The sequence below is a fragment of the Protopterus annectens genome, chromosome 11.part0, assembly GCF_019279795.1.
Source record: "Protopterus annectens isolate FY-2018-M chromosome 11.part0, PAN1.0, whole genome shotgun sequence".
NCBI classification, from domain to species: domain Eukaryota; kingdom Metazoa; phylum Chordata; order Ceratodontiformes; family Protopteridae; genus Protopterus; species Protopterus annectens.
Genome location: NC_056745.1, coordinates 845,067,550 through 845,139,638, shown reverse-complemented (window position 1 = coordinate 845,139,638; position 72,089 = coordinate 845,067,550).

Genomic DNA, 72,089 nt, shown 5'->3' with positions numbered 1-72,089 from the left:
CCAGAGTATGGCATGTCTCTGAGATAGGAATCTATCCCTCCAGCATGTTCTGTCTATTGAGGTGACAAGGTTTAAGTCCCTAGAGCATGTAGCTGGTAGGGATTGTGATCTGTTTACATGGATCATGTCCAACAGCTCTGGGTTTGACATAGCTTTGTATGTTAGGCAGCGGTCACCTCTGGGTAGGTGGTATGCAACACAGTCTAGCTGTGGTTTTGTGAGACGGTCTGCATAGGGCATCTGTTTGAGGCCAGTATTACTCTTTGTGAGGTATGTCTGTGGCCTTTCCAGTTGCTGTAGATGTCTTGTGAGGTACATACCACATGGGGCATTGTACTCTATAATGGGTTTTTTGTGTGATGAGTAGAGGAAAACACTGACCTATATTTCCCTGGATGATACACCTTTTGTGAAGAGGTGTGCCATGTAGACAGATTACATGACTAGTGTGGCACTGTGATTATCAAAGGGGAGACTACTGTCCACCTGTGTCCCATGGTCTCTTATCACACTTTTGATGTTAAGTAGACTACCACCTATCTGGTAGTTCATGGGTATGGAGGTTTTGCCAAAAGGGATGCCAGTGCAGTTTCAACATTGAGCTTGAGTCCATGGTTTTGTCACCAGGCGTCTGACACAGTAAATATGACCTCTCTCTCTCTCTCTCTATATATATATATATATATATATATATATATATATATATATATATATATATATATATATATATATGTATATACACATACATATTAACATCCATTGGTGTACATATAGATATACATATAGGCACATATACAGTCCACATTTCATGGTGGGAATATCAATTATGCGAAGGTTGTGAGGTATACAGTTATGTAATAATATTGCACAGTGTTGTGCAGAATGCATTGAAGGTGTTCTCAGCCCATGTAGCTTTATCAGGCCTCACTTGCTGCAACACTGCAAACCTGACAAATCATACCCACAGCGTTTAACCACCACATGTCATATACCAGCACTGTATGCTGTCTTGTTTGCCACACACTACAACCTACATAGAAATATGCACATAACAACCTTCACCCACATATATATGTCCACCCTTCACATGCACATGTACAGATGCTAATATATCTGATACAGACTGATCTCTCCATATATGTGTGCTATACACACACATGGTCCACAGTGTTGTAAGTCCATGGACCTCATGGCTGAACTATTGGGCCTTGCTGCAACATGAACAGGTGCCACATGTGAGCACACAGTAATATTAGAGGGTGTATATATAGCTGCAAATGCTAGATTAGCATACTAGCCTGGTACAGCTGTTGCCAATGCTAAGCTTCATGTTAATATGACTATCACGCATTTGTTACTCTGCCAAATCCATGTTTATATAACTGTATGCGCTACTCCCCCAAACAGACATTGTACACACTACTGTACAGAACACAGATAACATGGATCAGATGTTTGACATTTAATGCTGAACTACATATGTCACAGTCATATTCCACTGCACACAGCTACACACTGATTTCTCCATGGCAGTAGTTATGTAGGGCATCTGTGCATAGATACATACTGCTGCCACATATGGATGATTCAAAGTATGTAGAGTACTCTTCAAAAACATCTACTACATGCCAGTAAATACATATCTGTTGCATAACTTTCCTTTGTATGTGTTTGTATTTGTCAGTTCCGTGTGTTTTGTATAATTTTTTAATATATATATATATATATATATATATATATATATATATATATATATATATTTTTTAATATTTTTTTAAATATGTATATATATATATATATATATATATATATATATATATATATATATATTAATATCTCTTTTTTTCTGTTGCTGTTGCTCTTGTTATAGATGTCGGTGTCTGTCTGTCTGTCTGCCTGTGTCTCTCTCTCACTCACTCGCTCTCTCTCTCTCTCTCTCTCTCTCCATAGCTGCAATGAAATGATTGCATGTGTGGACAGCAAGTACAGCCTGCTTTTATAGGTATCTGCACATGTGCATGTGATGGCCTCTGCACCAATTGGTGGCCACCATTTGGTAATTGCATGCAGCCTGCTGTGTGGTAATTGCAGTACTCACTGTCATAGCAACCCAATGATATAAATTGCTAGGTCAGGTAGGTGTAGCCCTTTCAGTTTTCCAAAGTGCGGCCATTACTTGTTTGCTGTGGATACCATTGTGTAAGTCAGAAGGTTGGTATACTTCTTATATCTGAAGGTAGGGGTGTAGCCAGTGATTTGAATGTTGTACTCAGACCTGAATGTTGCCACTTCCAGTACACAGTTGTCAGTGTAGAATTGTACTCACCCCTACAAATGCTAACACAAGATACAAAGAAGTATGTAGTTTTTTTCTACTTATACATTTAGCTGCCATACATACGTAGTTATTGAGATGTATTAATTTGGCACATGAACTGTTTGTGAACTGCTATACTGTGAATATTAATGCACTCACTTCTGCACAGTTGGTGCTTTTTTATTGTTGACATTAGCACAGGATGCTCATGAAAACTGGACAATTCCAGTACTGAGTATGCCTACCTACATCCTTGCTGGACCCTGAACACACAGGTATTTTGTACGTTTGCATGGGGATTGTCCTGCTATGATACTGTGTGGGGGTTGTAAAGTGCTGCTGTAACATTATTTAATGCTAGAATGTCTGGTTCTGTTATCACAGTCATGTAACGCAATTCCACAACAACTGCTGGTAAAGTTCCACAGAACAGGTTTTGTGTTATGGCATTCCTATCTTTCCTTTACTTTCACTCATTCTGATGCAAGATATATATATTTCAGCCACAACCTGCTGTATATGTACTGTGGCTTAGTGGTACTTCATGCAGTCTAGTGTGTCCAAAGTCTGGGGTTTGAGACTGACAGTGGTGTTTTATTTTGCTGCTGAGCAGAACAAGGGCCCCTCACATGCAGGGTGACTAAGGCATTTTTAAGCAGTTGTAAGTGGGTTTGCGCATGTTTGCGTGAAGCTTAGAAATACTTAGCTAAGCGCACACAAGCACACACTTGCGCAAACCCGCTAACTACTGCTTAAAAGTGCTTACTCCTGCTAACCCCCAAGCTCATTTCTTTGAAAGAAAAGAAAATGGGGAGATAGGAACGTGCTGAAAAAGGGGCACAAAGAGGGAAAGACAGTAGGGAAACCAGCTCAAGATGTATAGGACGGTTGTAGGGAAGGTCCATAGCTGCCCATTTCTTTAACAGCAACAGCTGTGCATATGCTAGTAATTTGGAGGGAAATTTGAAACCTTCCACCCCTGAGAGAAGGGTGAGGACAACAAAGTATGTTGTACTGCCAATTAAATATCAGTTTATGTGTCCATCAGACATGTGTGCAAAATGGGCAGCTATGTATGGGGCGTAATTTTTTTTGGGAGCAGATTGCCCCTTTTTTTTTAGGTGAGAGTGGAATGTGGGGTAGGGGAAGTAGGTATATTCGGGGAGGTAAGTTGGGGAGGTAAACAGACAAGACAAACAAGATGCACACAAGGGCAGAATATGACACATGTGGTGGGTGAACAACATTGACTGGGAAGGATATTTGGAAATCACAAGCCCATGAGCCCACAGATGGCAACAGTGGAACTGAGATCCCCACCCATTTGCAGTCACCACTGCACCTTCATAGCCCAGAGGGTGGCTGTGCTGTTGGCTGCGTAGGAGGGGCAGGCTCACCCGTGAGTCATGCCACATGTGCCTCAAGCTGGCGTAGAGGATCAGCAACTGAACGCTCGATCTCCCTACGCACCACAGCCCGGACCGTTCGGAGGGTGATAAGTGGCCCTCCTCCAGTCACGCTTGCAGGGGGGGACGAGCCCCATCCCCTGCAGCACTTCCACCTGAAGGTGGCACAGGCCAATGGAGGAGGAGGTCCCAGGCTGGGTACCGGACCTACTGGTGCCAGGTGCCATCGCCAGCTGAGGTGGGACAGGTGGGTCTGCTGGGGCTGGCCTTCCCATATGTTCTATGTTTAGGAGGATTTAATGACAATATGGGTTGGTAACAGCCAACAGCATTCCAAATTAGTTGTAACAGCATGCAGTAATATTCCCATTAACCCAACACACCAGAGTTCCAACAGTTGAACAGCAAGCATAACACATGCATATATAGAACAACAGTGGACATTCCAACAGCATGCAGGTTTGATTGGTGGCAACATGCCACCAAGATTGTAGTATTTAAACAGGACACATGCATCAAAGTAAATGCAGATATTTATAAACCAATAGGACATATGTCCCAACAAATGTTTTGAGATTAGACATACCCATTGAGGTGTGGAATTGCATTGTTTATGCACATACAGTAGAATGTAAAAAGATACATCCATTAACAACTTATATGTACTTATAGTTTACACTACATTCCTATTGACTGCAGGTATATATCCCCTACATGTCTTATTATACTAGGCAATGTCCGTTAAATTGTGAAATGGGTTTTGCTAGTTTCTTATATACCTGACCTGTATCGAACATACAAACTGTCCAGGATACAGATGTTACTGCTATGTATTTAAATATTTTATTTATATTTATATATCTACATATCTGGATGTGTTCAGGTGACATTATCAGTTATATTTTAACAGCCCCCTACATTTCTAGCAGCACACTGACATTTCTGGGGTACACAATAACAAGCTACTCATGTGCCAGATTTACCTATATGTGCCTGCCATGTACCAACAGTTGAGGACTGTATATATGCTTAACAGCTACTGGCACTCCCTTCATTCACTTTCTATGGGCCTGCCCAAGTGTGGGTTGACAGCACTTAATACAACAGTACTATTTCTATAATGCAAGAGTAGAACAACATTTCGAAGAAAGTGACACGGACACACTCCAGGAATTATACCTTTATTAATTACATTACACACTTTTCTAGAGGCTCTCTCATTTATTTGATATATCAGTGCATGCAGAAGACTCAGTCAAGACGTATTACACCTTTATTAATGGGTTACAACACTCTTTTTCAGGCTCTCTCACTTATTTTATATAACAGTACATGCAGAGATGTTATTCAAGACTTATTATACCTTTATTATTGGGCTACAACACTTTTTTTCAGGCTCTCTCACTTATTTTATATAACAATACATGCAGAATAATTACTAACCTGCCTGGTGGCAGAGCCTTAGCAGCCTATCTGCATAGGCTTGCTGATTCGCAGCATGGACGCCTGCAGCTGTGAAGTAAATGGAGTGATATTGAGACATACCTATCCATAATATAGACTACAATAGCAATTCTTACATAATTCATTCCATGGCTACCTACACAGTAGTGAGGCATTTTCCATCCCATGGGCCTCCTGTATCCACTTGTTCAGTCGGTCCTCCTTGCATCTCCTCAGGTCTGAGTAGTGGTGTCTGACCTGCTTACCAGTCCGAGGGACACCTGTAGCACTGGTGAGATCATGTGCGAGATGGTTCCAGGCTTCCGCTTTGTATTCAGTGCCCTGGACCTGGCCCTGCAGGAGTCTGGCATCATGATTCTGGATGAGGAGCCAAACCATCACTTTTGACTCCTCAATGCCCCACTGTTACGCTCGGAAGTGAGAGCCCTCTCCAACACCAGCCATGCTGCCTGCAGATGGGAGCTACAACCAGTTATGGCAAGTATTCCCGCCTATGGAGCTTAAATATGCCTCATTTCCTGCACTTATTTGTGATTGGCCGGTTTTGACAATTCACAGCTGAAAGCACACCTGCTTAGCACTGGGTAAACTTTCATTAATATGTGTATGTGTGTTGACAGTGCGTGAATATCAAAAGCTGTCATGGCTTAGTGGTTCAGTACTGTAATTATGGTGCACAGTATCCCGGGTTCGAGGCTTGTCATTGCTTTTAATTTTACTACTGGCCAGACCTGCTAGGGGGTGTGGCTGTGTTTAGCCGACTTTGCTCAACTTTGCCCAACGTTGCTCAACGTTGCCCGACGTTGCGCTAGTTAGCGTGGTGCGCAGCTACGCGCAAACATGTTTTGTTTGCGCTAGTTGGCGTGATGCACAGCTCCGTGCAAAGCCATTGCGCTAGTTAAAGCAGTGCTACGCTATGAGCATTTATACTTAAATGTGCTTAATACTGGTAAACTTTGCTTAGCAGTGCTTCACATTGCTTAAGATATGTTACTTATGCATTCATCAGTATGCATAACCAATTCACCTTCTTATATATATATATATATATATATATATATATATATATATATATATATATATATAAAATATTGTTCACTACTACATAGGCCATTTCAATGCTTTTTACTAAAATTTAAAAGATAAATGTCAGGAATTATTTTTCTATATCAGTTTCCGACAGAAAATAGAAAGGGGAGTGGTGGGACTTGAGCCGGGAATGCCTTCTCTTTGTGCGAAGGCTCTACCACTGCGCTATTGCTATTTGGCTTAATTTGCATATACGTTTCTTATTATCCTCTTCGATGTCTAAACTGCTACTTGTAGCTAAGTAATGGGCAAACCCGCACAAAACGCACAAATACGGACAGCTATATTGGGAATAATAAAAAAAAGGAAAGTTTTACATTTTAGAATTGTACAGGGATTTAGAATGTGGGGGAGTGTAGTGTTGGGTATGTACACATTTGAGCGGACTCGCTCATTTCAGTTGACATTTGCAGATTGAGGGACTTGCAGGGGCGTGGATTTTTGGACTGCTCGGCAGGCTGACACGCCCCCTGCACTCCTATATGCTCCTTGTTAGCCTTAGAGTTGAGTGAGCGAGCCCTCATGAATATGCATGGCGTGCTGATGTCATCCACTTAGGCTGCAGTTTCTGAGTAAGATTTATTTAGTCTTACACGGAGGATTAGTGAATCCCGGCCTACAACTTTGAAATTTGAAATAAACAAGCCAGACACACAAATTAAACATAGTATGAGACAAGATAAATTAAAAACTGAAGAACATTTATATAAAGACATTGAGGGTAATAGGAGACCAGTTTATAGATACATAAGATTTGGAAGGATTAAAGACATACAAATTGATAAATTATGTGTATATTCAAAAATTTATTCTCAGACAAAACAGATTATAGATATGTTTACAAAATCTTATGCAAATCAGCTTGGCTCCACAAAAGGGGTGATAAGTTGTTCTAGTGACATCCAAGTAACCTCAGATACTGAAATCAAATTAGATTTTATTGAAAAAGAACTATGCAAAGTGGATCCAAACAAAACACATGCAGGAGACAGAATTAGTAATAATGATCTGAGAACACTGCAGCAAGAACCTACAGTGCCATTATATCTATTATTTACTAGATCAGATAAATATGGGGGATTCCACAAGATCGGAGACATGCATTTCTTAAACCTGTCTTTGAAGGAATGGGTAGTAGGACAAACTCAAAGTCATATAGACCCTTAAGATTACTTTCATGTTCTGGGAAATAATGGAGGAGGTAATGTTGAAAAAGTTATTGTCAGAACTGGAAAGGCTGGGACTTGAAAACATATGTCAGGATGCATACATTGAAAATACATTTATTGCCACCTATAATATGATGTTCTACAACAACATAGTAGCATTTATGAATGGAAAATTGTGCTATGATACAATTTATATAGATTTTACTTCAGCATTTAACAAGGTCATACACAAAACACTGATCAATAAATTAGAGAAACTAGGTATTGTTGCACTATTCATAAGATGAATAGCTGCATGGTTTATGCATAGGACAGTACAAGTATCACACAGCAATTGGACAGTGAAATTCTTGGTTACAGTGAAGGTGCCCCACAGGGTTCTGTCCTAGGCCCTTACTTGTTTAGATTGTATCTTTCAGATCTATCTTTTTGATCCAAGGTGTTTTACAGTCTGTATGCAGATGACTTGAAATTGGGTAAACCGATTACACATGTTACATGATGGGGCATGTCTGAAAAAGAACTTGACTGAAGTGACAATTTGGGTACAGGAGAATAATATGCTAACAGATACATCAAAAACTAAACATATGGGATTTGGAGACATAAACTGAAAGGTGAATATTTAATGCAGCACACAGTATTTGAAACTGTGGATTCATTTAAGGACCTGGGTATATGGGTAGATCCAGCTTTGACCTTTTCTAATCATATCAACCATTTGGTTAATGATAGTTTTAGAACTATAGGTTGTATAAAAAGATTTATAAAGTCTAGAAAATCATAAATGATGAAGTAATTTTTGTTAATTACATTAGACCTATATTTGATTATGGAATAACAATATAGAAACCTTGTAAGAAAACAAGCTTGAGTAAACTAGAAGGAGTACAGTGAAAATATATCAAGGGCATCCATAGATGTGAAATTTTGTTATTATAATAGACAAAAATATCAGAACTTGAACAGTGTCTCATATAGATATTTAAGAGGAGAACTTATTCAAGTATATAGGGCATTTAGAGACAACTAACCAGGGGTGGCCCATGCTATAGGACTGCAGGACTGCAGCCCTCCCACCTAGAAAACAAAAAGAAAACCCACCTAGAAAACAAAAAGAAAAAAAAAAGAAAAGTAATAAAAACAGTTAACTACGAATCCTGGAAGTCCACGCATGCGCACACGCACTGGTTGGAACCCAGAAGAACTCCAGACTGCTTTGTCAAGCGGTCCGGATAAGGGAAAAGGCATCTAACTACTACTGGAAATGTTTGGGGTTATCAGAAAGTACTAGAGAATCATCAGACAACCTATATATATAAAAATGAGAAGTGTACTAATTGGTTCTTTGAGAGAGCAGCTGATGCATGGAACAACTTACCAAATTACACTAAAGCAAGTACTAGTTTAGATATTTTTAAGAATAATCAGGACACATTATGGGAACAACTGTTTTGGTATATTGGCAGGTTAGAAAGGCATTAATTCCTGTGCTACAAATATTTCTATGTATGTAGGTATGTTTGTATTTAAACAGGGCATATTTAACCATATTTAAAGTGATGAAATGCCACCTAATTAGGAGATGACTGAATGAATGATCAGATCCAATCAATGATACTCTCCATGGAACAGACAAAGGAAAACCAAAAAGAGCACCATTAAGAAATTATCAGATATGGCAGACTTCTAGTTCCATTTTTTGAACTCATAAGCTGACAAGTATGTAACCCAGCTGGAACTTGAACAATGTAAGTAACCCCACACACACAAAATATCCAGTATAAAATTAAATAGGTACCATTATGCCTTACTCTCTCTCTCTCTCTCTGTCTATGTCATTCTTCCTTCTAAATTTAGTCCCATTTCACTCTTCCCAATGGATTGTGTGAATTTGGAGTTTGTATATGTAATAAGCAAGAGGTGGGGATGGGAAGGCTCAGTAGGGCTTACCAGAGCACACAACACCTCCTGCTCTTTCTGGGGGCTTTAAGAGTTTTATTTTTATGACTCTTTCACACACACACACACACACACACACACACACACACACACACACACACACACACACACACACACACACACACACACACACACACGCACACATGCATATATATATATATATATATATATATATATATATATATATATATATATATATGGGTCTACTTTGTCTGATAGAAAACACAGTTCACTGAAACTCATTTGACTGAAACTCATTTTGTCTAAAAAGGTATATGCCCTGTTCCCCACTGCAGTGTGATCCTGGAGTTAGTATATATAGTAAGTGGGGGATGTGGGGGGCACACCCTCCCACATTGGGGGGGTGACCTATTTTAAATGTTGTAAACCATAGACATGGATACTTACAAGTAGAATGAATAAGTCTTTCCAGAAGATAATACCCAAACTATGTGGGAGGTTGTGCCCCCCCTTATTATATATAATAACTCCAGGATCACACTACAGTGGGGAACAGGGCATATACCTTTTTAGATGAAATGAGTTTCAGTCAAATGAGTTTTCAATGAATTGTGCTCGGGCAATTCATTTTCAGTGAAATGAGGCTTCGACGAAATGAGTTTCAGTGAAATGTGTTTTCTATCAAACAAAGTAGACCCATACACACACACACACACACACACACACACACACACACACACACACATATATATATATATATTATATATGTGAATATATGCAGATAATAGATTAGACTGTCCCAAATCTAACCCCATGCCCATACTCTCACCACAAACTCTCCATTAACCTGTCCCACATCAAACCCCATCCCCATACCCCTGCCTAGAAATATGAAACCTTCACAGGATAAGAAGTCAACCACTATCCTCACAAGTAATATGGGTATCCTCCTTATCCTAACATTAACACACTACCACACCTCCTACTTTACCACACTTACTACTACCTATGCAACCCCAGCAAAACATATCTCCACTTATAATCCTCACACTCCTCGCTACAGCCTACACATATCCCCTAGCATATTCCATCACATTACTATAGCACCTAACTCAATCAGACTCCTCTCAACTACTGCTAGGACACCAACGACAAATAAATATATTACCATCCTAACTAAATTCGCAAAACTATTACACCACATAAACCGCCAGCTGATCCTGACAGGAGACATACACCCAAATCCAGGGCCTAACTCAATACAGACTACTACAGTTAACTCATCCCTCTCCTCTAGCCATCTACCCATTACTATGCCAAGAAACAGCCTATTACACCTGAACCTAAGTATTTGGAGCAATAGGGCACATTTACTGCACGCATTGCTATCCACATGTTCCCCTGACATACTCTGTCTTACTGAAACCTGGTTAAAGCCCACAACAATTGACAATGAGTTTCTCCCTACTGGCTACAATGTCCTGTGTCATGACAGACTATCTAAAAGGGGGGAGGGGTAGCATTACTTTATAAAAGTAACCTAAACATAACTACTATTAATCTTCAAATCTCATCCTTAAATAATACTGAACTCCTCCTAGCTAAACTCAAACTTAGCAACAAAAAAACAATCAATATTATCACCTACTACATACCACCAGGTAACAATATCCCTACCCTAGTAGCCTTCTCACAATAGACAAGTCAAAACTTGCTCCAAGAAACTATCATCCTCAGCAATTTTAATATCGACTGGCACACATGTTCAGTCAAAAATCCCACTAACCATATCAGCCTTTACAGTTTCTCTCAAGTCATCCAATCAAACACTAGACTAGGAAATTCAAGAACCAAAGAAAGCCCCCTAGACTGGAGTTTATTAAATAAGACTAACACCTCTTACCAAGCAGGCCTCCTCCCTGACACCCTCAGTGACCACCAGCTCACCCTGCCTACTAAAATTCAAAACCCAGAACTACTTTATTCCCTTATTACAAACAACCAGGAACACAAAAAGCTTTGACCCTAACAAATTCATACTTGAGCTAAAACACTATAACCGAAACATACTAAAAGTACTACCCCTGGAAGAAGCTGTAACCTACTTCAATAATACTTTCCTAAAAATCCTAAATGCCCACGCTCCAGCCTGTACTACAAAACTCAAAGTGAAAACAGCCTCCTGGATTACCAAAGAGACTAAAAATAAAATAGCAGTAAGAATCATAGCCTGGACTCTTTCGAGAGCTATTAAAACCCCAGCAGTTAAGGAGCAATTCCAAAAACTTAGAAACGATACAAAAAAAGCATCCATTCTAGGTAAAAAGAATTATTTCATACAGCTACAAAACAGGCACCAAAACAATCACCAAAAATTCTGGGCAGGAATAAATAAACTACTCCACCCCGACAAACCCTCCACACCAACTCCTACCTCCACTAGTGAAATCACAAAAATACCAGATACCTTCAACAAATGCTTTATAGAAACAATCTCCCGCCTTGTTCAAAAACTGTCCACATCCACCACTGCTAATAGCTCTGTACCTATACATAGACCAGAAACAACCTTCCAATTTCAACCCATCCCTACCAACTATATCAAAAGGCTGCTAACCAACCTTAAACCTACTACACTCACAGCTGATGGCATCCCTGCTTAATACCTTCAGTTGGCTGACAATGAAATTGCCTTCCCAGTATCCATCCTTCTGAATAGATCTATTTCAGAAACCACTATTCCACCTATCTGGAAGACCTCCTATATCATCTCCCTTCCACAAAGGCGGTACCTCCACTGACCCCACTAACTATCGCCCCATTGCCATCTTGTCTCCACTAGATAAAATACTTGAAAAATGTGTATACCACCAACTTATGCCATACCTGTTCAACAACCAATTTCTCTTTTCACCCCAGTATGGATTTTGACCTGCTCACAGCACCACCACTGCCCTACTTTCTTTCATAAACTTCATCAACCAAAACAACACACAGATAACGCAACATCTGCCATATTCTTGGACCTGTCAAAGGGCTTTGATATAGTTAACCATCCTAAAATACTTTAAGCCCTTATTGACCTAGGCCCTAGTAACCATGCATTAGCATGGTCTCAGAATTACTTACAAGGAAGACAACAAGCAGTCTGATGGGACAACAGTCTATCCTCACTGCTACCCTTCACCACAGGAGTCCCACAAGGGTTCATTCTAGGACCTCTCCTATTCCCCTTTTCATCAATAATCTTCACAGTATCTGTCAAGATGCAACTGTTGTTCAATACGCTGATGACTCAATGCATGTCTGTTCAGTCAGTGATCATCAGGAACTCCTCTCCATCACCTAAAAAGTATTACAAACTACTGAAACTTGGTTTCTTAAAAAAACTAATACTAAATTCCCAAAAAAACAAACTTCTGCTATTTAGTCCAAACAAATTAACCACAATACCCAGCCCATTTAATATTGTGTCCAGGGATGGGACTATTATCTCCCCAGACACTCATGCTAAACTGCTAGGAGTGATCATTGATAATAATCTCAAATGTTATCTGCATATAAACCAAACCATTAAAAACATCCACAAAAAACTGAGCAGTCTATATAAAAATAAACCATTTCTAACCCAAATCGCCAAGACAGTTGCTCAAACTCATCTCCTATCTACTCTGTTCTACACCTCGCCCATTTTCCCAACCTACCCAAAACCAAAATTGCCAAGCTCATCACCTTGTACAATCAAATTGCCAAATTTGCTACCGGGGCCCCCTACCAATCCCACCACTGCCATTCCCTAAAACAACTTGACTAGCTTGAATTTCCTAATCTCCTATCCTTTCATCAGCTTTTCTTTGCACACAAACTACTATTACTTTCAGATAAAACTCCAGCAGTGGCCACCCTACTAAAACTACAAACTCACCCTAAACAACTACGCTCTAGTGATAAAAAGCTAATCAAGGTCACCAAGAGCAAAAACACAGCAGGGGACTCCCTCTTCCCTAATTAAACAGGTAAAACTTGTAACTCCGTACCCTCTGCTATTACCTCAACAGACTCAAAGGTTACATTTAAAAGACTACTCAAAGAGCACCTAAAACTCACATGGATGTGTTTATGTTCACCCCCAGGCTAACCTCCCCAACCATATCCACCCTCTTCTTTAATCTCCTGATCTCTGTTTTAGAACTGCACTGGAAAAAGGAACTGTAGCCTTTTTTAGTTTCCAGTTTCCTCACAGTGTCACCTCTACACCTGGACTCTCAGTTAGTAGCTATATCTATAAGGGCACTAAAACACTGCTAGGCACATTTTTTAATAATTTTCTTTCCTTTCTCCATCTTTGCACATGCTTTTATACTTAGTCTATATATCTTATCACTCAACTCTGTTGTTTTGTCTACTACTATCAACCTGACTACATCAAAGTTGTACACAATCTAACTGCATAAAACTGTAAAAGATGCAACATTCAAGATGCAACTCTCACCTTTGTATCTTATTCTGTAATTCTTCTTACTTATGTTTTGGCTCATTCTAACTGTAAAAATTTGTAAAGATTTTATTTTTATTCTATGTATCTAATTCTAATTTTCATGTTTATGTACTGTCTATATAAATATTATTGCTGCTGTTATAGTCATTATAATTGCTTATAATTGTTTTGTGGCACTTTTCTCCTGGGCCTCTGCTGAAAATGGACATGTATCCAGTCGGACTCTCCCGGTCAACAAATGTAAAATAAATAAATTAATATGGATAGATACATCTATCTATATCTATATCTATATCTATATCTATATCTATATCTATATCTATGTCTATATCTATAGCTATAGCTTTATCTACAGATACATCAATATCTATATCTATATCTATGTCTATATCTATAGCTATAGCTATAGCTTTATCTACAGCTACATCAATATCTATATCTATATCTATATCTATATCTATATGTACATCCTCCACTCTCTCACTACACACACACACACACACACACACACACACACACACACACACACACACATTACTTTAGTTGACAAATCAACATTAGTGGCAAGAATGTCAAAGACAAAAAGTCAGCAATGCAAATAACAACAAGCAACTGCACATGTACGAGAAAAATCTTCGCTGCAAGCAAAAAAAAAAAAAAACATTGTTTTTTGCAGTGGAGCAAGCTCCCCTGCACCCCCCATGTGGGGGGCTGTGCCTCCCCAAACTGCCTTCTAATTATGTATACTAACTTTGAAATTGAACAATCCCTGGGGAAATGGAATATATCTCTACCCAAGGATTGTCACCCTACCTCACCTGTCAACCATCTAGCATTTTGACCAAATGCTCGAGTACCACAAGCTCGTATATACACACACACACACACACACACACACACACACACACACACACACACACACGCACACACACACACACACACACACACACACACACACACACACACACGCACGCACGCACGCACACACACACACACACACACACACACACACACACACACACATGTATCATATTCTTCAAAGATTTTTTGCCATTGCATTTATTTTAGTAATTTAATTTAATGTTATGCTGCTGGATATTTTAAGTTTTCTTTATTACTTTTCCTGAATATACTTCATGCTCATAAAGGACAATAAAAGCAACCTTTCAGGTCTATAATATGCAAAAAGAATATGCTTTGCCCTTTTCTAATGGAAGTTTTATTTTTTCATAAAAGGAGCCAAAACCCCCACACATTTTAATTAAAAACATTGTAACCTTCACTTCTACACACACATATCTGTACAATGCTTTTAATTCTATCCTATGTGTACTGCTTTCACAAGGAACCACTTCACAGCATTTCTTTTCTGCATGAAGTAGTTTTTAATGGATACTTTTCAAAATGGATTTTAATGACTTCTCCACATGATGTAGTTGGAATTAAGATCACCTCAAGCATTTCAGTCCTTTCTATTCCCCTACGTAAAGTGTTAAATGAAAATGAATATGTATTAATAGCCACCAGAAAAATTAGATGCGTTTATTGTAGAGCATCTCAAGCTATTGCTCTTCTTCTTGGTTATGGCTTCATCTCGTCAATACCTGTCCTTGAAGCTGGCACATCTCCAGGTTGTGCTTTTGTTTCCTTACTTGCTTACCTTCCATTAAAATCTAAATACAGTGGAAAGTTATTTCATTTTTTTACTGTAGTTGTACAGTATGTTCTCTTCAGATTCTACTTTATTATAATAAAAGGAGAGACCATCATCCACATTTATATCCAGTGGTAGGCATGTGACTTTTTTATCAAATTCATTGTAATCACTCATGTAAAAGAAATGGAGAGTTATGCTCCTCAATTCTCTGCTTCTTCTAAAAGATTAATATTACAATGTTTTCTCTTTATTTGTGTCCATCATTGGATGTAACCATGTTTGACGGTCTCATAGTTACTATCCAAAAGAAGTAATCTTGCAATTACTAGTTTACTACACCATGCAAGCATCTATTAGCCTGCTTGTACTTTAAAATATATGTTATAAGATTTGTTACAAACTGGCCTTGAACATTTTCTGTTTTGAGGTAAAAAGAAACAAGTAATCAAAAATGCCATTTTTTGCCACCTCAACGACATTAATTCTGATTTTTTTATCTTTTTTTATGATTTAGCAGCCACAGTTAACTACCGCGGGGAGTGTTGATCTGCACTTTGTAGTCATTAACTGTAATTCGCTATAATGAGTGTTTCCTCATTATAGGTAATATGTCTATGAATCACAAATCGGTGCATCATGTAAGCATGCCCATTTTACCACAGGATACAACTCATGCCAGGGCTCTTAGTGAATCCTTGGGTGTAGTACACTTGTTAGTGTTTCTTTGGGAGACTAGTATGTGCCATCTTTATGAAAGAATCGCTTAATACACGTCAAAAGTTTAGAACCCTGAGCAGCTTACATTTGCTCTTAAGCTTTTCATATTTGCTGCGTTTTTTATAACCATTCAGTATGATAGCCTTGGATTAACTGTCATGTTAACTGAGAGGGAGCCCTTAGTCATAGTACCACTTCAGTTTCTCTTAAATATCACATTACCTAATGGAAATGTATGTTGTCAGTTTACATTCTTGGTCAGCATGGTCTAGGTTTTAATAAAAAACAAGGAGATTCGCTGATATAGAATGCTGAGAAATAAGATTGTTTTTGACACAAACATGTTCAATAATTGTTATGCTAGATGGTATAATTGACTATCCTTTTTTGTTTTCTAATGCAGTTCTTTTAAATGTTTAATTATGCTAATTTTCATTTCAGCTATTTCATCTGTCTAGCAGCTATAGCAAAACACATTTTTGTGTCTAACAGGTTCATTGGTTTATTTGTTCTTACTATGCACAAAGTCTATGTTACCATAATGAGACTAGCCTTACAACCCAGAAAGATTATTGGTTGATTTTGCTACCCACACACAATGTAGGTCATATTGCTTACTTCAGGACTAAGTTTTTGTGGTACCAAGTCCAATCATCAAGGCAGAACTTTAAGAAGGCCAATGTATGATATCATTTTACATGTAAGCAGAGAGTCTTTGGAAGATAAAGATGTCCCTCCCAGAGGTATTTTTTAATGCTGCAACGAAGAAAAAGATTTTGGAGTGAGTTTTTCAGTATCACTAGTATTGTTGAGGTGGAATATTTCCAGTAGGCCAACATTTTTCGTAGCCCAGAAAGGGAACAGTGTAGCCTGTCTGAGTAGCTAAGTAAACTCTGTACTGTGTAGTTGAGTAAACTTTGTACATTTATATTATTTTAGTTACAAAACATTGCTTTCTAGATAGTCAAATGATTTAAAGATATGCATTTCAATTGGTCTATTATATCCTATGATTGGTCTCATGTGGGGTAAAATAGAGTGCAACTATGACATCCTTGGACCTGGAAGATATACCACTCGTTACTAACTAGGCAGAAACGTTCTAGCTATAACTGATCTGTGACAACTAAAGGATAGCTTGCTGTGGATAAAGGGAGCTTGATCTCTAAGAATCTCATCAACTAGACTATAGATTTTGGTGTTAAGATTAAGGTTATGTCTGGTAGGTGTCGACTGAAGAATATGGCAAACTTGGTTTTATTTATTTATTTATTTATTTATTACATTTGTTAACTGGGTAATTTCCGACTGGGCTAGAAGCCCATTTTCTGCCGAGACCCAGGGAGAAAAGCTCCTACAAGTAACAAAATTTATTGATATGTAAGATAAATTACAGAAAATACAGCACTAGCAATGTGAAGCTCTAATACAGTCACAATACAATACATGATAATAGCAATAAGAAATTCCAGAATACAGAAAATACAAATTCAAAATCACAGTGAGACTAAATATATATATATATATATATATATATATATATATATATATATATATATATATATATATATATATATCAAAAGCAAGAATTATTAAGTCCCAGAACAGTCAAAATTGCTGAAGAATCCCAAAGTGGAAGCAGTCTGTAGCAGAAATAAAAGTGTAACCACTATGTTGAACTTCAAAGACTAGTTACACATAAAGTAGCAAAAGTTGAAGCTTTTATTCACAGAAAGGTAAGCGCTTTCGCAGAGCATAGCACTCTGCTTCATCAGACAAAAACTGAAACAAGAAACCACTATTTAAGGCTCTCATTCAAATGACATCATCAAGACTTTGCATAATTAATTATTTAAAGAGATATGTATCAAAACTTAAAAACTTTTTAAAACCTTACATAAACAAGTATCATGTTTAAAATTCATGTACATGACAGAATATGAATTAATGTAAAAGACAATAACAGAAATATATTAAAATAGAATAAAATAAATAGAGTAGAAACAGCAAAATGCCAACAATATTATCGAAGGGGGCGTCCTCTCAAAATTGGTTTCAATGGTACAGTTTCATTGAGGCCATTGCCCCTATGTGCTCCCATTCTAAGAATCCACTTTACCTCACATTCTTCAGATGCCCTTTCTAAACACATGCTAACTGAAGGTATGCATCATGTTTTTAAGTTTCAAATTCTACAAGTACAGAGGATAGATCCACGGCTAGGCAATATAGTTAATGCCACTGAAGAATGTGAGGTAAAGTGGAAAGTGTGAGGTAAATTTTGAGAGGACGCCCCCATACATGTTTCGAGTTTTCCATCTGCGAAGCATCTCCATTCAAATTTTGATAGTAAACCATATATATATATATATATATATATATATATATATATATATATATATAGAGAGAGAGAGAGATAGATATAGATATCTATAGCGAGGTATTAACTGAGAACTACACTGTTGTAATTGGATGCACAGTTATGAACAGTGGTTCATATGCACCCATGTCCAGCAAAGCAGCAGAATGAAGTAGCAACCTGTAAGAAATACAGGATAAGGAAAACAACTTGGGGGGAGTGATGTAGTAAGAGAGCCTAGAAGAATTAGCCAGCAATATGGCAGGAGCAGAGCCAATGACTGGCTAGGCAGTGTTTAAGGAGTTTCTGAACTCATGATAGTGAGGATTTTTGGCTATGGGCTGAGGAAGTGTGTTCCATAATTTGGCAATTTTGTAAGACTAGAGGGAATCACCATGATGGTTGGGTGGGTAACCTTTAGCATTAGTTTATCAGATCATCTGAGGGACCTGAGAATATTACTAGGTTGTACTAGGCTAGAAAGAGCAGGGAGGTTGTTGGGATGGTGGACTATTTTGTGGGCTATGGTGAGTTGATTGAGGGATAAAATGTTAGAGTTTTAGCCAGTTGAGCTGGGAGAGAGCAGTTCAATGGTGAGTCCTGTATGGGTGATTGGTGGCAAATTTGGCAATTTTATTGTAATAGGATTCCAGATTACTGAGGTCAGTATTATGCAGACTTGTGGATATAGGAGAGCCGTAGAGGAGTGTGGAAAGCAGGTGTGACCAAGCAGTGGCCAGCCTAGGGCTGTGAATTAGGAATGGCTTTGCCCTGTAGAGGGTGCCAAGTTTGATATGAACCTTTTTGATTGTCAGAGAAATATGTTTGTCAAATTTTAGATTTTTATCTATTGTGAAGTTTAGTTTGGGTAGTAGGTTCTATCTTGGTACCATCTGAGAAGATAATTGAGAGAGGGGACTGGCATGGTCTGGATTTCTTGTTACTGAAGACTAATATCTTAGTTTTGTTTGGGTTTAGTATGAGTTGATGTTCAGAGGGGTGTTTTTCTATGTCCTGAAAGGAAGATTACATTTTTAATTGAAGTTCTTGGGGGAGGAGGGGGCTGAGCAGATGAATGTAGCATCATCAGCATACCAGACATTGGAGGCTAGATTAGTTGCACAGCTAAGGTTATTTGTAAATATGCTAAAGAGGAGAGGGACAAGTATGAAACCTTGGGGTACACAAACGGAGATGGAGGGTAGAGGAGAATTATTGTTTTCCCATTTAGTAGCTTGCTGCTGATTGGAAGGATATCTACGGAACCAGGACTGGGATGAGGAATTGGGGCCATAGGATGACAGCTTGTTAAGTAGTAGTCGGTGGGAAACAGTGTCAAATGCTTTGGACATATCAAGAAAGATAGAGGAGGCAAGTTGTCCTTTATTTAAGAGATGATGAATGGTATTGGTGAAAGATAATAGTGCAGTGCTAGTACTATATTTAGGTCTAAAGCCATGCTGAGAACTGGATAAGAGGGTGTGGCTAAGGAAGTGGTTGAGCAGTTGATTGTGGATCCGCTTTTCTAGGATTTTTGCAAGGGGGAAAGGATGGCTATGGAATGGTAGTTAGTAAGTTCTTTAGATGGTTGACCTTTCTGAAGGGAAATGATGTGTGATATTTTCCATAGAATTGGGACATATTGTTCTGTAATACATTTATTAATAAAGATTGATATGGGCTAGGGAATAGAAGGGGCTGCAACTTTTAGAAATGTATTTAGAAGTAGGACAGCTGCAAGATATCAGGGTTTTAGCTTGGTTAGGAGAGTTTTTATGTAACTAGTTTGGATGGAAGTAAAAGTTAAGGGGTTGGGATGGGAGTGGGGAGGGTAAGTGGTTGGTTAGGTTGGTCACTTAGCAGAGAGATTATAGTATTTACAAAATGAGAGCTGAAATGAGTAGTAATAGGGTCAGTATTATCTGAAGTGACTGGGGCAGGGGTTGAGGAGTGACCAGGGCTAAGGAGATAATTAATGCTTTGCCAGAATTTTGGTGGGTTGTTTAGGTATGTCTGTTGACAGGTTAGGAAGTAAGATTGTTTATCTTTCTTGATTTGTATTTTAGCTTGATTTTTTTTAGCTGTTGGTATGTAGAGAGGTCTATTTTATGGTAGACTGTCCAGGCTCTGTCTCTACATTTAACTAGCAGTTTGGTGTCAGTGGTTAGCCAAGGTAGGTGCTTGTCTTTTGAGTGAACCTACCTGGTGGGAGCGAGATTATTAAGTATTCTAAGGAAGATATTGTTGAAATACTGAACAGCCAGGTCTAACTAGAGGTTACGTGGTGCCCAGTTGCATTGTTGAAGTAGCTGATTAAACACAGAAGGGGAGAAGTTTTTCTTTCTATGGATGTAATTGTAAGTGATGTTGCATTGAGAATGGACATGTTTTCTGTATAGAAAAGTTGGAGAATAGTCATTGAGGGAGTCTGGAAGACAGCCTTCTAGGTAACTAAGGTTGGGTTTGTTAGTCAAAATCTAGTTCAATTTTAGACTGCTTTTTGGAACATTTGTCTATCTGGGCTAGACAGGTTATGGTTTGGGTGAAGTTGAAGTAGTTTAGGATGGTGGAGGGGTTGTTGGATGAGCAAGTGTGCCAAACAAGGTTGAAATTACCAAGAACAATAGTTTCATGGTTGAAATTGCTAGATGCCCAAGAAAGTAGACATTCAATCGTTTGAAGGTTATTGCCAGGAGGGAGATAGGTGGCTATGATAATTATTGATTTGTTGGGGTTAATTTCAAGGTGAGGATTTTGATGTTGGGCAGGTCAGGAGGGGCACAGTTAAGTTGTACAACCTTGAGGTTGGCCTTGAACATAATGGCAACTCCACCACTTCTTTTGTTTAATCTGTCTAGTCTAATGATGTTATATTAAGTTGTGATAACTTCTATGTCTTTAATGTGGGGCTTTAACCAGGTTTCAGTTATCATGGCTATATCTGGTGAGCAGTTGGATAGGGCCACATGGAATTCACTAGCCCGAGGTTGTAGTTGGTAAAGAGCAGGTCAGTGATAGAGGTGTTTGGTAGAGTGGCTATGGGTGTGAGTGGGTTGTAGACTGAATGGAATTTGTTGGGGAGAAAGGTGGAGATGGTTGAAGGCAGGGTGAAAAGTTATTATTCGGACCTGGTTGGGATGGATGTCAGCATGGAGTTTAATTTGTTTTAAAGGGTGTAATAAAAGATGTTTAAGTTTGTTAATCAATTTGTAATATCTGAGAGTAGAGGACTCAGGGTAGTGAGTGTGTATGTGTTTGAAAGGCTTGAGAAGAGTGGTGGAGATGCTATAAAGTTGTGGGCTAATGTTGGTATATGTGTGGGAGTGTTGGAAATGGGAGCATAGAGGAAGTGTTGGAGAGTGGAAGTGTTTGATGTGGTATGAGTGGAGGGAGGTGAAACTGTAGGTGAAGTAAAGAAAGTGGAGTAAAAGAATATTGGTTAATAAGGAGTAGTACAGATGCATAGTAGTGGGTAGAGAGGTGAGCAGTAGATATGAGTGAAGGAGGGGCATAGAGTATTGATAGACCTATGTAATGGAGAGGGTGGGGTTGAGAAGGTAGGTCAAATAATTAAGTCAGGTGTGGATAGGTTGAGGGTGGGAAAGAGTGTGGTTTAAATAGGTATAAATATAGTGAGGATGGGGTGGGTGGGAATGGGGTAGGGTAGAGGAGAAAAGTGAGCAGGCTGGGATAGGTCCATGAGGCAGAACAGTACAAACGAGTCAGCAAAAAACTATCAGTAGTGGAAATACCATTCTACTGGTCAGTGTAAGCCAAGAGTCAAAATTACATATAGGCATGGTTACATGTAGACATTAAAGAACCAGATGCTGAAGAGGAAGGGATATGGAAAAGATCTCTGTGGGACACCACTACTGAAGTACCTTTTAGATGAAAAGATATCAACTCTTTTATTTTATTTGTATTTAACTTTAGTTTTTATTTTGTTTTTGTGTACCATGTTTGTCAAACCAGGTTTAGTCAAAAATATCTTTTTAGTGTAAGCCGTGGGAGAAAAGCTCCAACATGTTACAGATGCTTTTATACAGACTTTCAGTAATATACAAGACCAGGCATGAAGTAATATACATCAACAATTGCACATACATTTGCTGATTATATCACATTTATATGAAATAAAGGCAGCTGTTACTTTATAAATGATACTTAGATGTTAAACATTGAGCATTTGTAGAGGTGTACTACTAGGTTTGCCAAACAGATAATAGATCATACAGTTAGTACTTAGAATATCAAAGTAATGGAGGTGAGAGAAGGAACTTGGGGCAGAAAATGTTAATATTGTAGTTATAAGGTGAGGTACAAAGCAGGTTCATAGATAATTATATACAGTATGTTTCTGTCATAATGTTTTTATTGTAGTTATAAGGTAAGGTACAAAGCAGGTTCACAGATAATTATATACAGTATATTTCTATCATAAGGCTTTTATTAGAAGTACAGAGGTGGGAGGGGTGAACAGTGTTACAAAATAAAGTATATGGCTGGGAGATGGTAGTCAAACTATTCAGGTAATGGTAAAAATTGGTTGTGGGGTAAAAGATTCTCAAAGAAGAGAAATAGTTTGATGATATGGCAAGCCAAAAATAAAAGAGCAGGAGCAGAATCATTAAATTGATGGGAGAAGTTGTAGTTGGGTTTTAAATTAATTTGTGTTATGAACTGATTTCAGTGGTAGTGGGATGTGGTTCCATAGTTTAGTTGCATTCTTTCAGTTTATTGAGTCACCTGCAGTATTAGATAATTTGGTTATAGTGTTCAGTGATTTTTCTCTTGAGTGTAAAATTCTGTTGGGGGGGTAGTGTTGTATTAAGTTGTTAGGGGCTGGGTAATTGTCTGACTTATAGAGAAGTCTGTGCATTGTAGTTTGCTGAAAAAGAGCAAGGTGATGTGGTACTTCTAACCAATTTAATTCTCTGAGGGCTAGGAACTGGTGTGTTCTATTGTTATAGTTGACTGCAAATTCAAATATTTTCTTATAACATTGCTCATGTTTGGACAGTTGTGAGACTTGAAGGTTGGTGAAGATTGGGAAAAAACAGAGGAGATATGGCAGTAAGAAAGTGAAGGGTAGGTCTTCTGGATATGTAAGTGTGTTAGGCTTTTAAACTGTATAATGTACCTAGTTTTAGATTACCTTTTTTAACCATTAGTGATACACGGTGGTCAAATTTCAACTGCTCATCTATGGTGACACCTAGTAATTTTTGTGGTTTACCTGTTCTTTCACAGTATTGTTATTCAAGACAGACAGCCAATTTGCAACCCAACATCTGGTTTAGGGGGCCTATACATATAGATTATGGAGTTTTTATTATTGGTAATGGCTGCATAGCAATCATATCAAAGGCATATAAGTGAGGTCCAAAAAGGCAACAGTGACAGAATAAACTTTGTTTTTGGAATCCATTGCATTTTTAAAGAAATAAAATAAAACTGGATTAGCTTTTAACATAGTTTAATTAAGATCAAATTTACAAATCAAATTACATCATTTTGATGAAGGTACCTGTAAATATCACAAACGACAATAATTCTTTAAATGTGTTAGCACTGTTGATCAGTTATAATGACCGTATTTTATTACATTTAGAGGAGAGGGTAAGTAGGGCATACAATCACTAGGAAGGAGTGTTTTCCAGTCTCTTAACAGATTTCAGTACAAAAAATAGCTGGGCATGGGCAGCTTTTATTGCTGTTCAGAGAATTTCCCATTCAGCACACAGGCAGCCCTGGATGCTATCTTTGGAGGTGGTTGGGAGAAACAGTTCAGCATTGTTTACAATCAGGCTTTAAAAACGAATTATTGAAGTCCTTTCTCAGAATATTGGAAGCATTTCACATCTAATAAGAAAAATAAAGAGGACCTATAACAGAAGTAATAGAAAAGGATGTAATATAGTACACCTACAGCAGACTAAGCTGAAAATAAGAAACCCAGCAAATTTGAAAAATGATGCTTCCTTTAGTCTATGCACACCACAAGCCAATAGGAGGGAAAAAGAGCAGTTGCTATTCTTATCACAAAGAAGGTTAAAGTACTATTTTCTTAGGTCATTATTAGTGGAAAACTGGGATGGATTATTTGTTCAGGTAAGCCTAGCCCTCGCTCTTGGACCATAGGCAACACTTATTACCAAAACAATGATGCTTCGAGGACATTAAGCTATTATTCATGAAATGAGATTTATTTATTTTTTATTTTATTTTATTTTACATTTGTTTACTTGGATAGTCCAAATGGACACAGGTCCATTTACAGCAGAGACCCAGGGGGAAAAGCTCCATGCAAGTAACAATAATAGATAAACATGTCGCACAAGTTACATATAAAAAATAACGGCCATAAGGCACTTTTAACAGAAATAGCAAATCTTAAATCATGCATAAAAAATACATTTTGAAGTTACCAGTTGGGATTCCTGTAGCATAACAACAGAATTCTATGAGAGTAGCTAGTTGATTAGATGTTATATGAGGTAGGAGTTTTATGTGATGCATGGGTATATCCAGAATTTACTAGGTGTGCTTTGAAAGAGTCTTTAAATAGAGTAGTTGAAGGAATAGAGGGTAGAGTAGGGATAAGGTTGTTCCAGTTCCTGGCTATGTTGTGGAAGAACAGAACTTTACCTGCAGAGTTACTGGCTGCAGAGCTACAGAGGAGAGATTTTTTTAGAAGAGCGGAGGGGGCGATTTGACACGTACTGGGTTAGGAGTTGCTTTAGGGATGGGGTTTTGTTAGGATAATTCACAATATTGTAGGCAAGTATTAATTGGTGATAGTTAAGTAGATGAGGAATTTCTAATCATTTAAGCTGTTGTAATGCTTGACAGTGATGAGTTTTGAAGGTGGAGTTACTAGCAAATCTGGCAATTTTATTTTAGCATGACTCAAGTTGTTCAAGGTCATGTTTTCTTGTGTGTGTAAGGATTAGTGTCACGTACATAAGGGTGGATAGTAGGTGTGTTTGGGCTAGTGTAATTCGTGCCTGATCATATAGGAATTTTCTATGTCTGTATAGTGTACCCATTTGTTTGTAGACCTTTTTGATTGTTTGTGATATATGGACATCAAATAGTTTATTGTCAATTTCTACATCAATGAGTTTGGTGTGGTCGGTGGGGGAGATGTTAGTACCATTTTTGGATGTGATTATGAAAGGTTGATGGGTGAGTTTAGTTTTGTTGGGAACGAAGAGGAGTAATTTGGTCTTGTTGGGATTGAGAATGAGTTGGATCTGGGTAATCCAACTTCCCACTGAGGTAAAGGATTCCTGGATGAGTCTTTGTAGGGTAGTGAGTAAAGGTGTGGAGCAGATTAGGATTGAGTCATCTGCATATTGTATAAGTGTGGCATGTTGGGTGGAGGTATGAAGGTTGTTGGTAAATATGGAGAAGAGTAGTGGGCCTAATATTGAACCTTGTGGGACTCCTATAGTGGTTGGAAGTAGTGGAGATAGTTTGTTTTGCCATTGGACAGATTGTTGTCTGTCTGATAGGTAGCTTTTAATCAGGATATAGTAGAAAGGGCCAAGGATAGGGAGGCCATGGAGTCTAGTAGTATGGTGTGTGACACCATGTCAAATGCCTTAGATAGGCCTAAGAATATTGCTGCTACAAAGTTGTTATTTCTGTGAAGGTTAACTGTATTTTGTAAAAGAGAGGAGGGCAGTAGTTGTGCTATGGTATTGCCGGAAGCCGTGTTGTATGGGAGAGAGGAGATTGTTAGAGTATAGGAACTGCATAACTTGAGAGTGAATGCGTCTTTCTAGTATTTTAGATAAGGGGGGTAGTTAGAGAAATTGTAGGAGTTTCCACCTTTATGAAGAGGGATGATATATGATACTTGCCATAGCTATGGGATGTAGGATTCCTGAATGGTACAGTTAATAAGGATGGAAACAGGATAAGATAGGGAGTCAGCTGCTATTTTTAGGAAGTTGGCTGGTAGGTTATTTGCAGCAAGGGTGGTAGGTTTAAGATTTTGTAGCAGTTTTTTAATTGTAGTGGTAGAGACAGGTGAGAGGGTAAAGGAGAGGATATTGTTGAGGGGTTGGTTTGGAGTGTGAGAGAGGTTGTTTTTGTTCAGTTGAGAAGATAAGGATAGGATGGTTTCAGAAAACTGGTGGTTGAATTTGGAGGCAATGTCTTTAGTGTTATTGTTGGCAGTGGGAGTTGGAGTGGATTTTTTACCTGGGTTAAGTAGGGAGTTGATGAAATGCCAGAATGTTTGGGAGTCTCTTGTGTGTTTGTTTTGGATGTTAAAGAAATAGTTTTGTTTATTGAGTTTGGTTCATTTTTTTGCTTGATTTCTTAGTTTTTGGTATTTTTGTTTGGATAGGTTTGTGTTACCTCTTTTCCATGCTTTCCACGAGTTATATCTAGCTTTTTTAGTAGGGGTCTTGTGTCCCTGCTTAGCCATGGTGCATAGTTTGAATTAACTTTGATTCTTCTTATAGGTGCAAGTGAATTCAGGATGTAAAGGAAGTGCTGTTAAAGCAGTCGATGGCTTGGTCTAAGCTAAGTGTTATAAGTGGGTGCCATTTACAGTGCCTTAAGACGTGGTTAAACTCTTGTATATTCATTTACTGTCATCTCTAACTTGTCGAAGAATTGTAGGATTGTTAAGATTTGTGTGTTGCGTAGTAGGAATGTGGGAAAGTGGTCAGTTAGGCTGTCCGGTAGACATCCAGTGTGATTTTTTTTTGTTTTGAGCAGTTAACTAGTGTCCAGTCTAAGACTGATTGTTTGTGGGATTTTTTTTGTCTACTCTAGTGGGTTCCTGGACGAGCTGGGTAAAGCCATACAGACTGATATGATTTGTGGGGTTGTTGGAGTTACAAGCTAACCAGTCTGTGTTTAGGTCACCTAAAAGAATGGTTTCATGGGGTGGTTTATTTGAGATCCATTGTAAGATCTCTTCTATGGTGGGAGTGTTGTTGCCTGGGGAGATGTAACAGCAGATAATATTGATTTTTTTTTGGTGTCATTTATGAATAGAGTTGAGATTAAGGTTTCTACTTTTTGAAATGTAGGTATAGGGATTTATAGGCATTTTATGTTGAGTGTATTCTTAAACAGTATGGTGACTCCCCCTCTCTTCTTGCCTGTTCTATCCTGACTCAGTATGTTATACCATGGCGGCAGAATTTCTTCACTCTAAATGTTGGGTTTTAACCATATTTCAGTTATGGTTACTATGTCTGGGGAGTAATGGGTTATAAATGCATGTATTTTGGGAAGAGATGAACTGTATAACTTCAACTTTCAACCAACAATACTCATTAAAACCCAGGAAACTATTTGATAAAGTTTTATTAAGCATTCTTGTCTTAATTAGAACTTCATCTTCTGGCTTTGAAACCCACTAACTATGCCAGGCCTGTTGGAATTCCATCCAATTGCTTTAAATATTGAAGGGTTGGATGGAACATGAGCTATTGTGCATTTTCAATGGTATACAATAGGAACAGGCTTTACCACTGTCTATGACAAAAGCAATACTTATGGTAATAAGAATGAATGAAAGTCTTCCTGATATGGAAAATGTTTGCCCTATTATCTTAATTTGGATATAAAATTTTAAGTTGGAATTCAGTCAAAATGTTTAGACATAGTGCCCTCTACTGGAATAAAACCAGGTCTTTGTCATTTCACATATGGGAAACAATTAAAGCAATAGGTCATCAATGTATTCCTTCTTTTCCAAATATGAATTAGAAGACAATAAAGTATGGATTAGTTTGCTCTATATAAAGCAATCCTGATCACCAGTCACTGTGTGAAATCTGCATATTTTTCCTATTAATGGTGTGTTTTCTCTACTACTTGGTAGGAGTGAAGTCATCAATAGCCTCACTGATACAGTGGGATATCTGTTAAATGTCATATCTTGTTGTAATGATATGTGGTTAGCCAAACCATTTGCAATGGCTCTCATTTTAATTGAAAAAGAAAAGCTAGTATAAAGTAATATATGGATTGACTGGAGAAGTGAAGGGGACTACGTTCCACTTATCAAAAATATGGTAACTGATGGCTATCCTAGACTGATAATGACAATAAAATAATAATGATTTAATGATAATGACTATATTGTGATCTTATACTACTTGTTAATAGCTTTCTTCATGAGCACCATCTTATCTCTCGCATTTGTAAATATGTATGTTTTTTGGCATATCTTTGTATCTGTAAGTATGTTATATTTACTCTCTCTCTTCCACTCCAACAATATTATAACACTCATTCTACAGCTGTACAGATTGACATCTAAAGTATTAGATTGAATGAAAACACATTTGCAGGATAGCTCATACCCCTGAATGCCATGTAAATGCCTGTGTCTAACTCACCCTACGCTTCTTATACTAACTCCATGATCACAATACCCCACTAAATATTACACTGTTTGTGAAACCTATGGCCAATCATAGAACCTACATTAACATAAAAAAAATAAATTAGATGAAAATGTATAGCTGACAGTACAGATTGATGACTTTGCTGAAACATGATAGTTTTGCAAGGGGCAAAGTGGCAAATCCCCATGCAATTCCCATGCCACTGCTCTCTAAATATAGTATATGAGAGGCCATGCAACTCTGGGGACAAAGAGAAGCTTTCTTGTTCCCCTTCACTTCTCCACTCAATCGATATATTACTTTATACAAGCTTTTCTTTTTCAATTAAAATGGGAACCATTGCAAATGGTTTGGCTAACCACATATCATTACAACAAGATATGACATTTAACAGATACCCCGCTGTATCAGTGAGGCTATTGATGACAGATAATTGATGACTTCACTCTTACCAAGTAGTCTGCATGAAATGCAAATTGTTCTGATATACAGTATTTTACTTTCCACTTGTGTTATGGGTCACAGCTGATAGCTATCAAGATATCAATCTACTTTCCCAGTTAACAAATGATGAATAAATAAATAATATACTTGAGTAGTGGCATCTCTTTCCAGGTCTTTTATACTTGACTGTTCTTGATAACTGTAGTCATGATATAATTATGGCAAGACTGGCAATCCTACATTAGTGATAAATGGAAAGGAGAAGAGACCTACTACGTGGAAGAGGCTAACAGCATATAGATACCTCTCAGTTATCACAGAACCCCGCTGCACACTTTTCTATGTCCCTCAAGCAATTAGTTTGTAATTATAAAGTGTAAATTAGAATCACTAAACAATATTAAAAACATTACATTCTAGTTATTCTTGGGAATATGCAGTTAATTAGAAAAGTGAACAGGGTAGTTAATGAATAATGTTATGAAATGGTATTAAATTGCACTAATGCTTGAGAAAGTGCAAGATATATCAAATGCTGTTATTCTGTTAAGTTTCTATGTGACTAATACCACTATTTTAAATGTAACTGATTTCTGAGTCTTGTCACGGATTATTTTTATGTGTAGAATTGTAAAGGAGTGGCTGTCTGTCATGCTGTAGTATGATTAAAAGAAGAAGCATAAACTGAAAGTAGGTATATTTCCTTAGTGCACAAGGAGATCTTCAAGGAAGGCTGTCATTCACTGCGACTTCAGACCTAGAAAATGAAAGACTTGCATTATGGTTAGATAGTAGATGAAAACAAAGCCCGTGATTCAGAAGCATTTAACATGTCCTGGTATGTGAGTTTGCATGACAACTGGTCATATACCAGGAGGTGGGTCACTCAGAGACACACTTAATGTGTCCTTGGTAGGCTGTGAAATGCTGTAGTCTACATAATATGCAAATGCCTGACTAAAGACAATGAAATTGGCAATATTATTAAAATGAGGGTAATTGTAAATGCAAATAAAAGTAAAAGGCTAGGTGGCATAATTCAGAAACATATATATTTATTTGTGTAAGAAGATGCTACATCTAGAGTTGCTGACTAGAGTAAAATCCTGGAGTTACTGGACAGAGACCTGGTAGCCACCACTTTAGTAAATATGTTTATATAAGAGGCTGTTCTCATTTCCAGTATTCATGCAGGTGCCCCTGAGCCATACATTCATGTCCCCCACAACATGCAGGAGCTGCCCAAGATGCATATCCCCCCTGTGCATGCTTGTGGGATGTGAGGAGTACTCACCCCTATCAACACCAAGATATGTGAGCTTTTGGGAATTCTAACTACAGGATCCTTACACCAAACACTAGTGGAAAAGGCAGGTGTATTCCAGGCATCTGCTACAAGGATATCCACTTTTTTCTCCATGACATGCTGCAACATGCCACTGAGAACATGGCATTCTTATGTACCAAAGAGGAGAAAAGTGACAACATGCTGTCATTTTATGAAATAGCTTGTTTCCCTGAAGCACTCAGAGTGGTTGATTTCAAATACATTGAATAAAGGCCCCATTTTGGGATCAAAGACAACAGTATATCATTTGCAAAAGGTTCCACTCCATTAGCTGCCAGTTGGTCTACAATCTATAGGTCATAATACACAATGTGTCAGCAGGCCACCCAGGCAGTATTAATGACACCCACATCTGACGCATATGTCACTTATATCACTAGTTTGAATGTGATTGTTTTCCTCATGGCCATCTTACTGGTGAAACTATATATGCTGTGGAACTATGACTAATGATGCCAATAAGAAACCTGCAAACCACAGCAGAGAATGCATACAATATAACTCAGTCACATACACAAATCATTTTTGTTTATGTGTTCAAACTGGTCAAGGCCAACTTTCTCTGTTTAGATGTCATTGCTGGTTCCCTGCAGTATGACTCTGAAACATGCAGTAAAATATTTGGTGGCGCAGTGGTGCAGTGGTAGCATTGTTGCCTCACAGCAAGAGGTTCTCTGTCTCGATTCTCAGCTGGGGTGCCTTCTGTGTGGGGCCTGTATGCCCTCTCTGCTTTCATGTGGGTTTTCTATTGCTGCTCTGGTTTCCTCTCACATTACAAAGACATGGGTCTGGAGCATTTCTTCCTGGGCCTCCACTGAAAATTGGCTTCATTCCGAGTCGGACTTTCCTGGTTAACAAATGTTAAATAAATAAATAAAATAAATAAATACATGTGCAGTTCATCCATAATCACACAGCATGCTGATTTGCAAACAGATGAAGTAGAGGAGAGACATTTAGCAGAAGGAAGTCCTGGAGTCAGCAGTAGTTAAGTTACCTTTTGAATAGCCCATGGGGGAGCTAGCTACAGGGGATAGCTATGTGAACCAGAAGAGGATGCAGTTCTCTATGGTACTAGCAAAGAGGCAACTAAGCCTAGTGCAAAACAGTAATAATGATGCATGCAGTAATAAACCAAGGCTTTGTCATACCGTGCATGGACTGGTCACATCATGCATCAGGCACAGGCTTCTACAGTTACAGAGTACTGAGGGCAGGGCACAATTCTCATCATATGCACAGATGAAGATGGCCAAAATGACAAATGTCAACAGTGAGCCATGGATGGGTGGTGAGAGGCTTAATGCTGTAGGTGACTGTGGGAGTCACATATGGTTGAGTTTGAGGAGTCTTGAGGTCAGGAAGGAGTTGGTGTCAACACTGCATCATGACTGGGAAGTTTAGGGCAGTACTGAGGCGTGTGTTTGGATGTGCATAGGCACAGCTTCAGCAGATGATGCAGTACTGTGCAGGGGTCCAACGGGCAGGTCTAGGATAACTATAGTGCTATGGGCCAACAATTTACATCCCATCCAGAGTGGACTGGTCTCCTAGTAAGGTCATGGGTGCAATCATCAGCACACACAGAGTACTAGGTGCTCCATGAGCATGAATGGTAGGAATGTGCTATGGCTGGTCTTAGCACAAACACCCAATCCACAGCTACATCCACTGTGTCCCATGGTGCATTCCTTGATAGGTGGTGATATAAGATCCAGAGGTGGGCTTCTGCACTAGATGTGGATGAAGTCTGGACACAAGATGAGCAATGCCCATCATGGGCAGCTCACAGTGACATGTGCAGCATACAGACATCCTATGTCTCTCTCTTAGATTCTCCATAATGCATCATAAATGACTAGATCTTCCCAGAGGTCATCATACAGACCAAGAACAATACTGACCTGCTCACCCATGGCTGCATTGTTTTTTGCCTGTCCCTGTGTTATTGCACTGCAGAAACACTGAGTAGTGGCCATAGAGATGCTCATCTCTGGAAAGTGGGACGGTACTCATGGGGTGAACTGCCATTAGAACACTGATCCTCTGCTATCCTCCTCACTTGCAATGGAGTTGGCAGCAGCCAAGGATGCTATTCTCTTGTTTGCGTGAATTTCCCCCCACAGTGTTTTTCAGCAGCAGGCATTACTACCAGTATTATTTAAGAAACATATGTTAGGCTGTTTAATGTCACACATGACATACTTCTACTTCAGCATTTCATGAATATAACCAGTCTTCACATGACCAATGTAATGTGCCACCCATGAAGTGTCACAAGCCACCTGTATGGCTGCCATGCATGCAGTGGTAGTCAGTATGATATGTTTTCTAAGTATATATTTAACACATGGCATAGGCCACATCATCCTGCAAAAGAAATCATGCAGTAACACTGGAGAACTTGGAGCAGATCATGTGTTCTGTGAGTTTATGGTCCACAATGGCACGTGTACTGGATCTATGTAATCTGTTACTGATAACATGCATTGTTAAATGCATCAGATTATTTCCCTGAGCCATCAGTGTGCAACAGACTCAGCAATAGAAATGCCTTCCATTGTTTGCAAAACATCCTGACAATGAGATCCACCCCTATAGCATGCTTAGCTGTTACATGTTAAAATTAATGGGTGTGAAGCATCAACAGTAGGCTGAGGCCTACATCAGGACATCCCTCAGGATGTGTGTGAAATCACCTAGTGTTATATACATTATGTCCTCCATCAAAAAATGGAGCACAGAAAAGTTCCTCTTCTTGTACTGATGTCAGATGGCCAGATGCATAGCTGTTACAGTTTATACCACACAGGAAGCACTACAGTGCCCAGCACTGACCATAAATGCGATACTGACATTTAAAAGCTGGTATACACTTAAGAGTGATCATGATCAGCTGAGCAAACCCTCTAACACTTTGCACCCTAGGCAGTTGCCCCCTTCACTTGACTGCATAAAGAGCCATATTATTGATGTAGGAAGAGGAAGCCAATACATGCTTCAGACAAGCCTTGGATCATCCTCCCTTAAAGCACTCCCTGAAGCAGTCAAGGCATTAATGTGTGCTGCAATCCCCAATAGAGTATGAAAAGGACAACATACTTAGTGATAACATCGGCCCCCTTCCCCCTCCAACTGGAAATAGACATACACTGTTCACCACAGCTGCAGTTCATCAGAGAATGTGATAGTAAAAGATATGTGGAAGCTCCATTCATGCAATCAGAACACGGACAGGTATGGACTGCAATGTCCACTGCATGCATGCCACTTTTAGGTAAAGTTGACAACCTGTTCCTTCTATCTACAATGGCAAAAAGTATAGCTAACATATTACTTTCCCACGTACCTCTTAAACACTTAGCATAAGAAATCTGTACAAAGCTAAATGGAATGGAAGATAAAAGATCAAAATCAGGAATAAATTTTAAACATTGCTCTTACAAACTTAGAAAGTTGCTAGAAAAGTAGGCTTTCCAAGGGCATACATTTTCTAAAGGGTATGAAGTCTAAACATCAAATGTCTGCCATTATTTAGTGACTTTAATCCACAATGATTTGCTAGAAAACCAATAATTTTGAGGAAAGGATCAAATATATGAATCAACAATTTGGGAATTCTGTAAAAATCTGGGTAGAAGATAGATATGCTTACCCATTAGCAACAAATGTACTCATCAAAAGCCTCACACACACAAAGTATTGCCCACTGTACTGCTGTAACCCTCTAGTACAGGACAACAAATAGGGCAACATATATGTTACATGGAGCTAAGCAGTACATATCATAACACTTGGCTATCAGCAGTCAGTGGAGCACAGAGCTCCCTTAGTCTATGTCAGGACCTACATCTTCCATATACTGCAATATATATTACACTTTCCTATGTTGCAGCTGAACTGCTACATAGTATGACCTGTTGTTTGCATGCCATGACAGACTTCCCTACTCCTGTTAAACTTACCACAGTGGGAAATGGGACCTATTGCCTTACTCTCCCCAATAGCTAAGATTATGGAAAAATGTATTCACAAACAACTACTTAACTACCTACTACAAAATAACCAACTAGCCAATTGCCAACATGGCTTCAGACCATTCCATAGCACTACAACTGCCCTACTATCCTTCACAGACTCAATAAATAAAAATCGCAACAATAACTCCTTTTCCTCTGCACTATTTATTGACCTGTCAAAAGCCTTTGATATGGTTAACCATAACTTACTCTTAGACAATCTAAAGATCCTTTCTCTTGAACCATAAGCATTACAATGGTTTAGGTCTTATCTGGATAATAGACAGCAAGCAGTCCTTTGGGATAACAATCTGTCTTCACTACTTCCTGCAAATATTGGGGTAGCCCAAGGTTCTATCTTAGGTCCCCTTCTTTTTTTCCTTATTTATTAACGATCTACACATAAATATTCCTCAAGCCACCTGCATTCAATATGCAGATGATTCCACTTTAATTTGTTCAGCCAAGAACATAGACTCTCTCCAGTCCCTCACCCAAACTGTTCTTCATAATGTTGAAAACTGGTTTATGCAACAGTGGCTCCTCTTAAATCCCAAAAAAAAAACTACTACTTTTTACCCCTCCTCATAAATCACCTACTCCATCCTTCTCTGTAAGCTCTAACAATGCTACCAACATAACCCCAGACTCTACAACCCACCTACTAGGTGTTACAATTGATAATCGTCTCAACTTCAATGACCACATCAACACCACAATAAAGTCCATTAACAAAAAACTTGGTACCCTCTATAGAATTAAACCCTTCCTTACCCTTCTGCCAGGAAAACTATTGCACAAACCCACCTCATTTCTACCCTTTTTTATGCCTCTGCTATATATACTAACCTATCAAAAAATAACCTCTCCAAACTTGTCACCTGTTATAATAGCATAGCTAGATTCATTACATGCTCCCCCTTCAAAACTCACCACTGCCTCAACCTCAAACAACTTGGATGGCTAGAAATGGAAAACCATATACTCTGTCAACAATTACTTATCACTCAAAAGATCCTATACCACCCTAACAACACCCCTATCCTCACTAATCTAATTACACCATACAAACGTCTGGCTACACTATGCTCTGCTAATAAACTCCTAGCTTCCACAACTAAATCCAACAACAAAGCTGGTGACTCACTTTTCTCTAACACAGCAGGTAAAAACTGGAATCCACTTCCTTCTGAACTATCAATCTTAGCTTCTACTTCTCTATTTAAAAAACACTTCAAACAAAATCTTAAAACTCATTGGCTTTGTCCATGTGCTAACCCAGACTGATATCTTTCCCCTTCCTTCTCTTACTCCTTTCCCTACTCCTCTATCCTTCCCCCTTCCTTCTCGTACTCCTTTCCCTACTCCTCTATCCTTCCCCCTTTCTTCTCTTACTCCTTTCCCTACTCCTCTATCCTTCCCCCTTCCTTCTCGTACTCCTTTCCCTACTCCTCTATCCTTCCGCCTTCCTTCTCTTACTCCTTTCCCTACTCCTCTATCCTTCCTCCTTCCTTCTCTTACTCCTTTCCCTACTCCTCTATCCTTCCCCCTTCCTTCTCTTACTCCTTTCCCTACTCCTCTATCCTTCCCCCTTCCTTCTCTTACTCCTTTCCCTACTCCTGTATCCTTTCCCCTTCCTTCTCTTACTCCTTTCCCTACTCCTCTATCCTATGTCACCTAATCTAGGTACTACTCTTTTCTTCTTAGTAATTTTATACAACATAAAACCCTTTCTCTCTCTTTATTGGTTTGAACTCATACCCACTACTGTATTTAGTATAATTGTTTTCTTTACTCTAATAATTTTGTTTTTTTTTAGTATAATTTTTACAGTAATATTTTCAGAGTTTATAACCTGAGTATTATAATTTCTTTTTACCAATGTTTTCACTTTATGTGATTTTAAATGTCTTTTTTACATATGTTTAACATTGTCACTATTCATGTTTGGAGCTTTTCTCTCCGGGCCTCTACTGAAAATGGACATATATCCAGTTAGGCTACCTCGGTCAACAAATGTAAAATAAAAATAAAAAATAAAAATAAATTACCTGTTTTCAGTTTTACCCAGTACCTCAAACCCCTACCCCAACAAAGTTTCAGATAGTTCAGCAAACAACAGATAACTACATATATGTAGAAAGTAGGAAATATAATACCACTCCAAATCACTTATCGCAATTAATGAAGTATTAACTGAAAAGTGTTTCAATTTCCACACTGTCCTACTCTGTCTACCTGTTTCTCTTCAACAAACATCCATAATGCAATAAGCACAGTAATGACTGCGCATATTTTTATTGTGCATTTTTGTGGCTCTTATCTTGGTTATCATGCTAATGAAAAAAATTTGAACAATTTAGGATAAACATTAAAGAATCCCACCTTTATCTCCTCACACACTTCACCAAGGCTGCTCCATGAGGATCATTTAACATCATTCACTTCCATGAGAATCTGTGAAATACTGTGCACATGAATGGGTGGGTCATTGACCAGTAAAGTGTGGCAAACTGTTGAAGTATTCTAGACTATGGGGGCACTAAAGTAGAGAAATGAAAAAAAAATATCTAGGTTCTGTGTTGCCTATTGCAATCCTTGCTCACCACAGTGTACATCATATCGCCATCTTGTCATGGCATGTATAATCAAGTTAAGCTATGCTAGCACCCTGTTATCATGTATCAGCAGCAGCATCAATGGGTGTAGATGGGAGAGTCTTATATGTTTTTCTCTAAATTGTGATCTCCTTCATGGTTAGGGCTTTTGAAGGCACTGCGGGTAGCGGGGCTCCCAGATGGTTCTCTAAAGACAGTACAATATTTCTGCACTTATTGTACAGAAACCACTGAGGTGACCTGCTGGGAGACTGTTATAATACTTAAAATGGAGGATATTTAATTCATGCCACTTGCATTTCTTGTTGGTATTTTTCAGCTAATGATCTGATTGCAGAGAACAGGTTGCTATAACAAAGGGCAATGATAAATCTTTCAAAATGCAGGGGTAAGTATGATGCCTGCTATGTTTTGTATATAATTACTATAATTCTGAAGAGGTAACTATAACACCCATATAAAACATGACTATATACTGCCCAGTAGAACCTTTTCTGTATATATGCTGGTATACTACCTCACATGCACGCAGTACACATTCAGAGAATTCACACATTACACATTTGCTAATAAAAGCCCTGCTTAGTCTGCTCAGTTTGCCACACGCAGCATGCACACTACCATACATGTAGGGATGTTGGCAAAATATCAAGCTGCAGACACTGCCACAGAGCAAGTGGACTTATAGCAAACAGGTTATACATCCAATCATATTTGGCCATGCATTTATTCAACATATGCCCATGCAGATGTACCTTCCACCTTACTGATGGTGTTTGTGGATTACAGTAGCACTGTCCATGCTATACAGCAGCCTACATTATGATGGTTGTCCACCATACGCTGACAGCTACCTATGGTACCATACACTATGTTGTATGCATACCTCTCACTTGTCCCTAAATTTGCAGAATGTCCTTAATTTTGCCTCATACTTTTGCCCTTTCCATTATATCTTTTTCTTTAGTTTTCTGATAAATCATTAAGGATTATAGTCAGTGAATAATGATAAATATTAGAGTTTCAAATGCATATTGATGTAAAATCTGCTTTTTTATTAACTTCACTATTTTTAACCCTTTGCGAGGTATTCCAGCTACAAATTTTCCGTTAGTAGCACTTGTGTGATCACCTAGTAGTACTCCTCTTAGACCTTCCACCCTTTTACCCCATTAGATCTCTCTGACCTCTCTCCCTTAAACCCTGACAAATATGGATGGACAATTTCCTACGGTTTCTCCTGCCAGCTTGGTTGATATGGGCATCCTGAGACAGTGTAGCAATTGCCTCATGCACAAGGACACCCCTGTACTACTACCACCTAAGGACACAATCTGTGGGAGATGCAATTGCATTAAGATCCGAGAGTCTATACTCTTGCCCTCACAAGCCAGTATATCTGGCACCGAAAAGGTTGTTAACACAAACACAACACCTCAGATACCACCCATACCTATATAACACACAACCACATATGTGGAGATCCTCAACAAAAACATACCCAAACAAAAGAGACCTTCGAGGCAAAAACACAAGTGAACTCCACTAGCCACCACACCACACACTACACATAGTTCACACACTTGTGTCTCACAGCCTCTAAGACCTAAACATAAACCCAACGTATTAGTCATAAGAGACTCTATTGTGAAGACCCACTAGGCTGAATAAGGGGAAAGTCACAGTTAGTTGTTTGTCAAGTACCAGAATCCACCATATCACCCATGCACTCAGGTCTCAGAACAACAGGTACTGTTATGACTCTGTCGTAGTACATGTTGGCATGAATAATTTCAGATGCACCTCCCTGGAATGTATGAAGAGAGACATGATTGAGCTCACTAAATATGTGTCCCAGGCAGGTATGTTTCTACCCTTAAGCATTGAGCTTGCTAAATATGTGTCCCAGGCAGGTATGTTTCTACCCTTAAGCAGCATTCTACCATCACCCAGAATGATGCCACAATACAAACAGAAAAAGATTGACTAACAATTGGCTTAGTTTCTGGTGTCATTCCAAGGGGATCCAGTATCTGACAGCCTGGGAAGACATGATTGACAGTCCACGATGCTTTGCAGAGATGGCCTGCATCTGTCTCCCTTGGGCTTCAGGCCACTGGCAAAGGCTCTTGCCTCCCCTCATAGTGCCTTTTTTTAGGCAATGCCGCAAAAATACGAACATGAAAATTTCATCAAAACACAAATTAAACGTCATGCTGCTAAACACTAGGAGTCTAAACATGAAACTGCAGTAAATGCAAGCATTCTTAACCCTGGAAGATGCTGACATTTGTGCAGTCACAGAAACCTGGTTCAGAGCTGCAGAGAGCACCCCAGCAATACCAAGTTACTCATCCTATCATACATTCAGATCCGAAACCATGGACAGCAAAGCAAAAGGAGGTGGATTTGCAATATATATTAAAGACATGCACACCTCCAGGCTGGTCAAAACGTATGACACACAGGAGACACTCCAGGTGCAATTAACCATTGACAAGACCCCTATTCAAATTATAGCTAGCTACAGGCCCCCAATTTTGACTCAAGATGCCCACTCCACCTATCTGGACCTCTTTGACTCTATTAAGATTCAACCCTTTACCCTGGTCCTGGGTGACTTCAACTATCCAACCATAGATTGGAAGAACTACACATGCCAAAACACAAATGCCCAGAGATTTCTTGAGTTTGTCAGTGCAAATGCCTTGGACCATCTGGTCAACACCACCACAAAAATGTGATAATATCTTGGACTTGGTATTAACCAACATGAGTAACTACTGCAGCATCCTTACAGTGTCATCCTCCCTGGTAAGATCCAACCACAAAGCGGTCACTTTCAAAGTCACTATCTCCCCTGACCCCCCCCCCCCCACAGCTAGGGTCAAACAAAAAAAAAAAACTTCTCCAAACGTGATTACAACCTCCTGAGGGAAGGTATAAACAGCTTCACAGACCCCTCCCCACCATAGGAACGGACACATATGTCCAAACCTACACCAAAGTACTATACAAGCATTTATATAGCTGCATTGAATCAGAAATATCCGACAGGACAAAGTCATCCTCTTCAAGGAAGAGTAAACCTGTCTGGTAGACATCTGCAAAAAACAAACTCTATAATAAAAGGAAATTAATTGCTGTCCAGGACCAAGAAGGAACAGGTGCCTAATTGGTAGCAATCTCTCCTTAGCCTGAACAAGCAAACGAGAGCACTAGTAAAATCCTCCAAAACAAACTTAGAGTCCAAATTGGCTACATCTATTAAAAACAATCATAAGGCCTTATCCACATGTCCGCAATCTTAAAGAAAGCACTCAGGTCTGCTCAGAACTGGTGGTCAAGGACACCACATACACAATGTTGTAGATATAGACAACCTGCTGGCCAACAGGTTCAGTGAAAATTACACCCCTTCTGTCCTCCCCCATCAGTAAATCAGGACATCTCCAGCACCTGCCCTCCCCTCCACTTATCTCTAGGAAGCAAGTCATCACTGCCCTCTCAAAGGCAAAACATACAGCCTCCATGGGACCTGATAACATCCCAGGCTGCATCCTACATGAACTCTGGCAGGAACTTGCAGCACCATTAGGCACCCTATTCAACCAAATCATGACTACTGTCTTTGTCCCAGCCAAGTGGAAGAAAGCCACTGCCATCCCTTTGCACAAAGGTGGACCGCCCACTGATCTGGGAAATTATAGACCCATCAGACTAACTAGCTTGATCTGCAAGGCCATGGAATGGATTATTATGGACCTCATTAGCAAGGACAATTGCAACTTCCAAACACTCAATTTCACACAGTTTGGGTTCGTCAAGGGGAGGTCCTGCCTATTAAAGTTGGTTGACTTCTTTGAGAGAGTCACCAAATCCATAGATGAGGGGAAGACGGTGAACATTGCCTTCCTTGACCTGGCCAAAGCCCTCGATACTATTTCCCACTGGGGTATAATAGATAAACTCTCTCAACTAGGCATCAATCCATTTGTTGCCAGATGGGTAGCAAACTGGCTTGCTGATGGAACCGACCTAATCAAAATAGGGGAAGCCACCTCAAGTAGTAGACCCATAATGAGCAGTGTACTCCTGGGATTGGTCATGGGGCCCCTGATGTTTGGGACACTTTTCTGAAGTGCAGGCCAAAACCAGTGAGTTATGGCTGACCAAGTGTGCAGATGACTTCAAGCTGGGCTCTGTTGTCAATTCCTCTAGCGATGTGGACATCGTCCAAGAGGGTCTCACCCAAACAAATGACTGGTGCCAGAAACATGGCCTCAAACTGAATGCCAAAAAATGCATCATCATCCCTTTTGGGGAGAGTGATGTCCCCACAAATTATCACGTTGATAACAAGGTCCTAAGCATGCAATCAGTCGTGAGGGACTTGGTCACCCAGATTGATAGCAAACTGACTTTTGACCACCATATTGTCTCCATTCTATAGAAAGATTTCTACATGGCCTATCTCATTAGTAAAGGTATCTCATTCAGGGACAAGGAGGTCATAACATCCCTGTATTCTTTCCTTATATGACCCATTACTGAGTACAATGCCCCTTTCGGCATGTACATCACAAAGCAAATGCAGCAGCTGGTGAGGCCACAGAGGTTCCTCACCGGGAGAATTCAGGGCCTCAAGCATCTACCCTACGCAGATAGGCTAAACGCCCTGCCCCTCTTTTCAGTCTCATACAGACTCCTCAGAGGTGACCTCTGTCTGGCATACAAAGCAATCTCAGACCCTGCCTTCATAGGACTGCTGCATATCAACAAGTCAAGCTCCACTAGAGTAACCCACATATGGGACCTCAACCTGGTCTGTGACAACAGTAGGACATGCTGGTGGGACATATTTGTGTCCCAGAGACTCACACTTCTGTGGAATAGACTCCTCTCCATGTCAAGCAAAGTACCTCATTAACCCTTTTTAAGTGCAACCTGGATAACTGGATGGGGAACAGAAAATACACCCCCTGGGATTCCACCTTTGTCCCTGCTGGATAGGGGCATTGGGTGCTGATTTGTCAGAAAATGGGCTAAATTCTTGACTAGGCTTGTATGGGCCTCAGGCCCATAGCCTAGTAACTTCCTATGATCCTAGGATGCAAGTGAGTTAGAGTAATATTTAAAAAAATGCCCCTTATTTTGGACCTTTGGAAATCAATATTTTTGGCTTTGTCCTGAATTCTGTTGTAAAGTAACTGAGATGTATGCATGTCTGCCTTTTCATATATCTCATATATTTTATTGCTATATCTCATTGGCACAATGTGCCTGTTGGCCTGGGCACCTAATAACCCTACACAAGTCCATATGGTGTGACCAAGCAACATATCCATATGGGCAGACAAACACACACAAACACATGTCCTTTTTTGGCAAACAGCACCATCCTGTAATTGATGTTAATGTGATTACCCCAGCACTGGCCCACTAACATCAAGGAGACTCAGTCCTTACCACTGGCAACAGTGGGGACATACACCCTGGGTAGATGACAAGTACATACACAGTAAAGTGCAATTTCCTTAAGAGCACACAGAGACCACAGTCAGTCTGGGGCTGGTTTCCCTCTCTTTCTCCAGATCCCCTATAAGACTCCACACTGGCACAGCTATAGAGTTAAAAACACAATTGTAGACTTAATTTTGTTTCAAACGTAGTAAGAATTTAAAGGATTTGGTCTGTACAGACCAACAGGGGGTTTGGAAACCTGTCATGGGGCGACAAGGGACATTCCCCTACAGACATTGCAAAGCTTGTCACTATATTAGACATAACAACACATTCATCCATCCACTATCTGGAAAGAGCTATTCATTGAAACAATATGCTGACTGTTTGACCAGCAATATTATATACTTGGCTGACTGTATGCAATGTTGTTCATTTTATGCTGGTAAAACAAATTGTAGATTGAAAGACAGGGTGTTACAACATATGTCAGCTATACATACAGCCAACATACATAATGCCCTGTATCAACATGTAAAGCAGTACCCTGGGCATGTATTTTCTTTTATGGTTTTGCAGGTTATTCTTCCAAAGGGGGGGGGGTTAAGAAATATAACAGAATGTGATGAAACTAGATGGATAATCAATCTGGGTGCTGATAGAGCACCTGGCCTGAATGGTGTCATTCCTATCAAGGCTTTTTTAACAAAAGAGGAGGGTCTTTTACTGAGTCTTTGATTGGCTGTTATGTATTTTAAAAGGTGTTCATGACTTTTGTATGTTGTCTGAAGAAGGGTTTTTTAAACCTGAAAGTGCTAACTTACTGCATTTTATTGCCTACTGCATTTTATTAAACTACTATTTTTTTATCAGCCTGGTGGTCCTGATCACCTTTTTTTACTGTTGGAATTTGCTGTGAAGCTGGACCTTAAGTGCAAAGTCTACAATTGTGTTTCTGGCTGTTTCTGATATTGTGTTGTCTTTGTACACATGGCTGAACAATATCTTGAGGACATTGAGTTGAGGTATCATCCAATACTGTCTGCTGCTGCCAAAGTAAGTACAGAGAGAATGAAGCAACTTATCGCCCTGGTAACAATCCGTTGTTGAATTTAAACTTGGCCAACATAACTTTGCCCCCTTTGGGGAATAATGAAGAGCTAGAGAGTGTCTCTTTTTTGGAACAACTGAAAGCTTTAGAAAAAGACTTGTATAAGCTGAAATGCCTTCAGTGACAAAGACTGCATTTTGAGGCATGTTTGCATCATAAAATTGTTGCTAGAGGCATGAGGGTGTTGTACATGCCCACATATTGGGAACTGTATCCTACCTTGTTGGCCAAATGGCAGCAGCTTAATCTGGACACTAGTTTTGCTTATATGAAATAGTTGATAGATTTTTTTTTTTACTTATGGAGAAAGAACTAGTGAGTTCAATTGAATCACAGCAGAGACAGATAGAATTGCTATTTAAGGAGGAATATCATCAGGTTAAGCTTAATGACCTGTATTGTGCTGTGACAGCTTATGACTCCAAATTGCAACATATTAAAATGAAAAAACTTTCAAAAGACTATAAGGATTTTGTGCAGGGGCATATTTTCACATGGCCAAGGGATGTCCCTCTACAGAATCAGGCTTCTGTAACATCTAATCAGCAGGCTAATGAACATTCCACCTTAAATTAAGATGTAAGAGGCAATGGAGCTGATATAGGGATCAGGATGGAAGTGATGACATCATCAAACGTCGACACAACACCTAGGCAAGACTCTACTGTGGAGGTGATTAACCAGCAGCAGACAATGCCACAAGAGACTTCTGACACCACACAGATGGTGGTAAGCAGTACTAATGTGCTGGGAGCTCGATCAAAAACCATGAGCTCCTCTTTTCACATTTTACCTTTACCTGTGAAGAAGAACGAGAACCTGAACAGAGGTCGTTCATTGAATTGTAATGCAAAGAGATGAAAAGCATCCATGTGACTGCCAATGGCAATAGAGACTGTAATGTATATAATATTTCTGATTACATTTTATCTGATGCTGAAAATGACGTTTTAGCAAGGGACTAACATTCATTCCAAGTTCAGGGTCAGGTTTTAGTGACTGTGGGTTAGACTTGAGAATGTTTGCCAGAAATGTTGAATTGAAACATATTTAAGGTGCAGAATCTGTTCCTAGGGACTGTACTCTTAGGCAACCGAGCACATTTAACCTCCTAGTCAGTCAAGTGGTTGAAACTTTTATAAATACCTGTGAAGATGATATTTTTAAGTTTTTGAACACAAAAAGCAAGCATATTTTTCATAACATGAACTGGGAGCAACACCAAGCATTAAGGACACTTATAGAGACTAAGAATATCATAATAAAACCTGCTGACAAGGGAGGGGTGGTTGTAGTCATGAACAGTGAATTCTATCATAATAGTGTTCTTAGGTTGTTAAGGGACTCAAATACTTATCAACAGTTAACACCAGTTGATATCAATAGGATTACTGTTAAAGTTAAGCTTGAATTTTCCAACTTAAGGTTAAGCAACTGTATTAATGAAGACACTTTTAAGTTTATATTGACTAAACAACCTATTGTTCCACTGTTCAAAGCTTTACCGAAAATACATAAAGATCCCAGATACCCTCCATTATGTCCAATTGTATCTGGAAGGGGGTGGGCTACTGAACATGCTTCTATATGGGTAGAGGCTCATCTAAGAAAGTGTTTGGTTTCTGTACCTAGAATATTAAAGGACACAGCTCATTTTTTGCAATCTTTATACAGTCATTTAGGTCCTAATGCTGACTGTATGGAATACTTGTTAGTAACCCTGGATATAAACAGTTTGTTCACAGTAATTACAAAAGAATATGGCTTGATGGCCATTGAGGCCTTTTTGCAACAAGTACAAATCTTGAATCAAACTCATATTGACAGTGTATGTTTACTGTTAGACTGTGTGTTGAGCAACAATATTTTTATGTATCATAATTGCTTCTATTGCCAGAACAGGGGGGTGGCCATGGGCAACCCCTGCACAAACTCACATGCCAACATAGTGTTGGCATATTGGGAAGATCAAGCAATATTCAAGGCAAACCATTTACGGATGGGTTACCTGAGCTACTATGTCCATTTTGTGGATGATGTCTTCCTGCTTTGGATGGGGACACAGGAACAGCTTTATGAGTTTGTTACCTACCTGGAAAGCACCACTGATTTTTTGAGGTTTAGTATTTAACTCTCGGATACAGCTATAGATTTCTTAGATGTCTGAGTGCTGAAAAACACAGAGCAATGGTACCCTGGGCATGTATTTTCTTTTATGGTTTTGCAGGTTATTCATCTAACCAGGAGGGGGGGGGTTGAGAAATATAATAGAATGCAGTGAAACTAGATGGATAATCAATCTGGGTGCTGATAGAGCACCTGGCCTGAATGGTGTCATTCCTATCAAGCCTTTTTTAAAAGAGAGGAGGGCCTTTTACTGAGTCTTTTATTGGCTGTTATGTATTTTAAAATGTGTTCATAACATTTGTATGTTGTCTGAAAAAGTTTTTTTAAACTTGAAAGCGCTAACCTACTGCATTGTATTAAACTACTCCTTTTTTCAGCCTGGTGATCCAGATCATCTGTTTTTTTGTCAGCTATAGAGTTGAGATCTCATCTGAGTGGCCAAGCCAAGACCTGGAGCACCATCTCTGTCCAACCTGTGCTTTGTGCCCCTGCCCAAGTAGCTGACACACACACTCTTTGAGATTTAATTTATACACAAACACACACACACCTGGGAAAGGCTGGCACAGGTTTACTAGCTATTCCCCCTTTTGCCCAGACTATAAGGTAATTCAGACTGTCAACAGCCACTCCTTATCAGCTACTGTAAGGCCCTTAGCAAAGGCTTTCCAATCTTACTGTGTAATATTACTATTAATCCAAATGGTAGTTTTACCAAGAGCAAGGCTATTAGTAGGGCCTGCACAGTGTCACCAAATAGATATGCCAGTACCGTAAGAGCTTAAATATTTCTAGACAGACCAGCTACAACTGAAAGGTTTGAATATATTTATTAATAAATAATAAAAAAACAAGACAATACTAAATATGTATTCACAGTGACTTCAGAGTTCAAAATCATAGGAGATATTTAAAACAACATAGCAGGACAGTCTCAAATAAATACAGAAACATTTAAACTAATCTTTACTATATTCCTAACTATATCTAAAAGAAATTATTGTACCCTAGTTAACTTACTTACAGAGCAAAGCAAGTGTGGTGAATGGATCTTCTAGCTAATGTTGTCAGGTCAGACAAATACAAAATGCACTGTCTCTCTCTCTCAGAGAGTTCTTAAATTTATATCTCAAATATTCCTGCTGGGATACTTGCAGGATGACATCACTTTTGTCATCTGACTATCAGTTCCCAGCTAAACCCCCATTGCTAGAAACTACCGGCATTTAGCATCTCCCTGTGAAAACACATAAACGATGGCCTTCTTAGATCTTTTGTCAAATGGTTGAAGTTGTAAAATAATTTACATTCCTCCACATGTGAAGACAATATACAAAAACTTCTAGTTCTAGACATTGTTTCTGTTACTGCACTGAAACTGAGAGATAAAATCTGTTGTTTATGGCCCAGCTTAAACCTCAACATTCTTCTAAAGTTTTGCAAGTTAACCTTCTATGTTCCAGTTTCCACTGTTAAAAATATATACATTTATACAGCTACGATTGTGTATACACATTTATGTTCTCTTCCAGTAGGGTACACTGTGGATACATCTTTTAAGCTCAGTACCATACAAACCCTGTTCAACATACACTTCTGTACCAGCAGTTTAATATACACATAAAATATAGTTCTAATACATTTGTAAGACAAGCATATGAATCATGTTGACATTCACAAATGACACATAACGATTTACAAAATTCCAGATAGCTGGGCTGGCAATATTTCCTTTTGTGACAGTTAACACCCCATACACCAAGGTCATATAGTATAATGCAAATGCACCCTTGTATGGACATCTTTCAGTAGGGACACCTGACATTCTATGCCTATTCATGACCCAAGCACAATAGCATATATGGCAGCTGATTAGTCCACCCATACTTATTTGTAATGCTAACTATCTAACACAGACAGAATACTAATGCCCCCCATTGTCACTATCCTTGTGTTATATTTTTATTTGCTGTTTCTTTTTTTCTCTCTACTTATGGTACTACTTACTACAGTACTGACCATCGCTATAAGTGTGGTCAGCAGTTGTCCTTGCTCTGCCATTACAGACATCCATCTCCTGCTGGCTCACCAGCTGCTTCAAAGTCTGTCTCTCCTTTGGATGATGTAGTTCTTGTGGTGTAGGGCATCCTGAAGATGTACTTGGTGGCCTGTCATAGTTGGGCACCCTAGAGGAATACTGCAGGTCCTTCTGGTAATGCCATTAGTGGATCATATTTCATTACCCAGCAGGAGACAGAGGAGGTGAGAGGGCATTTTGTGGACCATTGACTTGAAGTCCACTTTGGTCACCTGGAGAGGGTCCTTGTGCAGCTTGCAAAGTCATATTACTGCATGGTACTACCTAATGTACCTTCTGACTCAGGCCTTGGTAGGAGTCATGCTTGTGAATGACCTTTCCATAACCCTACCATAACCACACAATTTGGAACTGAGACCCCATGATCTCCCCCTGCATGATATTCCTTTTCTTTGTGTGTCAATTCACCCCCCATCCAATATGTATATATATATGTATTGTCATATCCCACTTTGTGTCAGCACCCACCATTAGCCTTTGTCTGTGTTTATGTCTGTGGGCCCCTGTTTCCATACCTTTAACTTATTTCCATTACTAAACTCCCATGTACATCCATTCCCTATGTAATATTCTATAAATATAGATCTATGTCCCAAAAAGAACTTTTATTTTTCCTCCTTCACCACACTGTCATACATTACTTCATTTTGTTCTTTGCATTTTCTGCTGTCTCTTCCCTCTTCTGAACGTACTATCTCCAATTTTCTTCACATTTCAATGAATAAAACTGCATAGAAACATTATTTTTAGCCATTTATTGTGGATTAGAGACATTCTCATAGTGTCATGATTTTGCACTACTGCACACACACATAATCATATGTATGCAACATCTTTGCTATTCCCATTTGAGAATTCTTTAACTACATTCACAGCATACCTCACTCTTTGCTGACACTGTCATTTATTTGTTCAGATTTCATACTTAGTTAATCATTGAGGTGCTGAATTCCTTCTTAATTGATAATTACATGGAGTAACATTGAACCACTCACCATCTCCGATGTAGCTCTTATGCCGTTGGTTTGGGATGCTTCTGAATCCCAGGTAAAATTAGCAAGATGATGAGCTACTAACAAGCTTTATCCTGTTTTCCTAGCTTTAATTTCCCGAGTGTCCACTGTGGCCATGAGCATATTGATTAATCAGACAGTGTTTTCTGGGTCACTAAAGAATATAGAACATTAAATATATTATTTTATGTACATTTTTTATAGGGTGGTGTCCCGCTGGGTTGTGGCCCTAACAAATTAAAGACTAGGAGAAAGCCTCCACAAATAACACAAAATACAGCAAAAGACTATACAATAACAAATGATCCTGAAAGAATACGGCATAGCAGATAATATTTATAGTCTGCTACATCACAACAGATGCTCAGCATAAAATAACAATCAGTCCTGACATATAGTCATTTAGCAAGCAGCAAGCATATTATCACCTTCAACATTGTTATACTTCAAAAAAAAAAAAGAGCGATTAGGACAACAAGCAATTCTTTCAATGTTTTATATTAAATGAGTTTACCTGGCTAACGTAAATTAAAACATATAAAATCAAATATAAAAAAAAAATGATACAAAAAAAACACAGAGTTTGGAAGATTTTCTAAGAGATGGAACAACAAGTATTATTATTGTTATTATTATTATTGTTTGTTATTATGTAAGTAAGCAGGTATTATGTGTGCATATATGTATTTATTTACTTAAATGGTAAACGTCCATGAAACACAATTGTTTTTTTTTTTGACTGTTTACCTAGGCAGCTTGGTGAAGTTATGTCTGCCAGACTGTTGAACAACTTTTGAGTGAGGCACTGCACCATTTTGCAAAGGCTTTATAAATAATGCTGATTCCAAACAAGACCTGCAAGGCCGATATACAGAAATGAGAAATTGGGCAAGCCTTCAAAACTAGCACCCCAAGCTACATGTGATTTCAATGCAAGAACTACCCTATACTCTGTGGTAGGTGTTAAACTGGGGAATACATCTGTAGAAATAGATGCACTCACATTATGTGTAGACATGAAAAGCACTTGCCTCTTATGATGCTTAAACTTGAAATCAAAGTGTGCTACACTGAAGTATAGTTATATGGATGTAGGACTCTCCACCGAAATGTAAATGGGTGAGCTGAATCCTAAAAATGTTGACACATCAAACAAATTTGTGTGATGAGCGGTGACTTGCATGGTGTGTGCTATTCAGAAAAACATACTCCATGTGGGCATAGTATATGCTAATGACTGTATAATAGAAGCCATTTATCATAATTATCATAATGAGGCAAAAACAAAATGGCCCAGTGATTCAGGAACATACCATTGCCAAATAATTGAGTTGTGTCCACTGTATATTTGAACCCATGTGAATGCTTGTGTTTAGATTGCGTAAATCACTAATAAACATTAGAAGGTGCTGCAGCTTTAGTAAATGTGTATTTGCAAGAAAACTCTTATTGCTACTTCCATACATGTTGGCTTGCAATGACAACCCAGGGAAGCACAGTATAATCCGACTGCACTTAACATTTCATGGACCCCATAACACCAACATTTTGAAGGGTGCATAACAGCATTTCAACAGTTGTAAGTGTTGAGTGGCAAAAGCCCAAAACCTAAACATTGACATTGGAAATATTGACACATAGGAATAAACCAAAAAGCTGCAGAGTATTATTGCTGTACAGTGGGAACAAGGGAACTGTCCCTTTCCCTGCTGTTTTGGACATGCACTCCTACAGGTTATCATGCACACCCTGGATCACCCACACTAGCTTTACCTCTACATGGAGTTGCTGTAGTATCTGATCTCTTACCACCATACACAGGATTGAGGACTGCCTTGTTTCACATTCTGAAATGCCATTATGAACCATAATAATACAATGCTGATATTTTCGGCGTTTGATACGGATCATGCAGCTAATAGGACATGTAAAGACTGACTTGGGTACCTTTTCTCTGACATTTTCCCTGAGACTCTTCAATGTGAGATATCATGGCTGGAGAAGTAGGACTAGTGCTAATTGTAGAGTGCAGACATGGTGTGAAGAGGAGTTTAAGATATTTTTCTTACCTCCCAGCTAAGGAATACAGCCAGAGATTCATGTAGGAGGGCTATAAAGGGCCTTAGTATAAGATTGAAGCCTGGAACAGTGTAGTCCAGGCAGCCAGTCATGTAACATGCACCTCACACATGGGAGAACAGAACCGTCACTGTTGCAATGACATGAGGTGCTGCAATCCTGACCTCCTTGACCAATGTAAGGTTGACATTAAAAAGAAAAATTTACCTATGGACTGTAGATAGAATTTATGTTAGCTATATATACAAACTGCCACTGCATACAATCCACAAATATTACACTGTGCTCTGTTTAATTCTATTGCCTCTGATGATACTGAAGTGAATTGGCAAAAGCACAGAGAATACTGGAACACCTAACAGAGGAGTGTGGTGAACATACATGTTTCAGACTGTTTTACTTTTAATATTCATAGTAGTAAGGATTCATTCCACAAATGGATACCTTTTATACACCACTGCCACTTCTGTCATTACTGCCATAGTTCAAAAGTAGCAGTATGATTGTTCAGTCGTATTTGTATGTTTGTGTATGCATCCTTTCACATATGAGGACAAGTGGGTCAGGATGTTAAGGATATCCTTCCCATATTGTGAAGATGCCTGAGGCTTCAGGCTTTCTCACCCAGTTATACTATCATGAAAATTATTTGAAGTTTATTTTTCTGTGTCATTAAAATTATTGCAGCATTAGACAGGAGTAATGTGTACGATCATCATTATTGTTTGGGTGACTATGTTTCATTAAACAAGAGACGTTTTTCCTTTGCATATAGCTTGTGAGTGAAATGTATGTTTGAGCAGCAAGTTTTCTTTGTATATGTACATTTTCTCAGACATCGTTATTGGATCTTTGACTAAAGGAATCTGCTAGTCTGTCTAAATAGCTCATTATGTTAATGCTCTGTCTGTCACACTGCAGGAGATAATGTTTCCCCTCTCTGTTGTATGTACTAACAACCTTGTTGATTTATAAAGTAGGGTTTTTTTGTCCAACAATGTTATTATGTTTACATGAATCATCCTGAACACCCCCCACATGCATTTATAGATCAAGATCTAGATCTAGATCTACATATAGAGATATATATGGATATATAGATACAGATATAGATATAGATATAGATATGAGCTTAAGTCTCTTATTGTATTTCTACTTCTTCCTCCCCATTTATTTTGTTTATTATTTTGCTTCTCTCCATTTCTTTTACTACTTTATGCAGCAGCTCAATGACCTGCAACCATCTTACTGGCAAGGTCTGTCAGCTGCTCCAAACATGGCAGGATTTCCAGCACCATCACTACCAGAAGCATCTAGTACATCTGAGTGCCAGCTTGCCACTGTCACCTCTACATTCTCTGCTATCTCTGCACCACCTTCTTCAGCTAGTCTTGTAGAAGATGTTGATACAGTTGTATTGGCAGGCAGTAGTGTGGGTGGAGGTGACACCTTTATCGTACATTGGCAGCTGGCAGAGATTATGGGAAAGGTTACCGACAGAAGGTTAAATGCCTGAATCAGACAAATGGAGAACCTCCTCCAGTAACTTGTTGAGTTACATCTGTGTTCAGCACTGTCTCCACCTTCTGAGACAGGACCCAATGGTGATGGTAAACAGGGTTGTGAGTAATCTCTCAATGGGTGTCAGCTGGCAGTGGTTTGCAGCTCTGAATACTTTGTCCTGTCCCTAACCTGGTGTTCCCATATGCTTTGTGTCCATGCCCACCTGTTTTGGTTGCTCAGTCCTTCCCTCACCATTGTGTTTCCCTTCTCTCATTATGTTACCTCACACTCTGTCACTCATGTTTGTTTTTCCCCTGGTACCTAACCTAACCTAACCTAACCTAACCTAACCTAACCTAACCCTCTTATCTTCCTCTTACTTCCGTCCCAACATACCTTTCTTTTATGCATGAAAAATGGGCAGCTGTCAAAAAACAAAATACCCACCTTCCCACGTCCACCCTGCTCATTCCTTAGTCACTCACCTTCTCTTCTACCCTTTGCTTGCTTTCTCTTTTCATCTCTTTCCTACACTCTCTTATCCAACCTTTCATTTGGTCAAAAATAGATAAACAGACCTCACACATGTTCATGAAGGTCTTCCAAATCCCTTATTTTTTGTAATCAGACTGGGCATGAGTGGTCACAAAGAGCACCTTAGATGCTATGTACAACCAACAAGACTGTCATTGGTTGTTATATAGCAATGATTAAATACAACCGCTGTCATCTACTACATAAAGTGCCCTCATCTGGTATTGGGCAAGCAAAGGAGCTGAGTGCTGTTGCTTGGCCATCTGCATATACAACATATTGCATCTGCATACCCAACACATAAACACACAAAAACATACTCGGAGGCTCTAAATAAAAATCTGCCTAAACGGCAAAGACCTCCTAAGCAGATATCCAAGCAACAGCCACCCCTCAACAATACCCACAAATCACATATCTCACAAAATCAGTGTGCCTCACAGTCACAGCTCTTAAGGCCAAACAACACACCAAATACACTTGTTATAGGGGACTCTATTGTCCGGCACACTGACGTCCCGCTCACCAGACTGAACAAGGAGAAGGTCACTGTAAGCTGCCTGTCGGGTGCCAGGATCCGCCACATAACGCAAGCACTCAGGTCACTCCACAGTAACTCCATCATTGTCCATGCTGGTGTGAATGACCTGAGATGTACCTCCCTGGACTACATGAAAAGAGACATAGAGGAGCTCTCTGACCATGTAGCCCAGGCTGGTATGACCTTGACCTTGAGTAGCATCTTGCCCTCACCAAGAATGATGCCACAGTATAAAGACAAAATGATCAGTTTCAACAATTGGCTAAAGTATTGGTGTCATTCAAAGGGGATCCAGTGTCTGTCAGCCTGGGATGACATGCTCGACAAGCCACGTTGCTTCGCTAGGGACGGCTTGCACCTGTCACCCTTAGGCTTTCATATACTGGCCAAGGCTCTTGCCACCCCATAGTGCCTTTTTTAGGCAAGGCTCAAAGGACAAACCCACCTCCATAGACAACCCAAAGATAAAAAAACTAAAGGTGATGCTACTCAATGCCAGAAGTCTAAACCTCAAGATGCACTTTTCGAGACTCTCCTCAGTATGGAGAAAATCGATGTCTGTGCAGCAACAGAAACCTGGTTCAAGGCTCCTGAGAGCACCCCAGCATTACCAGGTTATAACTCATACCATGCGTTTCGGCCCCAAAACTCGGACCGAAGCACAAAAGGAGGGGGAGTATCTATATTCATCAAAGATACCTACACCTCCAGGTTAGTGGCACTGCACGAAGCATCGGAAACCATCCATGTGCAACTAACAGCAGGCAAAACTGCCTTTCAGTTTGTAGCCTGCTACAGAACACCCTCCCTATTACAGGAACCCCACTTGGCATTCCTGAGAACAGTGAAGAATATGAAGGTCTCTCCAAACACTATGTTATTGGGTGACTTCAACTACCCAAACATTGACTGGGAAAACTACTCAAGCCCAAACACCCTCGCCCAACGGTTCCTTTAATTTATAAACTCTAACGCAATGGAACAACTGGTCACCACTCCCACAAGAGGGAACAACATATTGGACCTGGTCATCACCAAGATGGGGACTCTATGTTCCACACCAGAGGTAAAACCCTCATTGGTAAGATCAGGCCATAAACAAATTTCCCTGGACATCCATATCCCGTCCCCACCCCCAGCCAAGGAAATCACTGTAAAGAATTTCTCAAAAGCCAACTTTGCACTTCTCAAGACTGAGGTGGAATCTTTCAAAGCCCCTAGGCCAGAGGATAATACAGCCCAATCCGCAGAATCCTTTACAAATGCATTCTATGAGCACCTGCAGGAATGCATGGATCATGCTATCCCAAATAAAACCAAGACATACTCCTCCAAAAATAGGAGACTGGTCTGGTGGACCCCGGCCATAAATAAGCTATACAACAGAAGGAGGAAGCTACTACATGACAGAGCAAAATCCCAAAAAGGGAAGGCATCTCTGATCAGTATTAGCAAGAAACTTCTATCCCTCATAAAATCATCAAAGGCCAGTTTTGAAAGAAAAATTGTCCTAGACACTAAAGATAATCACAAGGCCTTCTTTAGTTATGTCAGGAACATGGGTGGAAACTCCCAGATATGCTCTGAATTGTTGCATTACGGTACAAAATATACCGAACCTACAGACATAGCCAACATCCTGGCAGACAGATTCAGTGCAAACTTCTCCCCCCCCCCCCAAAGGAGCAAACACCTATCCCAACTGAATGTAACCTCCCTGACATCACAGATGCACAGGTGAAAGCTGCCCTCTCCAAAGCAAAAAACGCAGCATCTATGGGACCGGACAGTGTCCCAGGCTGTGTCTTACACAAGCTCCAAGAAGAACTGAACCCTCACATTAAGTCACTGTTCAAACTTAGCCTTACTACAGGATATGTACCCAAAAAATGGCATACAGCTACAGTGGTCCCACTCCACAAAGGTGGTGCCACAACGGACCCCGGAAACTATCGCCCCATAAGCCTGACTAGTCTGGTCTGTAAAGCTATGGAGCGTATTATCATGGAACTCATAAACAAAGACATTGGGAGCCTCCAGACACTGGACCCTACCCAATTTGGCTTTGTTAAGGGCAGATCCTGCCTCTTAAACCTAGTTGATTTCTTTGAAACAGTTACCAAAGGCATAGATGAGGGCAAGGAAGTCCACACAGCCTACCTGGACCTCGCAAAAGCCTTCGACATAATACCCCACTCGGGCATCATAAATAAGCTTACCAGCTTAAATATCAACCCCTATATCACAAGATGGGTTGCAAACTGGCTCAGAGATAGAACCCACATGGTCAGAATCACAGGTGCCATGTCCGAATCCAAACCAGTTACAAGCGGAGTCCCACAGGGCTCAGTTCTGGGACCTCTCTTGTTCAGTATATACTTCTTTGAGGTTCAGGCTAACATGGGGGGATTATGGCTGAAAAAGTTCGCAGATGACTGCAAACTGGGGGCCATAATCGAATCTCCAGCTGACACAAGCATCCTCCAAAAGGGTCTCACAGAGATGGATGCTTGGTGCCAGAGCCACGGCCTCAAGCTAAATGCTAAAAAGTGCATAGTCATCCCCTTTGGGAAAAACAAGGTGCCCACAAATTACCACATAGGTGGTACTCCATTAAGTACGGAAGAAGTAATTAGAGATTTGGGGACCAACGTAGATAGTAATCTCTCCTTTGATAATCACATTGCCAAGTGGTTAGAAAGAATTTCTATATAGCCCACCTTATCACAAAAGGGTTCGCATCTAGATCAAGAGAGGTCATTGTGCCCCTCTACTCATAACTCATCAGGCCCATAATTGAATAAAATGCCCCTTTTGGGATGTACCTTACCCGACACCTGCATCAACTTGAGAGACCCCAAAAGCACCTCACCAAGAGGATCATGGGCTACAAACATATGTCCTATGCAGCTCGACTAAAGAAACTCCAGCTCTACTCAGTTGCTTACCACCTACTCAGAGGTGATCTATGCCTGACGTACAAAGCCATGTCAAACCCAGAATTAATGGACATGCTCCACCTCAAAAAATCCAAGTCCCTTAGAGCTACATGCTCCAGGGACCTAAACCTCAGCACAAAAATAAATAGGACATGCTGGAGGGACAGATTCATTTCCCAGAGGCTCCCCTCACTCTGGAATAGAATCCCAATTCATGTTAGACATAGCCCCTCGCTGACCCTCTTCAAGCGAAATTTGGACGCGTGGATGGGAAATCGCAAATTCACCCCTGGGATCTCTCCTGTGTCCCTGCTAGACAGAGGCACAGTAAACTAATCTTAAAAGGGTACCTTCTGTGACCTACTTTACAGAGGCACAGTAGGCTAATCTAATAGGGAGGCAGAAGCCAAATACACTCTGTCTAGGCTTATAAATGCCCTAGGGCAGATAGCCTAGTATCTACCTATGAACCTATGAACCTATATGATAAAGCTGAACCTTTTCATATGACTACTTCTTCGGCTCAGACTGTAAATGAAGTGCTTTTAAATTAAGTGTAAGGGTTGGGGGTTCAAGTCTCCTCTAGGTTAAATGCTTTTAGTGTCTTTTATGCTACTCTTCTGCAAATGTGTAATAATTGCCTTATATATACTTAGTTGATACCTTTAGTCTGATGTCTTCCATGGCTCAGTGTGCAAGTTAAGTGCTTGGTAGAATCTAAGTGATAAAGGGTGAGGGTTCAAGTGCCTTAAAGATTAATGCTTTTTTTGCCTTGTATGCTTCTATTCTGCAAATGTGCTTCCTTTGCTATGTGTTATGTGATTCATTGGCACTTTTAGTGTGACAGCTTCCAAGGGCTCAGTCTGTTAATAAAGTGTCTAATAGAATTTAAGTGAAGAACATTTTTTCCATGACATTTGAATTGTAGTACAGGTAATTCACTAGATTCTACTGATGTCATAACTGTGCTTAAGTAATATATTTTCTTAACTATCACACCCATCATGCTTTTTCTCACTTTTTTATCTTCAGTAACCTGAAGTGTGTGTTTCATACCTACTTATCCATTGTCTTCAACATCTCTGATTGAGTCAGCACCTCCCTTTGTTGTCGTCTATGTTAAATGTTTGTTTGTTTGGCCTTACTACCTCCTCTACCCTCCTACCTTAATCATAGTTCCCTTGCTACCTTCCATAAGCATCTTCTCTGCATATATGTACCCTTGGGACAAAAAAAAGATAGATCAGTGCATAAATCTTATAACCTACTGTGCACATGGTTCACCCTGGATGCCATTGAAGGTCATGCCCAATGAATAAATACTACTGCTGCTCATACCACAGTACAACCTCAAGTTGGTCCAGCGTGATCTTTCTGTAGGTCTTGGCTGTGATGAGGAAATGCTTTTTGCACAGTCTTGCCTGGCTGTAAACATTCATAATGAACCTCGGGGCTCATCTTGCACTCATAGTAAACAAAGTCAGGTTTGCAGTGATCTCGGGCATGATATTTCTGAATTCCCAGATATATAGGTAGAGACATACAGAGAAATAGATATAGATAGATAGATAGATAGATAGATAGATAGATAGATAGATAGATAGATAGATAGACAGATATATATTATTGCCATTCAAATGGTTGACAAGTGTGGTTGCACAAATAATGGAATTCTCATTTGTATCAATGCAAAATGGTTAAATTCAACCTTTATGTGGTACAAGGACTGGGTAGGAAATACACGTTTTACTAAAAACGTGGTGGTAGTGAAAATCTGCAAGATTGCATTCTAGCTGTTAGTTGTGTATGCGTGCATTGGTGCATACTTGCAGCTTAGGGTTAGAGCAAAGTTTAGGCAAGGCAATAGATTTAATGTCTATGTCCATTTGTCTTGTATAACAGCACTGTTAGGGAAAGGATTTTAATAATATAATATCCAGGGTTGGAGTTAGAGGCCAGCTTAGGCTGAGTTGTTAGCAATTGCTTTGTTGTGTAGAAGTTAGCAGAGAGGTTAGAATTCTGAGTGATCAATAAACTGCTTCCTATAGTCCATGGTACAGAATTTATTTCTTCCACCTTAATTTTCCTAGACTGTTTAACCAGATAGTTCTCCTGGGTTGCACCTAAAAAAGTAGGTCTGCTTTGGATAATTGAAAATCCAAAATGATGAAGACAAGAAGGCCAAGATGCGAATCAAGAAAGTTAGAAATGTTGAACTGCTTAAGTATTCCCAGGGCAAGTAAACAGTTGCCCAACTGGGGAATCATGCCCTTTCCCCCACTGTAGTGTGATCCTGGAGTTGATATATATAGTTCAGGAGGGTGTTGCGGGCTACTCCCCTCGCATCAGGGGATGTGGGTGGCATAACCCCAACTAGGTGGGTTTTAGCTAGAGTGGTTTGTTTTACTGTAGTGTTGGGCAAGCGTTTACTTGCCCTAAGAATACTTACCCAGTTCGGTATTTTCATTTTCGTGATTCTCATCTAATCCTTCTCGTCTTTAGTGTTTTATATTTTTGATTATCAGAAGTAGATCTAAAAAGGTACACTTCTGCCCAGTCGATTTACCTGGTTATCAAATAAATAAATACATAAATAAATAAAACAAAAGTATGTTATGAACATAATTATATTTATATTTATTAAACAAGGGCAAACTAAATGTAATAGTGGTCCCCGTCAGAGTAAAAAAAAAAGCGTTAAGTAGTATCAGTACTTTTAGAAATTCACATATCATGGAACTTATGGAAAGATACAAAACGCTGATTTTCTGTTAATTCTTTCTACACATGCCTTTCAGAAATCACATACGTTTATCAGCATAATCGTCTTGATTTTCTTAACGATGTAGTGCTTGGTTGTACAAAAAGACTGACTGCACTGAGCCTATGAGAGATTATTGCAAAGTGTCTATTAATATGAATCATTTAGACTAGAGGGGTTTAAAATTCCTCAAAAAATGGAAAACATTTTGGGTATCAGTAAACTAGGAGGAAGTCAGTTTGGCATGAAATCAATAGTAAAAGGGGTCCCTGCAGTATTGCAAGAGATATTCTGAACATCCACTACTTATTTATACTAGTTAAGCAAACAAAGAATATAGAAATGAGTGGTTAACCTCAGCAATGTCTTTCCAGAAAAGGAGGTACAAAGATACTGAAACAAACTGGTTGTGCAATGCCTTTTATTTGGACACTCTAGGTGTTACAATTACTCGAGCTTTTAGATAAATAAATAGCGATTCCAAAGAAATAACTGTTTCACTAATTCAAAAATAACATAAATAAACAGAAAACAACATGGCTTAAAAATGTAATAAACAAAAGTAATACAAGCTTTCAAATTCATGAATGGTCCATCGGTTTAAAAACATCCAACCAGCTGATATATAAATACTTATTAATTAATTGACTAACCAATCAAAGAAGCACACCACATAACCTCAAAACTAGTTTTAATGAGTAAGATTAATTTATGACTGGCTCATTCACTGCATTAAAGCATAGTATCCATTTATATTCATAATATTCAGTTACACTAACAACATCACCTCTATGAATGGTTGTAGTGACAATCAGTAACACACTAATCTATGTGTCTCACCTTTCTCAAGACCAAGCTTAGCCAAAGCATTAGTGAGACACCTTTCTGATGTCATAAATATGCTGGGAAATTCTCTTTAAATCGTCTATTAGTTTTGCCAACATAAAAAGCTATACTTAACTCACATACAACAATATAAACCAGTTTAGAAGATTCACAGTTAGCAATGTGTTGAAAATGATAAATGTTCCCAGTTAGTGAATGCTTAAATGAAGATGAACTGTTAATATATTATATATTATATATTATAATTAATTAATTAATATATTGACAAAAGTTACACTCCATACAAGGAAAACTTCCCACTCTCAAAGACATTCCTATATCAGGTATAGTCATCCCGATTGGTCTTATCCTATAGAATAACTGTTTTCTAAGGTTTAACTTATTTTTAAAAACAACATTAAGTGACATCCCAACCAATTTAAGCAGTGTTGGTTTGACTAATGTATGACTTCGAGTCAGTCACCAAACTAGATATTATTCCTTGGCTGTCCTTGAAAAGGGACAGCTGTGTCCAGTGGGATGTCTTTGGCTGTTAGCAAATTCATTACATATCGCATTTTGAATTTCTACACACTTCACATAGCCACTAATTAGTGCATCAGTATAAACTGCTTGAAGGTGAATTCAGGCATGCCTCTTATATTTTAATGGGTTTATAGATGTACTTTTCAATAAATGTGAGTTTCAGCTGAAGAGATGTTTATTGTTGTTCATGCTTAGTCTGTTTTTAATGTAAGAGTTTTTTTTATTTTGTTTTGTTTTGTTTAGCAAATGACTGTCAGTGCTTTTACTGTAAAATTTGAAATAAAAATTTTAAGTTGAATCCAAATCACAGTGATCATTCTAAAAATAAAGAATAAAATAAGTACTACAGTATGCACACTGACAGGTTTAAACAACATTTAAATAGTGAAAGGTAGCCAAGTAATGGGATATTGGCATGGCCTGGGGGGTGCATTGTTTCCCTACCCTTCCTAGGGCCTTATTGACCATGATTAGGCCATGTGTGTGTGTGTGTGTGTGTGTGTGTGTGTGTGTGTGTGTGTGTGTGTGTGCATGTGCACATGTGTGGTCATTAGGGTGGGACAGATGAGACAAGAAGAGTATATGATGGCTATGAATAATGACAATCAGAAAAAGACAATAAGGACAAAATAAAAGTTTCTGCATTAAAAAATTGAAGAAAGTATGGCATCTATGAAATTATGACTAGACGATATAAAAATATTTAACTGAAATAAACAGCTTATTCATTAAATGCGTTACATACTGTTTCTCCAACATAATTTTAGACCACCTGTAGTTTATATTCCATTACCTCTACAAGACCAAGACAAAGAAAACATGACACTTGCCTAATTCTAAAGTGTACTGAAGTGTTACTGTCAAAATACTAATAAACTTGCCTTTTGCTTATAGTCATAACCTGCTGTGCTATCCTGTAAACTACGCACTTGCAAATAATGAAAGAGGAGATTGTTACAAAGGCTTGTCTAGGGTATTGTTCTGAATACAATGAACTGCCAGAATCTCAATTCCAACAGAACAGAAACAGAAAGAAATTAAAAGAAACAAAGAAAAAAAAACACTAAAAAATACTTACTTCACTACCAAATTGATATAAATCAGAAAAAACAGACATAGGGAACATGTTTATTATGGTTTAAAAAAGATATTTAAAACAAAAATAACTAGTATTGACATTAAGCAGATCTTAAAGGAGAAGAAATTAGTTTCCTGTTTTTACACTACTGAAATTCAAAATTCAATTATTTATCAAGACATTACTTCATCTTAAATTAAATATGCTTATGTATGATAACTACAGTATATATTATTTTGAAACTTTCAGAAACATCAGTGAAGACTTAAAGATGGGTAAATACATAAAATACATTGAGTTGGAGATGTTGTTGTTAGTCATGCAACTGATGTCACATGGAGTTTAGTTAACACTGAAAATTGCAAAGAAGTTAACATTCTGGCATAGAGTTATATGTCCACACCATACAGACTAGCACTTTCATACAGCATAACATGAGACAGAACTCCTGAGGTGTTGTTCTTTAGTTTAGACAATAAACAAAGATTCCATCTACTGCAGCTGGTAGTAGCTCAAGTGGATGTAAGAGATTACATGGCAGAGTAAAGAGTGCCTTATAGTCATGATCAGAATAACTTTGGCACTATGAAAACCACATTGGACCTCCACAGAAAATAATCCATGAAAGAAATTAGATGGATAGATGAGTAGACTGAGCAAGACCTTTGATACCATTCCCCACTCGGAATTACTGATAGACTCACCAAACTAGGTTTCAACCCATATATCACTAGATGGGTTGTAAATTGGCTCACAGATAGAACCCACAGTGTGAAAGTAGCAGACTCTGAGTCAGACTGCTGACCAGTCACGAGTGGAGTCCCACAGGGATCGGTCCTGGGTCCTCTCCTGTTTGGCATCTACTTCTCAGAATTCCAGGCCAACACAGAAGGACTCTGCCTGACCAAGTTTACCAATGATTGCAAGCCGGGAGCCATTATTAACTCCCCAAGTGATGTAGACATCCTACAGAAAGGCCTCCCTGAGACCAACGACTGGTGGCAAAACCATGGCCTGAAGCTTAATGCCAAAAAATGCACCATCATTCCCACATTGATGGTAGCCCATTGAATACTGAAGGAGTTAAAAGAGATCTGGGGACACAGGTTTTCAGCAACCTCTCCTTCGACCACCACATTGCCACTGTGGTCAGAAAGTCCTTCTATGTGGCACATCTCATTACCAAGGGTTTTGCATCCAGGAAGAAAGAGGTCATCATCTCTCTCTCTCTATTCTTCCTTCATTAGGCCAATCATCGAGTATAATGCCCCATTTGGCATGTACCTCACTAGACACATGCAACAGCTGGAAAGGCCACAAAAGTATCTCAGAAAGAGGTTCCTAGGTCTTAAGCATGTGCCCTACATGGACAGACTCAAAAACCTCCAGCTTTTCTCTGTCTCATATCATCTATTAAGAGGTGATCTCTGCTTGACTTACAAAGCCATGTCTGACCCAGCCCTGTTAGAAATGTTACACCTTAAAAAATCCCAATCCCTCCACACCACCTGCTCCAGGGACCTCAACCTCATTACCACAATCAACAGAACATGCTGGAGGGACAGGTTCATAAGCCAGAGACTGCCAGTGCTCTGGAATAGACTTCCCATACATGTCAAGCAGAGTACCTCAATGGCCCTTTTCAAGAGAAATTTTGATGAGTGGATGGGAAATAGAAAGTTCACCCCGGGAATCACTCCAGTGACTTTACTTTATAGTGGCACAGGGAACTAACGGCGGCATGATGCCAGGGCACTTCTATGGGCTAGACTTGACACACCTATGAACCTATAAGACATAGCTAGATAGACAAATAAATAGATAGATAGACCAATCTTCTCAAAGGCTAACATTTCAAAACCTTAACACATATCCCTTCTGGTGTGTGTGTGTGCGTGTATGTGTGTGTGTGTGTGTGTGTGTGTGTGTGTGTGTGTATCTATCTACACACACACACACACACACACACACACACACACAGAGAGAGAACAAACATACATATAACAGTATCAAAACCTCACATAAACATTCAGACTAATAATTTCCTGACTCAGGTATGTGGATCTGCACTTGGATTTGTTTTGTAAGTGTATTATGTGTCAGTCTTTGGCATGTGTTGTGCTAAACAGGAAAATATTTTCTTGATTTTGTTGACTTTTTATGATGTAGCAAATTTTTAAATAGTGCCTGATCTCCAAAAGACAGTTAGAGGTGGCAAACATATGACACCATTAATAGAACAATAATATTTTTGAGGGAAACAGAATAAATGAAAATACTAGTATTGTTTCTGAGTCTTGATGGAGAGAAAGCATTCAACAGAGCATGCTGGGATTTTATCAGTAGGGCAACTGAAGCATTTGCATTCCCTGACACATGAATGACGTTAATTAGGAAGATATATGAGGGATCAGATGTGAAAATTAAAGTGGAGGAGTTCCTCTATGATAACTTCTGTCTAAACAGAGGAACTAGGCATGCGTGTCTTATTTTCCCTTTTTTATTTGCAATATGTTTAGAACCATTGGCAAAGAAAATAAGGGACTCAAAAATTCAAGGATATAACTGGTATAGTAATCTCGAAAATCTGGCTTTATTTGCAGATAATATTATTTTGTACCTGATAAAACCAGAAAAGAACATCTTAGTGTTGTGGAACATTCTGAGGCAGTTTTAAGTCTTTTCTCAATATACAATTTAATGAAGATAAAACAAAAGCTATAGCTGTAAACTATGTACCCATACACAAATCGATTCAACAATTCCCATATTTATGGGACCTGATAAAGGAATATGGGTTAAAAAGGATTTTGGTATGACAGCTAGGGATACGTGGGAAGACACTAAAAAGATAATATAAAAAGTGAGGAACTGGAAGCTCTCGTTTATAGATAGGGATAGTAAGATGTAAGCAGTGAAAATGTTTTAGTCCCTTTAGTTTTATAGAAAGGTCAGGCATATTTTATCAACCAGAGGAAAAGTTGTGGATAGCAATTAATAAAGAGTTGAAGGTGTATATCCAGGAGGGGAAGAGGGCAAGAATCAACTATGATAATTTGATCCTTTTAATGGAAGAAGGTGGATTAGCATTACCTGATTTGAAGGGATATTTTAGAGCTACACTGTTAAGGCTCTAATATATAGATCAAGCAGAAAAGTAGAATTCAAATTAGAAAGAGATTATGATGGAACATGAGGAAGCTAAAGAAATAAGGAGATATTGAATTTTGGGTGCAGATCCTTAAGGTGAATAACAATAACCATACAGAATATTATATTCATAAAGTAGCAGAAAGTATTCCTAAGAACTAATCCAACATGTGAATGGAGAATGGAGATTCTGTTGATAGAGATGACTGAAATTAGGAGTACAGAGAATAGACAAGAAGGGTATGGAATTTATTGGAGAAGAGTGACAAAGGAACCAAGGTGTTGAGAGCAAATTATTAGAGAGGGAAAGGTAATAGAATGGGAAGAGGCCAATAATACATTTAGACTGCAAGCTAGAGACTGCCTTCCCTATCAGCATATAGGCAAAGAGAAAGGGATAGGGGAATCCTATGTGAAAGACCAGCACTGGCAGAATTTAGAAGAGAAACTACTGTTAGAACAGGGTTATTTAGTAGGGTATACAAAATATTACATGATAAATACAGGAATCGATCAAAGGAGATTAGAAAAGATTGGAAAGAAAGAGAATGAGTAAACAATTCACTAAGAAACAATGGGACGATATACGCATGGTTTCCAGATATGCAACAATCTCTAGATGATTTAGGATTAATGAATGAAAAAATAAATGAAAGAAAAAATTAGATTTAATAATTTAAATGATTTCAAAATAAATTTAAAAGATTTAGGATTAGGAAGTGTTTGCACAGGTACTTTTATACCCAAGCAAACTCCAAATAATTTTTTCTCAGGTAGATTGGAAATAGAAATGTGGTGGGGAAGAAAGAAGTTATTATGAACATATTACTTGGGGTGTGTAATGAGTTGGCAGGCTTTAAAAATTACCTACAGACTACACTGTCAGAAATAGTGGGTGAGCAAATTGGTGAAACTAGGGAAAATATTTTTTGAGTTGAGATACAAAATCTGAATTGCCTAGACATAGTAAGGGCTTGTTAAGTTTAATTCTGGTGTCTGCCAAAAAAAAGCAATTACTAGAAAATGGAAATCAAACTCTAAATTAACCATATTTGAAGAGTGAATATAGTAGCATAGATAAAAGAACTGGAAGTGGGATCTTTATAAAACAGTAGGAACAAATTACATAGAAATGGGAATTGTGTGGAAAATACATGCAGAATAATGTTTTGTAAAAGGAATAAGGTTTAAAGGAAGGCAGGAACTGGGTGACCCATGTAATGCTGGATTGACAATGACTATACAGAAGATTATACATTATGTATAATGTTTGTAACTGAGAATATGGCAGTATACTTTGTTTTCATTTATATAAATGTATGACTGCCTATGTCATACATGATAATTCAATAAAGATATTTAAAGAAGCAAACAAACAAAAAGACACCATTAGATTTACTTTTCTGATCAGCTACAGTTCACTGGTTTGTATATTTGATGGAAGGTGGTATCAATCAATTTGGTCAATAAACTGAAGGCTACTTGATTAATCCGTGCATAGATATATATATATATAAATATGGTTCCCCTTCACAAGATCGAGTTATTGAAAACTCAAAATTCATAAGCTCGAGCCCAGAATCTCAAGTTTTCAGTAACTTGAAATTTTGAATGGAAGAGAAATAAAACAAAAAAACAAGTTTACTTACATGTTTGCAGGGGGCCAAGTCCCCCTGCACTCTCCCTGCTTAAATATCTCAGCTCTGTGACCTCACTATAATGGAGGAATGGAAATTCTCCAGTTGTGCGCTTCTGCATACAGCTCACAATGGGAGATTTCCCTCATCACCATTGTAGTGCGATCTCGGAGTTGGTATATTTAAGTAGGGGAGGGTGTGGGGAGTGCAGGGGGGGCTTGCCCTCCCTGCAAAACCATTGTAAAGACATTTGTGCAAGGTCTTTTCCCTACGGTTTAGAATTTTGAGTTGCTGAAAGCTCGAGATTCTGGGCTCGAGCTTATGAATTTCGAGCTTTCAGCAATTCGAGATTCTAATTCTATATATAGCTATGGGTCTACCTTAAAATATCGAAACACCACATCATCAAAGATGACATCATCAAGATGACATCTTTGAAACTTTAAAACATTGAATACCCAGAACTCTAAAAGCCATACCTGGAAAAAGAACCACTTGGCCATCAGGACAAGAAAAAACAAACACCAAAGCAAGTAAAACCCACCATAGTGGGGGGATTCACCCCCACCCCCCCCAACTAAATATACCAACTATGAGATGGCACTACAGTGAGGAAAGGACAAATTTTGCAACTCAACATTATACGTATATATATATATATATATATATATATATATATATATATATATATATATACATACAGAGGGAGAGAGAGAGATATATCCATAGGTGTACCTGAAATGATCTAAACAACATAAGATCAGCAATGGTTTATACTTGGTTACATTATGTCACATTTTCAAAGTTTTTGCAGGGAGGCTCCAAAAAGTGCTCCATGGATGTGGAAGGTGTAACAAACTGATGACCAATAACCATAGCACCTTAGGATTGATTTTATCAATTTATTGAGCCATTTTGTTCTAAAAAATATGAACTTCTTCAGAAAAAAAATATCTCCTATATTGAACCAGACTAATAAATGAAATCATGTGTGAAAAAAACTATCAGTCATTAGGTCAGCCTCTGATGTCATTTCCTGAGGATTGATGCAATAGAAATGCAATCATTTTGCCCAGCTGCAATACCACTATTCAGAAAAATCTGCCAATACAACTCTTTGCATAGCAGGTTTGCTGCCAAATCCTCTTCCTTAACATCATGTGGAACTTTGTCTAAAAATCATAAAGGACTATTTCTTAAAACCGTTACAAACAATAGAAAGTTTAAAAAAATATTCTTCATATCCTTGGACATGATGCAGTAATAATATGCCTGCATTACTTCTTTTGTTTGTGTTGGGTCTTTCCAATGTAATATACCAAAGGGAATTACATGTGGCAGCAAAGATAACACCAGAAGTGTTGCAATTAAGTTGCCTGGACAGGGAGACACCATGTGATATTGCTAGATGACGAGATCTGGACCCTCATGTATGAATCAACAAAAGCTGACATGCAGACATGTCTGCCATTTCAGGGAAACATATGTTCAGCTGTGCACCTATACTGAATATCAGAGAGATTGAAACAAAGTTAAGAACAGCTCCTAACTGGAAACCCCCAGGCCTAGATGCAGTACCTAACGTCTGCCTAAAAGTATTATCATCTTTATATAAGGATATAGCCATAAGTAAGAAGTATTTATATGCGCACCCCAAACAGACACCAACCTGGTTGACAACAGGAAAAAAACAATACTCCTACTTAAGAGCAAACCTGCAAGTTATCCTAAAAATTATAGACTAATAACTTGCCTTCCAATGACCTATAAACTGTACAGTGGAATTGATGCCGACAGAGTTTATAGTCATTTATAAGAAAACTCAGTCATGGGAATAGAACAAAATGATTGCAAATGAAAGTCATATGGAACAAATGATCTATTGTTGTTAAATAAAGTCATAATGGAGAACTGTAAAAAGGGAAAGAAAAGTATTGTCATGGATAGATTACAAAAAAGTGTTTGACAGTATCCCATATTCATGGATAAAAGAGTGCTTAAAAATGTATAAGATACACCCTACACTGATCAATTACATTATAACGGCCATGAAACAGTGGTAAACCCCTTTGGAGTTAAGCCATGATAAAGGACAGATTATTATTCCATGGATAAAAAATCAAAGGGGGATATTTCAAGATGACTCTGTCACTGCTGCACTTTTGTCTTGCCCTTAACCCTAAGCTGTCTATTTAAAAGATTATATAATGGCTAGAATTTGGCTCCCAGAAAGCAGCACAATTTAAAGACTTCTCATCTTTATTCTGTGGATGGTTTAAAACTGTATAATTCATCAGATGGGGAATTGAAAATACAACTGCAAGTGGTCAAAACTTTTTTAGAAGATATAAGAATGTCATTTGGTCTTGATAAATGTGAAAACGCAACCTTAAAAGCAGGAACGCTGCAGCACCAAGAAAACATCAGCCTGGGACAGAAATGCAATAAAAAATAACTTGAGCAAGAGAGAGTTATAAAAATTTGGAAGTTGAAGGATTAACAATAAAACATGAACAAATGTGAAAAAAAAACTTAGTAAGGAATATTTTAGAAGATTAAAATTACTACTGAAAACATTGCTGACTTCTAGGAACAAAGTCCAAGCTATAAACCAATCTGCTCTTCCTGTCTTAACTTACAGTTTTGGAGTTATTGTCTGGCCCAAAATGTGTTGAATTGGTTGGACAGGAAAACAAGAAGGATGCTTCATGCTTATCAAATGATTTATAAAAAAATTGGTGTATACCAAGACTATTTATTCCCATTCTGAAGGCGTTATGGACCTCCACAAAATTTATTACATGTATACGTATGCAATTGTAGGACTGCATACATATCTGCTGACCTCACAAGCCCCAAACGTAGTGAAAGTTTTAAAACATGAGGAGAATATCTAAGATCACTTCCCTGCTTAGTTTAGCAGAAGCATATCTGTGTCAAGTAGGAATGGAAATCAAACTGGAAGTTGATAAACATCAGGCAGCAACTGAATGTGCAAAAAAGCAAAAGAAAGAATATAAGGTAAAAGATCAGACAGTTGTGATATACCAATTGCAAAAGGACTGCAAACTGAAAGGCATAATAATGTGGCAAGACTGTTGCACTGGGGATTGTGCAAACAGTATAATGTTGAAGTAGCTGAAAAGCATTGGAAGCAGGAGCCTCAAAGCATTATAGAAAATGAAGACATTTACATCACATGGAATCACCCATTATCAGCAGTTCAGAAAATAGATGCAAAAATGAAAAGAAGACAAAAGTAGCACTGAACATTGAAATTACTACCTCCAGTGACTAAAAGGTATTACTTACAGAGAAAAACAAAGTCATAAAATACCAGGATTTGCAGACAGAAAAGAGGACAATATGGAAGAAGGATACTGAGACAGTTTCAATAGTATTAGGAGCAATGGGTTATCTAAAAAAGAATTTACATTTGTACTCATAGGTTCATAGGTGTTTACTAGGCTAATGACCACAAGGGCCTTTTTAAGCCTAGCCATGTATCCCAAATCTCTGACAAGTTCTGACACCCTTGATACGTGTGAGCATGGGCCTGGGAGATGAATCATTTACAGGTTAACAGTTTGCATTAGAGACATAGGTCTTCGATATGTTGCCAATATATGTAACTCTGTATGAATTGCAGGAGCCATTACTGGGCACATTGCAGGTGCTGCAAAGAGCACTTCTGGCTAACATCAATGATTGAAACAATACTAATTTAATGAACTTCGAACTTTGATTTAGGAATGGGATCTATAACTGTCAAGGTATTAAAAACACAAAAGACTTGGAGAAATTAAAAAATGGAGAGATGATAAATAAGCAATCAAAGGACAGTAGTGTTGCTGGAATTGAATTTATCCTCATGTCTTGGTGAGTATCTTCAAAAGCTGGACCTGTTTTTCACAAAAATCTCACCAAGACACCAGTGATATATAAATTATATTTTACATAGCATATATCATGGACAGTATTAGGTTAAAAATTAAAAATAATATAGCTGGGTACACAAGACCCAGGATAAATAAATGCCTAATCATGATAGGCACACTGGTGACAGGACTGAAAAAAATTACAGTGTAGAATCCTCAAGACATGGAAACATTCCTACAATGGGCTAGGCCAGGCTCAGGGGAAGGATGCCCCCTCTGTTGTAGAAGGAAGTAGCAGTCACAAAAATCACAAAAAATGATAGGCCGAAAAAGCACTATAAAGATGATAGAGTGGACTACTGAAAATAAGAAAGTAATTGTGTGTTGTTACTATTATGCAAGAAGCCCATGATTTCCAGATAGAAAATAGACAAAAAGATTAAGAGAGAAATTGGAGGAAAGAAAGCAGCGTTATGAAAAACATTATACAGACCAAGAAACCTTGGGTTATTTGGAAAAAGAAATGGCTGAGGAAGTGTGAAAATATAAAGAAAAAAAAACTCGAGATTTTTAAAAGTGTAAAACAGAAATATGGATTTGGGAAAGAAAGAGGGATCTGATATTGTGTAATATTTTTTAATATTTATGCAAAAGAGAAAACCAAATTAATACAAAAAAGCAGCCCCAAGGATATTTGAAGAGAAATACTGGCAAAGGTATTCAGATATGAAAAATTTCACAATACAAAAAAATAAGATCACAAAGAGGGAATGTAGAACAGAAGATTAGGAAAGCAGAAGTTAAAAAAAAACAGAAGCTGAAATTATGGAATAACTGTGAAGTAAAGGATTTAGTGTAGAAAGTCTAACACAAGTTATATCACTGCATTATAAAACAAGTCCCCCAAATAAGGAGAAACAGGAGGAGCGGGTGACATCTGAAGAAGAAATATGGACATCGGAAAGAAAAATAGATTTAATATGGTGCAATATTTATGCAAAGGAGAAAGCAAAACTAATCAATACATAAAGAGCACCACCAAAGATATCTGAAGAGGAATACAGGCAAAGGAATCCAGACATGGAAAATTTTCCAATACAAAAAATAAGAAAACAAAGAGGAAAAGTAAGAAAGAGGATTAGTAATGGAGATATTAAAGAAATAGAAACTGAATAATGGATTACCTGATAAGTAAAGGATTTAGTGTAAAAAATCTAACTCTGATAACATCACAGCAGGGTAGAGCAAAGGATCCCCAAATTAAGACAAAACCAGTAGAGCAGAAAGCAACTGATCAGTTGCCATATTAAGATACTTTGGAGCTTGCCACAGGAAACCAGTACAAAAGTCCAGTTGAAGTTGTACAACAAGGGAAGGAACAGGAAACTGGCAA